Source organism: Melanostigma gelatinosum, assembly GCF_949748355.1.
Source record: "Melanostigma gelatinosum genome assembly, chromosome: 5".
Classification (NCBI taxonomy): Eukaryota; Metazoa; Chordata; class Actinopteri; order Perciformes; family Zoarcidae; genus Melanostigma; species Melanostigma gelatinosum.
In genome coordinates this window covers 26,440,966-26,513,054 of record NC_136638.1, presented here as the reverse complement: position 1 = coordinate 26,513,054, position 72,089 = coordinate 26,440,966, and the positions used below count along the sequence as shown (strand labels likewise).

The 72,089-nt window shown below is 44.0% G+C and overlaps 1 protein-coding gene across 3 annotated transcripts; it reads left to right on the top strand.

The window, feature by feature from the left end:
- The first annotated feature begins 22,209 nt into the window (after positions 1-22,209).
- On the top strand, positions 22,210-68,677 carry cplx1 (complexin 1). 3 transcript variants are annotated; one of them, XM_079268430.1, is made up of 4 exons: positions 22,210-22,355; positions 23,334-23,447; positions 63,093-63,271; positions 65,188-68,677. In XM_079268430.1, exons 2-4 carry the CDS (start codon positions 23,417-23,419, stop codon positions 65,380-65,382), a joined length of 405 nt encoding a protein of 134 aa, XP_079124556.1. In that variant the 5' UTR covers positions 22,210-22,355; positions 23,334-23,416; the 3' UTR covers positions 65,383-68,677. The 3 variants fall into 3 exon arrangements, with proteins under 3 accessions (XP_079124556.1, XP_079124555.1, XP_079124557.1); XM_079268429.1 differs by having other exon boundaries at positions 22,210-22,410; XM_079268431.1 differs by lacking the exon at positions 22,210-22,355 and adding an exon at positions 22,911-23,036.
- Positions 68,678-72,089: the final 3,412 nt, after the last annotated feature.

The window sequence follows — 72,089 nt, the reverse complement described above, 5'->3', positions numbered from 1 at the left end:
TGTTTGATCGCACACTTGGTCTTGTCGAAACTTGTGCACTCAAGTAGTTTTATGATTTGAGGTAACTTTAGATACAAGAAAACACTAACTAGTTCACTTTTAGTTACCACTGATACTACAGCAATAACAACTAACCACTCCAATTATAACATTTTATGAACAAGACGTAAGAGGGACAGGGGAAACTGGTGCACAAGGTTTTGGCTACGAAAGACTGAAATAAATGATTGAGTTGTCTATTGTAGTTCTTATGTGAGACCTAGTAAACAGATGAGATGTTATCTGTCATCAAATCATTGTTACAACGGTTTACTTCTAAATTGTTAGTTGAAGCTACCGATTATTAAAGCATCAGGTTTTTACAAAAGGTTTTGTAGAAATAGAAGAGTTATATGTGCACAGTGAAGAGATTAGATCACATAGCCTATCAGCATTGAGTTGCTCCCCCCCGTCATCACTGACTTCGACTCCTGCCGTTGCTAAATCAGAAACAACAATGGAGGACAAATTAATCGTGGCGGTTTGTGGGTTCCCCGAGCTTTATGATACGTCGTCATATCGCCACTGCGACCGATCTAAAAAAAGATATCGCATGGAGGAAAGTAAGTGAGAAATACATTTCTGTAAATCATGGCTGAAGAGGGGTGTTCATTGTGAGCGTTGCTCATTTCAATCTTTAAAACACATTAGGGAACATGATGAATGATTAGCCAATGCATCGACTCCTGTGCGTCGACCTAATGGTCGGGAAGTGGCAGCTCTGAACAGCAGGGGATTTACGGGTCTATAAGTATGACAATGAAGACGCAGGGAAACAAGCAGGGCCATTCAATACAGATTATGTAGAGACTTGTCCCTAATCACATATTGCATGAGTCAAATACTGTGCTGACCTTATTGTTATTCTGCCAAAAGTTTTTGCCATTAAATCTCCAAACCTGGATGCAAAGATTTATTTGCCACCGTTAAGAAGTCCCAATAGAACGTACAGGAAGCAGGTCATTAGTCCTTGAAGTTAACTTTCCAGCAACTTCACATACTGAGAAGAACTTTCTCCGTTGAACCACAGCACACTCTTTTCTCAAAACTTAACGAGACTTGGCTTTGACAGCCAGAGTGATGCTTTTCAAGATATTTTATTGAAGAAATACAACTGAATACTAAAATGTACAAAAACAAAATGCCCCTAAAACATCGTGTATAAAACAAATGAACAGTAAATTAAATATACAGTAGATGGTGTATCCTTAAACATATTTACAAGTGCTGAAACAATAAACATGATCTGATTTCAGCTTCTCAAATGTCCGTATCCAAACCGTATTTATGCTAGTGCTTTAAATATGTCTAACTAAATCATAGTATTTATTCTCATGTAATAATCATATTTATAGTTATACTAGTTTGAGTTGGTAGTCACTTCCTCTCTGTGATCCATCTGTCCCTCTCAGCCTCATAACAGTCAGACTGTGAGAAGTCTCTGCAGGTCTTCTCTGTCACCATGTCCCGGTCCTTGTAGGGAGAAGACTCTGGGGGGGCGGTAGGTGTTCTTCCCTGACACTCCGGGGAAGCTGCTGTGCACATGAGGGCTGCTGGGGCCCTGCTTCAGAGGCTGGTGATAGAAGCTGCACCGCTGACTTCCTCTTCTTACCCTTGTATTTACCAAACTGCAGCACGTACTCCCCCATCACCTCCTGCTGAAGGACCACAGTGAGACCGTCTTCACCAGATCATGTCTCTGAGCGGGAGACTTGTCCTGAAGCGATCTTTTTAATCGATAGATAATAGATAGATACATACCTTGGCAGCTGATACCAATATCAACATTTTCTGTCAATTGCATGATAATCATGCATACAAGCTATTCAAACTGATGTTTTCATTTTAAACATAAATGTGGAAACAAAAAATGAGTGATGGCCTATTAGTGCCACTGCCATCCATAAACATACCTGTTATCTTGCATACAATACTGAACTATTAAAACAATGGACAGATTCATGTTAAGAGAATTTCTTATTTTTTGAAATTGTCTGATCAACCAAATATTTCGCAGACCCCCTGTTGAAGACCTCTGCTCTAGAACTCATATTCGACACTGACTCAACCACAACAAGTACATGGTTACCGACAACGCTGTCTACATTGGTAAGCAACGTACACTATTTGCAATTTATTAATTTTACATTTACATGTTTTCAAGATATGTCAGAATGTTTTGTTTTCATGCTGACTGCTGTTTCAACAACGTTACACAGAATACTTAAAGGACTCGTCTAAATCACAGCAAGAGGAAGACCAAACACTTGGTGATGCATTCGGTACACCTTAAAAATAACCTTTTGTTTTTCCTGCAGAATTGTCCTCTTGGGCATTGCAATGATCTAAATGTTCAAAAATAAATCCCATCATTACTATTTGCTTTTTAATGTGTGCTGAATTGCTATTGCCAAATGGCAGCCTGCACTTAACATTATACGGCGGGGGAGCTGCCACAAATGCCAGAATCTGAAAGTTTGTTTTCCGAAATGTGTTTTGCCATTAAGTGTGCAGGCGTAACTGGCAGAAACAGTTCCGAGACTATTGCCGTTTTGTTAGAGTACTCATTAGAATGCTAATCAGAGGATGTACTGCCAGCAAAATGTTCTGTCACCACATCCTGCAGACAAAGAGTACACTTTTTCAGTCATTACAGCTCCAATCAGTTGCGCAGCTGATGAATAAAACATGATTTGAATGCAAATGGCAGTAAGTGTTTCTTTATCACATAATGTGTGCTAAATGATGAAATGGAGTCAGGTGGGAAGAGTTAGACATCTGCGCCAAGTTATGAGTGTGTATGAATGTACTTTACTTCTGCTGCATTTACTGTTTAAAATCTAGATATTAGTAGTATTAATAATAGGGCTTGTTGTACATCTAGCTAATGTTCTTTCAAGTCATTCTTTGGTGCATGTTTTAAATGTCACCAGTTTATTCCCTTTATAATGATCTGTATGTATGTAACGAATTGCTGTAGATGTAGATAGAGACGGTGGATTTTCAACGGTATCTTACAGTATTTGATAGTAACTGTAACATACAGTAAAATGGTCATTCCTTGCATGTAAATAAATTAATAACAGCAGACTACTGTAATTTATCAGCATGACAGTATTTTTTGTGAAGTGGTGAATATACACTTCTCTATACAACCTACAAGTCATTTTTGAGTGAGAAGACGTGACCGACTGCTCGTGAACGTAACGTTAGCTAGCTCAAGCTCAATTAGCCTTAGAAAGGTTAGCTAGCTAACAGCATAGCAAGTTAAGTTAATGTAAATCATGTTAATCACCAATTAGAGTGTTAAGATGTAACGTTAGTATAACCTAACTTGTGCTATTATTGAACTGACTGTAGGACCACAAACGGGACGATTATGAAAAGGGAGAGCATTTTCTGTAAATGAATTAATTTAAACAATTAATTTGTCACTGAGTGCAGTTAGGCACAAATTGAGGATACTTTTTATTTAAATTAATTCATAGCACCCGTCTCCCTTCTGTAGCCCTCCTTGCGTCTCCACAGGCCTCTGGCGTGAATCTAAACGTGTTCGAACTTCTTCGTCAGTCTTCATTAGAAGATAAACAAACAGACTGAGGCCGAAGGGAAGCACAGCTTTCAATCATCGTGCCTCAAAAGGTTTGTGTTATTTACAGAGGACTGAAGGTCAAGCAGATATTGATGTTGGACAATCAGGACTTTGAAATGTGGGTAAAAAAAATAAAGGTAGCAAGTGAGGGAGTTTTGGGATTGAAATTGTACTCTTGACTGAAAATGAAGTCGTGAGCTGAGAGCGTTTTTTTTTAATGCTAATTAATGACGAACCAGGAGGCTGAAGGACTCTACTCTTTTCAAAATAATGTTCCTGTGCTGCGTTATTTTATGTTTCATCCAAAGGTTCTTGCTGCATTATCTCGTAGGAATTTGCATCAGTCAAATATAACTTAATTAAAGACGAATTACATCCGCTCTACTGTAATGAAATCTAATGTACAGTAATATAATCTAATTGTTCATTTGGATTACATGACTCTTCCTTTTATTGCCGTAACGATGAGGCTGTAATCACTGTGAAGCATATAATCTCATCTCATTTTGTCCTATTGTTGGATGTCATGACGTCAAGCGTTCACGAGCTGGACGCTGTTGCTTGAATGTGAGGGTTGGAATTATTGTCTTGTGACAATTTCACAATTTAGTGTCGGGCAAAGAGTGAAAAGAGACCCACCCGTGATCTCCCTAACTGGAGTGAAACAGCAGTTATGGCTTTGCTGCTTTTATTCATTCTTTCTCAACGGTCTAGATTAGACGGCACAAACACTGGTGATCGATGAGCCTCTGCAACAACTTCTCATCTGAAACTAACTGCATTTCCCACATACTTGTCCCCGTCCTTTAACTGTTAAGGTCTCACATTTATTTCCCACAAGAGCCAATGTTAGCGTATAAACGCATGGATCGTCACGGCCACAGCATTGCCCTCGTCTTTCCCTGTGTCCCCCACTCCCTACCGTGTCCCCCGATTGTCTCTCTGTGTTTCTGTGTGTCATTCCCGTCCTGCACACCTGCCCTCAATCCGTTCATTACCTTTCCCAATCTGCTCACCTGCCTTTGATAAGTTCATCAGCATTCATCACATCTGTTGTCAGATCATTAGGCGTTTTCTGGGCCGGAGCAACATTTCCATAGTTCTCCATTGTTTTTTATTGTGTCTAGTCTGTACCATATTGAGGGAACACGCGGGCGAATGCAGCACAGGCAGCGACTAAAGTTAGCGCTGTAAACAACAGACAAAGACAAAAGCTACGTAACTGCTTCATATTTATGCATTAAATATATTTGAAAAATACTTAAGTAGTCCTGTATGTTTGGTTTATTTCAAAATATATTACAATATCAATACACTGGTTATTTTAGCTGTTTTAATCTTGACAATTTTCAAAATATGATGTGTGTGTGTGGAAACACCACCAATGTTTTTATTAGCAGTACCAGAGAATTCTCCATTAGCAAAGCACATAATAACTACCTGCTGACTCATTACTTGCTCCCCACAAAGCAGGGCCGGTGATTTTAATGTTGTATTTATGCTTTAGTTCCCGCTGAGTCTAGTGTCATTTTGGTTATTTACTGCATACATTTAATGGGAAATCAATGTCAAACTGCTCAGTGACGATGCTTTTAACTTTGATGTACAGGACAATAAAATAAGCCATTCATTCTGAATGTGTAGTTTTTAGCTACATGATAACAACAGGTAGAAAATGATTTGTAGTAAATGAGGCATGACTTTTTGTGCAATCCATTAGCTAATTATAATTCTGGAAATCGGGTTTGAGTGGCAAAACGAAGAAGCAACATGCCTTGAATAAAAAATCAACGGGTTGAAGTGAATTTAGTAAAGAAACAAGCCTGCATGTCTTCACATGCTTCTTCAGTGAGAGATGGGGGTGTTTGAGAGTGTTGGACTCTCCCGTGGCACCGACAGTACATGGCTCCACTCAAGACGCTGTGAATCCTCAACCTGACAGCACACAGCAAGTAACTTTATTGTGCTGCCTGCTGACACTACAGGAATGCCAGTTTTCTACACGCAAAAGGACTGGATGGTAGAGCAAAGCAGGTTATGATAAAAGACCACAAAGATGTATTTAAACACAACTGATGCGATCTTATTTATCATACATGCCTCAACTATTCAACGTATTCTCATACAAAGCTTCAAATGATATCTTATGAAAAGTTGCTCCTCATTTTTCCTGCGGTTTCCTACGAAAGCCACCAACACGTGTCAATTTCTGCTAGTTACATGCATATGTTTTTTTTAAATCAACTTCTGTTAGGTTTACAAAACTACTTGGCTGAAAGATCGCTGTTTGTTGGTGCTATCTCACTGCCTCCTGTCTGCTGAGACCCTCAGCTCATTTAAATCAAGATTGAAGACTTTTCTGTTTGCTGCTGCCTTTAATTGAGCCACATTCAATTAATATATTAATCAATTTCCTGCATTTCTGCATTTTACTACTGTATTTTATTTCTTACACTGTTCTTAATTGCTGTTAAATCTCCTTTTCTTTTGCCTTATGTTTTGATGCTTTTAATGGTTTTAAAAGGACTGCACAATATATCGCCATTTCCTCCGGGGCCGAGTTCGTGCAAGGCGTACACTATAAAACGCAGATCGGCAGAGATCTTTTCCAGACGTGGTTTGTGTGCGAGTAATTGCAGAATTGCGGCAGTGTATGGTTGATTGCGTGCAGCGTAATGTCTCAGGGAGACATCAATTATTGTTTCAATGTATGTTTTAAATCTCCTTTACTTTTTACTACTGAATTTTATTTCTTACACTGTTTCTTTAATTGTTTTTAAATCTCCTTTTCTTTTGCCTTATGTTTTGATGCTTTTAATGGTTTTATGTGAAGCGCTTTCAATTACCTTGTTGTTGAAATGTGCTATACAAATAAACTTGCCTTGCCTTGCCGCTGGAGGGGGCTAGCAAATGGGGCACACAGAGATGATAGAGACATGATATGAGGGGAGGGAATAACACAGAGGCATGATTACTATTACAGGAGACCGCGTGGAGAGCTGCAGATGACATATGCCTTTGTATTAATAGTAACCTTCATCCTTCCCTAACCGTGAACGCATTGTAGTTGCCATTGGATGGAAATGCTACTGAACATAATCAGGGGATTTGCAATTCCCCTTTCTGGCGATAGGGTTGCACAGCTGCGTGGCATGTTTCCCAGACAGGGGACTGGTTATTCTCAGCCACAGCAGAAGAAGAAAGAGAAACCTCCTTTCTTCCCCCTTCAACACATCACAAAATGGCCAGATTGGGCTGACAGAATGAAAAGGCATCGAAGTACGAACCATTCCAAGAGTCTCTTTGTCATTTGGAATCACCGACAATCCACATGCCAGAAGCAACTTGGGTACATTTAAATGATTGCATACATTGTTTTAACATTTTGGAGGGAATCTTTGTTAGATATATTGCACCGAAAGCATACCAATTCAAAAATTCATAACACGACCTGTAAACTGCAAGAGATTTCTTGTACTGGTGTGATATTCCTCGAAACAATCTTCTCTGAAATGAACTAACTCTGTTCAGCACTACATGAGGGGGCACTGGACAAAGAAATGCCCATCAATATACACAGCTACTGGCTTTTTATCTCATACGCCATGCAAACCATGCAACCTGCATGGAAAATAACTGCATTTTGAGAGAAACAGATTACTGGTTTCCTCTCTCTTCCCAGCCCGTCATGTCCCATGACATGAGCTCTTTTAATGGATTTTCTCATCTTTGTGCGTGAGGTTATAGATGTATTCATCTGACTGACTTCACCACATGGCGCAGGGGACCGATGCTGAGGTTGCTCATATGCAAACATAACACAATTCTGCCTGCAACAATCACAATACTCATATCCTTCCTGTTCCTTGTGTCATCAATGGTGTAATTTCAGACCTCAGATAGCATCTCCAGTCCAGCTGCAGTATATCCTGCTGTAATGGTTTTTCTTTAATCCAATAAGTATTTGTATTTATTATTCAGCCCAGTCGCCAGGAAGAAATGTTGGCATTGTACGTTTGTGCAAACCAATGTTTTTGCATTTGGTTAGAGCAAGTGATGAAGTACAACAAGTGCAGACCAAATGATGTAGTATACGGAGTGATTGTTATTGAAGGCTATGTGGTATTATATTGAGAATAAAGGGCAGATGGGCAGGACTTTCACCCAGGAGGCCGCTATTTGTGTCCCGTTTGAAACCAGAAGTAAACTAGTTATGTTACGTTAGGTTGATACGTTACCTTGTTACGTTACCATATTACATTACGTTGATAAATGACGTTATAGGTTACCTTATTACATTACCTTGTTACATTACGTTGATATGTTACCGTGTTACGTTACGTCGCCGTGTTACGTCACCGTGTTACGTCACCGTGTTACGTCACCGTGTTACGTCACCGTGTTACGTCACCGTGTTACATTACGTTGATAAGTTACGTTGTACGTTACCTTATTACGTTACAGTGTTATGTTAACTTGTTACGTTACCGTGTTACATTACGTTGATACGTTAAGTTACCGTGTTACGTTACCATGTTTGAGGAAAAGAATAAATGATTTGTGAGCTTTACACACGATCAAAATTCACGCAGGACACAAACTGTGGTGTCCTGGGCAAAACCTATGCATACCACGTCAGTTGCTCTGACCATCTAATAATTACGCTGATGGGTTTACATTGGAGTTAGTTGAAAGCTTCGATGCGCCGGTATCAAGACGCAGAAGGGCACTGACCAAGCTGCGGTACGGGTTGGATAATATTTGGCCGTGTGAACCCACATATCACAGCTTGAAATGCAAGTTCAAAAGACTTCATGAAAGTTGAAAATGAAAGCTTGGTCGACTTCAAAGGAAACTGCGACAGTTTCTACATATTAAAGCCAGGTTCTTTCTTAAAGGGAATGTGACAAGCCTAATGAGATTACCAGTCCACAAACCAGTTCCAATGTCAGAGAGACACAAACACAGTGAGAATTTAAATATTCTTCATTATCTTGTCTCATGTTCTTTTAATCTTTGCTGAAATAACTGAGTTAGATGCATGACTGAGGGATATATTTACATTGGCAGAATGTGTTATCTGCATTCCATTGTAGAGCATGCGTGCTTACCTTACACATGTAACCTTCACTTATCTCTGCATCATTTGTTTTTCTTCTCTGTGCTGAAAAAGGATGAGCAAATGAGCACGGTGCTGTCACTGGCTGGCTGATATACAACATTAATTGTTAATAGAATTTAGCAGAATTTCAGGAGCAGGACCACGTCTCAGCCACTCGCCCACTTCCGGCCACACTCCTACAAATACAGATCTAGAGACAAAACCAAAATGTTGGGCGATAGAGGAAGGCTAAAACAGTGTGAAATAAAAAAGACAAAGGAGCAGACTGTGTGAAAAGGTCCATGAATGAAGTCGGGAGTCCAAGAGGCGTCACGCTGCATCTTGTAGCATTAAAACGGAGACAAGCGACCACATTGTTGGGTTTTAATAAAAATAACACTCACTCTAGCCCAGTTCTATTTATTGTGACTTACCCTTCACTGGAAATGAAAGTGTAAATGAACGCTCATCGTGCTCACTCCATCAGAAAGCTGTTTCATTCTTTCATGTCCAGATGTTTGTGTCGACCCTCTCAGCTTCACTGCTGACCACAGGAAAGTGTCTCTTGTCGTCTGCTCATGTGTCGCCTCATCCCTGCCTCCATCCTAGGCCCTGTGTTTGGAAACCAAGATCAGTTTCTTGGCCTGGCTTTGTTTGTGGATACCTTCCGCAATGACCTCTATGGGATGTGTGTGTGTGTGTGTGTGTGTGTGTGTGTGTGTGTGTGTGTGTGTGTGCGGCTCGAGGCGATTGACCGGCTTGTTTCTTTTCAGGGCCTGTGTTTTCCAACAATGCTCTCTTCCACGGGCTGGCTGTTTTTATAGACACTTACTCTAACGATGACGCCACGGATGTGAGTGGTTTGCTCAGGTTTTACTCGTCAGCACGCTGATGTTCTTGAACTTTGAATCGGCATGTCGTCAGAACGTTTTAAGCATGTTAACATTTGCAAACCCCTCAGAATTCTAATCTCATTGGGAGCTGCATTTGGAGACTTTAATGTTTTCTCGAGGGGAGAAAGACGCTTGGGGCATAGGGAGATAAGGGAAATACATTCTGAATGAAGGTGTAATTGAGTCCATTCAAGGCTTTTAGGCGGCTCAGATATAACCACGCTGCCTACAGACGTCTGCGTAATATTACATTAGTCTGAGAGTGCTGGGAGAGCAGCCACTGCTGCTCGGGCTCAGACAGGCAGGGTGAATTAGTATTTGCATAATAATAATGCTTCGCTTTTGTTGACCTGCACTGAGGACTAAACTCAGTGTTATGCAATTTGTTCATTGTTTTCCTGAGTGTTTCCTGTGGTTATGTAGAAGAATAGAATCGAGAAAATGTTAACCCACCGGAGCTGGATATGTGTTCTTGGGTATCCTCCCACGAGACCACCATCAAGAAAATCATGAAGGAACAAGAAAGCAAACAATCAAATAACAAAAGTATACGTACATACAAACACGTATTCATATTCTTATTGTAATTATGCAAATGATTACGTATGGCAGAAATGCACTGCATACAGAAATAATTGAATTACAGATAATAATAAACTATACTGTGGGGCTTATGGGTATGGGTGCAGACTGGGGCTGTCAATAAGTTTGGGTTGAAGCAAATTTGAACTGACAGCTAATTTCTTCAAATTACATCAAACACGGTGTAACGTGTGCGGCTGCGATACGGTGAGCTGTGACTCACATAACAACCCCTACGTTCAGAAAAGAGTGAAATTATTACCAATAATATCGTCTTGGCAAGCTGCTGACGTTCATTGAAAGTGCTGCTGCTACAACCAAAACACCCTCTTAATGTATCTCATGCCTACAAATAAATATATACATTCTATATTGCCTATGCATCATCTGCACACACACAAACTGCATGGTAGCAAAGAGACAAAAGAAGTAACATACATGCCATTAATATCCTCATATTTAGAAGTATAATGATATTCATCGCCATGGAAACATCCTGATATAGTACCACTTTCTAGTCGAGGCAATGGGGAAAATACTGAAAATCCTTTTTACAAATATGTGCCACTCCGCCTGTGATGAAATTGGATTCCTGCCTCGGTTTGCTTAGAGGGCCTCAGTGTTTCTACGAGTGTGTGAAAAGGCTTTTCAATACACGCACAGACCTGAATGAAAGACGGCATCTACGTCAGCACATGTGATTATTCCACTGTAGCAAACAAATGTGAATACTACATGTTTTGTTATTGTTTTACATGAACAAAAATTGGACATTTATGTGGGAAGAAATGAAGCGATAAAATCCGTATTGGTAACAGCTGAATTTCCAGCCCGCCAGGACCAACATAGACACTCACAGATTACTTTATTGTACTCAGTGTCTGCAGGACCATGATGCAACGTTTTCTGACTGTAAAAAGTGTTACAACATCTAATTTATCCGTAAGAAATATTCATGTGACGTATTTTTGTTGGCCAACGTTAGACTATAAAAGATTTCCACCACGGTCACATGACGTCGCCACCACTAAGCTAAAGGAGGACTCGTGTTCTCGTGACGATGTCTCATTCATGAGCTAATTTCAAATCACATTCATGAGACAATTTGTCCAATGTCAGATTAGATTTTAGAGGAAATGGTGTATAGGTACAAAATCATTTCACGACAGGTTAATAGCAGACCAAAACCAGGACATTCTGATGTAGCGTTTCAAAATTAAAGCCCTTCAAAATCTATTTGCTAAAGTACTCACATATTCATCATCACTATCAGAACAGTTTATGGAGCATTGAGTCAAAATATAGAAGGCTAGAGTTCGGCAGATGGCACATTTTATTTGCATCACCACAAGATCAGAAAAGTGTCGAATTAATTTTTGAATACATCCACATTAGTAGAAAAACAAATCAATATATAACATTCATATAAACTAATTTTAAAAAGGGGAAGTATTATAAACTATTATAATTCATCGACTGCGTGATGGATTATGTCATTTACATTTTCTGCCTTTAAATGAGTTTTTACTACCTTTGGTTCTATAATTTGCACACATATCCAACCATTTTAGGCTGCTGAATGAGTTAATAATTCATTTACTTGTATTAAATGACAGGGACATTGCACATTCAGTCATAAAAGCTGCAGTATTTGTTGCATTCTCTCTGTTTTTCTGGGTTCATCTGTTTTCAGTTTTAATGTTTTATCTCATCTGGCCTCTCTCTCTCTTCGTTTCAGTACTAATGGCATACATTACCCCCCCCGACAAAGGACGAATATTCAGTTCTTTCACATTGTATAGAACATTAAAATGCTACTCAGAATGCCCATTCACCACTCACTGTACTGTGGGTGGGATTACCTTTCATCTGTAAAAAAAAAAGGATGAAAAAACACTTCAAGGTTGCAAGCAAACCACTGCAGTAAATAATTAAAGAAATGGGGGAGTCTGAACAAGCTCCCAAAGCCGGTGTGATAGTGTGTTCTACGTATTAGTCCTGGTGTACTAATGAGACAAAGTTGAATATAGGTTATTAAATCCTCGCTTCGATCTTTCCAAAATGAATGGCATGTTTCCCCAGTGTGACGATGAATCATCTTCATTTGCCTTAACACCACATTCCTCGTGCTTATTTCAGTGTACGCTCTGGTAACGACAGCGACCTTCCCAGTGAGCCGAGAGTCACGGCGAGCTTCGCCCTCATTAGCGGCCTGCGCTCGCTGTCTGCACTCTCTGTCTCCCGGTCGTCTGGCGGCGTAACAAAAAACAAGCAGAGGACGACACGCCGGGTTACAAGGTCCCGGCACGCTTTCTCTGTCCCCAACCTCGCCCTTGTCTCTCCCTCTCTGAAGCCTGAGCAGGGACACGAATGTCAGCAACACAAGGTGCTAGACAGGCCTTCGCCATCTCTGTGGGTTCTGGGGACTATTTTCTGCTCATTACAGGGTATAACAAGATTTCACCCTTCTGCCCAAATCAAATGAAGGCTGTGTGACGATGGCCACGGTGACCTTACGGCTCCTAATGAATCTGACAAGACAGCAGCACTGCCTCCCGTCCTCTCTGTGTGTCCGGCAATATTTGTCGGGTCTTGGTGGTCATTCTGTGGCTTCCTGGAAAATATATGGAGTTGAACTGCTGATGTGATTAAGTAGAGATGGAAAGGTGGAGAGGAAGAACAGTTTAAAGAAACATTATCGATAACCTTTATAGGTTCTTAATAAACCAATTAATGTCACCAATCTAGCTTAGTCCTTGGTCCTAGTGTTAGACACCATGAACTCTACGTGTGTGGAATCAGTTTTCAATTTACGCCTGATTCTTCCCCAGACTACCAATTCTCAAATCTAGACCTTCAAACGTGTTACCACCAGCAGCAGGCTTAACACAGATCAAGTCACACACCTAACAAATTGGCGAGCTCACGGGTACCCTGATTGACAATCTGGTCAGCTACTTAGCACATTGGCTCCTAGAGTTGTCTGTCGGATCGGAGGTCTGGTCTGTCGGCCGCACCAATGAGGCTCTTTAGGATCAGACCAGGAAGTGAAATGGTCCTCTAAAATCCAATCAAAGAGGGGGAACCGCATATCCTATTCAGCATGCACAGGAACCAGGGTGCCGTACCACAATTTGATGATTTACTGCTGCCTTCATCAACCACTAGATTTGGCCACAAAAGGGCTAAAACAATCCACATCAAGCTGATGTACACACACTTCTGAACTGGGGTTCTCGCAAAGGACTGCCACTACTTGGAAGGTGAGGGTCATGTGGCTAACTATTGCTATCTGCTAGCATCTGTATAGCTGCCTGGCCACCATGATTTCCTCTTTTCAAAAATGTTACAATTGACATATTTAAATGGGAAGTGATTACTGAAATTGTCATTTGTCTTTTTATTACATTTGCAGTGACTACATGAGGAGCACAAGGATAAGGTGCTGCTGTGTCAATAACAAAGAGAGGGGTAAGAACCAAGACCATTGGTGGATATATTTTTCCAAAAATAAGTAGCCTATGTTGCTATTTTGCCGCTTAATATTTGCGTTCAGTGTAAAAGTATTCACCACAAACACAACAGTTCGAATTAATCGCATGAAGAAAACAGCCCCAGTGGGTAAAGGTCTTAATAGTACAAGCCATAACCCATGAGTATCTGTGATTTTGATATGCAATGGGTTCATGTTGTCTACCTAAACCTCAGGATGAGAAAAAGAAAATACAGTTTTTCATCACGCCGCTGCTCTTCTGTTATGTTCTACTTACTTTGGATCCTCAACGAGGTGTATTTCAGTCCTGGAAAAATCATTGTTACTTCATTTGATTGGTGATCTATTAAGAGTTGCAAATTGTATTTATGTTTTTTCTCTGTTCAGGATACATCCAAGCAGCAACTGAAGACGACAGCTTAGAGCGAAATACAAGTCGTTGGTGATGACCTTTAACAACTTTTCTCTCCAACTTTATTTATTGAGTTTCGAAATTTCTCTCAAAGTTGATATATTGATTTTCGTAATTAAACACTTTGTATTGCACACCTGTGGCCCACACAGGTTTCGTGAAAGGCTAAACAAGCTGCTGTTAAATATTCATCATTTCTATTCATGCAATATGAGGGCATAGTGTGCAAACCTCCGCTGTGTTCCAGATAGATTATTTTAATTAAACTGGCTTGGGAACAAAGACGCCTCAATGCATCATGGGGTAACTGGTCGTTTGTTATCCGAGGTGAAGGCTTCTCGAGGCGTGCGGTGGATGGAAATCTCTTTTCTCTTATGTCTGTTGCTCTGAAAGCACATTTTTAATTTCTAAAAAGTTGATGTGACATTTGCTAGTTTGGCCTTTTTTTCATGCATGCCAGGACTATTTCTGTCCTCTTCTGGGAATCAGCCGAAATAAGTCAGCCCCCATGAAACATTTTTCCGTCACCCTCACTGGCTCCATATCCTGCTGAGAATGACTGCAGTGCAGCGACAGGCCTTTTGTGGTTTCACTCTGGCATGCGTGAGGAGTGGAGGAAGTTTTGCTGCAATCAAGAAGTTAAAAAGCCTCTTCAGAGTTCTGAATTGCCTTTTATCCTTTTTGCTGCTATAATCTGCAGCCAGCATTCAGGAAAAGCCGCCAGGTGAGAACTTATTTCCGGCAGCTTCTCAGACTTGTAAAAGCTAGAGAGACGGAACAAATGGTGCTGAAGCATTTGGGATATAATGGGATCTACATGTGCTCTCATGTTTGCACAGAATCGTGAGTGAAACAGCAACACAACCCTTTCGCTGTATACAACTTGTACTGTGGGTAAAGTTAAAGATATGATGTACATTACAGGAAAAAGGGTGACAAACTGCGAAGGGAGGATTGGTGTGTCCGAAAACACCTGACTTTCACCCAGGAGACCGCTATTTGTGTCCTGCGTAGAACCAAAATTGATTAAATAACACCACTTCCATAGTTATTTTACCCGAAACTAGACTGTCTTTAACCTAACCAAGTTGTTTTGTTGCCTAAATGTAACTACATTGTTTCCTATGAAGATGGAAGTTTATTTTGAAAAGACTGCACGTAACGAGCGGGAATTGACCCGTGTTGCAGGACATTTGCAGGAGAATGTACGAAAAACATTGTATGAGGATATGTTACACCGATGTTTCAGCTACATTTATACGTCTTTTCGAAATATTTGGCTCCAGGAACTTGGTGATGTAGTGACCATACACAGAGGGCTAGTTGGTGAACTACTGTCACTGGCGAGCTAACTTGCTAGCTCGCGCGCCAGTTCCGATAGCTCACATAGTTTTTGTTTCTACTCCATTTGGAGGTCATCTCTGTCAAACTAGTGGTAGATAACATTTAGTTACCATCGTGGAGAAGGTACATATGTAAATGACGAAGCTTTCTAACATTCTGCCACTGTGAGAATCTTCTGCAGAACTTTTGTCAAGATGTCATTTCTCCAAGCGACAGTCAGATAAGTCTGAGACAAAGCAGCTGCACTGCGTCGTCCCGTGCAGCTGTTTATTTTTGCTCTTTCTGTTCTCCTGTGCCTGTCTGAGTTTAACTCAGTCCCTGAAGTGTTTCCCTTCAGAAGATGAGATGTCTGATCCACCGCGACGCGCCAACAGCGTCCTATTGAACTGAGACTGAACCCAGAAATCTTCAACAGCATCCGAGATATGAGAAGAAGCCCTCTGAGCACTGCTATATTCACACTGTAGCATTTTAACAGCGTCGGATATTTTCATGATCGGATGGAGAGATCGTTAATGAATTTATTAATTGTTCATTTGCACTTTTACAGTGAGTGCGAAAGCAAAGTTAACGGATTTTGGAGATTAGGGAAGAGTTTAACTGGATGGAGTAAAAATTATATAAATTCAACTTCTTTGTGATTTTGAGAATAACCGTGTTGGTTAATTGGCCCAGCTCCATGTCACGCTGGTCAGGACTTTGTTAGCGCTTCATTTTTAGGATTTGTTACCTTTTGTTTTGTGTCATTCAGTCATATTTAGTCTTTTCTTCATGTTAGTCATTCATTTTTAGTCTTATGTTTTTATTTTGACACTCCCCTTTTTTTTTTTTGTAGACAATTTCACTTCCTGCCTTTGTGTGTGCCCTGCCCTGATTGATTTGACCTGTCACTCATTAGAGCTTCCTCAGCAAAAAAGACTGAAATAGTTTGTAGTTCTTACTGTCTCACTGTCACATGAACTGCTGGCGCTGAATGCAGGAGTAACTACTGCAAACTCAGCTTTCTGGGTCAATATAGCACGAACTGAGGAAATTACTGCTTCAATCATTTACCATCAGCACTGATTGCACCACATAAAAGGTGCTGATTTTTCCCTTTAAGATCGGCAGAGTTTTTGAGCGTCTTAAGGCTCATTGATATGTTTTTCTTTCCTTCTCAGTTCATCTTTTAGTGAACTTCCTCAGAAACTAAGACACTAATTAAAAAGATGTTTGGAAAACACCATCACAGCATAACACTCCAGATCCATACTGGGTCAGGTGAGACAACTCATGGACTATTCACTATTTTTGCTGTAATTAAGTTGAAGTTGCTGCGGTCAGTCTCTGCTGAAGTTTTCTTTTATTACTTCCTGTCAAGCCGCCCCAACAACAGGAGGAGCGAGGAATCAAACCGCTGCGCTGCGTACGGAGCATCTTGGACTATTCTCAGCCACGGCTGTGAGGGTTCCCGGGGTAGAGGAGAGGACGAGAGTGAGCAGGTGTCTCCCAGTGGTCCATAAAGATGTCCGTGTTATCATTTTGTCTTGTGTCACAGCTGATCGCGAGACAATTTGTCAAATGGAGCCAAATGGCTTTAAGTAACCCACTCTTTGTAGCAGAAGTGAGAGAGGTACTTTGCATTAATAAAGAAGGTGGAGAGGGAGAACTAGAAAGTGTGTTTTTAAACCCTCTCAACAGCACAGTGCAGACGTCTCTGTAATGGTGAGAGATGTGATTATAGTGGTGTGCACAGGGGTTTCATGGGGACAGACTACTGTGACATTGTCCCTCTGAGTGTCCAAGTGCCCATTTTGATCTCAAACCCCACAGACGTTCAGGGTTCAGTCATTACAAAATCACACTGTGCAGCCAGAATTGTTCAAAGCTTACAGACATCCCAAAGTTGAGGGAATTGTGTGTACAATACAAGATATAAATGGAAAAGATATTCCAATGGTGACGCCATCGGTAACATGGAGTACTGGTTTTGAATATGTCACATAGCTTTGGAAGAAGCTGAAGAAGATATTTTACAGTAATTGTGGATTTAGATGACTTTACTTAATGAACCCAAAATACAGTCCAGAGCCTTACCCTTCGAGAAGTGCGTGTGCCACATTGTTTGTGTCCAAAACATTATTTCAGGCATGACATTTGGTGAAAAGCTCCAGAAGAAACTTGTAAATGACCCTCGAGTCAATATAACTCCGTCAAACTCTTCATATGAAGGTCAATAAGAAACTCATTTTTGTCTCGATTCATTCTGATTTCCTAAACTTTTCAGATTTTCTCTTTTTCTTGTTGCATCTCTTGAGACAGCCTGATCGCTTAACAACATGATCCCACGCAATACAAATGTGTTGTGATTTACATTTCCAGGGAAATATATTTTCTCCTCGATTACGCTTGTTTTTGATGTACTACGAATACTTTACAATCAAAGCTCTCATTTTAAGCAAAAACAATGTTTTACCAAACCTAACATAGTTTTGTTTTGTTTCAATTTACGTTGAAATACTGCGACCTTAAATCGGGTAAACAATACTTTTCAAATGGGAAAGTAATTGAGGATGCAGTTTAGTTTTATGGGAGCGTACTTCTGTAGGAGACATGGTGGTCTGAGGACACCAGGTTTAGGCCGAACAATAAGTTATTCAGGGTTTCAGTCAGTTTATTTTTGAATAAGTTGAATGTTTGAAAGAATACATGTCATCATCAGGGTCCTCAGTGAAGTGGAAAATGATAATTCATCGTCCATGGTCACTGTTTAACATACAGCAGGGTAAGAATGCTGTTCATGATATTCTATTAACGTTATTTAGCATGAGGAGATACAATCATCTACTTTTTTACAATTTTTGAAGAATGTTGCGTGTCAGTCGTCACGTGAATACACTTTGTTTCCTCTGATGTTTCCTCTGATTCCAGCCGACTCTTCCCCCGTGTGTCACGATGCATCAGCACATCTGTCGCTCATTCACACGTGAATTAAACCGCCTCCCCAACGTCGAACCCATTCAACATCATCAGCCTGATTCATTCCAGCAGCCCATTCCCTTCCAACACACATTATTACACGGGATTCATTAAAGGCTGCATGCATGGCCGGAAAGGAAAAGAGAGGTTAATGGGAAAAAAATGAACAAATATATATTTCGGAGATCATCCTCATCATTTCATTGTAAAATGAATGATAATTGCGCCAATGTGCAACACTGTGCTCTCTTTTTTTGACCCATGAATAATGGGAGGCCGACACCAGGGAGAGGAAATGGATTTGAGAACACCGAACCTGGTGGTTGAAGTGCGGCTGACAGAAGAAGGTGCTTTCTGTGTCACTAGGCTTCTCTGCTCCAGCTGACAAGTCTGGCCTCAGAAGAGCTTCAGTTCAGGGAGCATTTGTTTAGCAAGTGTAACATGGAGGAGGAGTTTAGGGGGTAAAAGAGCACTTGACAAAAATGTGGCAGGAGGCTACACACAAAAGTGCAGTTCAGAAAGAAACAAGAATAAAGAAGAGAAAGATGCTCGGCACACAGAGCCAGCCTGATGGAGGATGATGTGCCTGTGATGTGAGGCACTGAAGGGCTCTACACACACACACACACACACACACACGTGTGTTAATGACTTCCCTTTCCTGTTCGTGCTCATCAATGTGATTACCAATCCTCCTCCTGCTCTGTTTTATTCTCCTGCTTCACTCTATGGCACGTATCTATTTAAACACAATTCAAGTGAGAAATTTCAAGCAAACGTTAATTCATCATATGTCCCAAAATAAATGCATACTGTGCGTATATTGAGGTATATATTGAGCAAAAAAATCATCAACACTGGACCCGATTTGAGTGTGACTCTTAATTTGTCAGTTCGTGGACACAGCTGACTGTGATTGGCTGACGAGACGCTCGCACTCGGTTGCAGCTGCTCTGTCACTCACGGCGTTTCAAGCAATGCATTTCAGCTCTCGGCATTAAACCAAAACCAGTTTCTCTTTTTGCTGCATGGACTTTGGTGCGCCCACGTGATTCCGTCACACAGCCTCACCTGACAAGGTCTCATCAACGAGAAGGACACCTGTGTGGGTGTGCAAGGCCTCGAACATGATGAATGGCAAAAAAAATCTAACTTTTGTTGTTGTTCTGGTGTTAAACTTATATTGGCCAGTACTCAAAGCAAAAAGAGCGATAACTGATTCAACTACACTGTGAAAATGTCAAAAGTCCTTCCTGCTTGTACAAAAGTATTTTAGTTTGTTGTAAGTTTCCAACATATAGTAGATAGACATGCATCAGTGTGACGTAATGGTCTGTGCCGAAATGCTCAGAGCTGGATTTAGACTGCAGCTGCTCCGATCACAAAGAATACCACCTGGCCTGATTATGTTGCATGGCAACATTAGAAGGCTGTTCTGTGCAACACTTTTCTTGGACGTATTAGCAAATACCTGAAGACTGCTGCCTTCAATGAGACGATGTCAGAGACCTCAAGGTGTAGTTTAAGCCAAAATAACGCTGCAAATGACCCCGAAAAATGACCTCTCACATGTATATACTACGTCACCGTCTACAGCGCGCTCGCTCAATACTGGACCAATTTCAGAAATGGTTGCCTTTATTTTACAGTTAGACACAAAAATATGAAAATAGGGTCCAGATTGATAATTGGCACTTCACCGCCTTACAACTGAAGTGAAGAATGAAATACATTTATGACTGCGATCTGATGCAGCAATTTCCTCGAGTGTCCAAACCACACGCCAGAGTTCACCGTATCCCTCCTCTGCTGCAGTCCTGCTGTTTCATGAGAATAAGACTAGTATTAAACTGAAAACATGGTACACGATAGATGTAAAAAATAGATAGATGTAAAAAATGCTAAAATCAACTGAACTTCATCTCCGCCTGAGCCACAGTATTTGGGGAAAATACCTTGGTGGGGAAACTGAGGAGGCCTAATTACCTGAGCTTGGCACGCTGTTCAACCTTGTTGTTGCCGATATTCCTTCAAATGAAGTGAACGGGTGAGATAAAACGAGAGCGGGGATTCAAATTCTCTACATGCGGCCTAATTCCAGGAAACATGTCAAGTCCTTGTTCCACAGCTGAATAGTGAAGGGCCTCAAGTTGGCTCGATTCTACACAGAAATCATGCAAACCAAAGAACATCAGTGAATGCTGAATGGGAGGCTAAATGAGATACAGCTCGAAGGGTGTAGGGTGTGAAATTTTGGCACACCAGCTTTGCATAAATTTGCAGAACACATCATCCATCAGGGTAAAGTCAAATTCTGTAATATGTTTGGTGTCGCTGAAAAGATCAGCATGGTTAAACCTCCCTGCTAGCAAGCTTCAGATCAGAGAACATGTAGAGTTCAAATGAATGAAAACAACTTTTACAACCGCGGTTAGTAAAGTCATATAGCTCTGGGTATCCATTCAAAATAACCATAATGAGAAAAAAATGCAGTTGTGGCCTTGTCAACTCAAGGCGCTCAGCACAATCCTGCAAAACAATGTGAGCCACATACAACGTGAGACACTCAGAAACGCAAAAGCCGCGCGCAAAACGCTGAAAACCGTTACAATAAGCCAGCCGCTGTCCCTCTGAATAAATGCATGTGACCTCGTCAGTGATTCAGACATTCAGAATAAACTAAATACTACACATGTGAGACTCATTACTTCCATGTTACGCTGGGTGACTGGAAAAACTCAATTCTACTCAATAAATACTCACATTTAAAACCCAAAATCAAGTGGACCAGAGAGGAAGTGACATACAGTATCAGTCACATTGCTTACACATTGAATGGAGGCTCCACAATCAAAGCCACCGTCACAACAACTTACTAATCTGTTCAAAGTCCACTAAGTCCACATTAGCCATGGACAGACAGACAGAAAGATGCACACAGACACATAATAATAATAATAATAATAATAAGGGATGATATAGTAGCCTTTCAAAGATTTTAATTTGACATGGCTGTAAAGTAGAACTGTGTCCCAATTATTTTTCTTCCGTGTTGCAGTGATAAAATCCAAGTGAAAGTATAAGCACAGGTCACATCAGAAGGGTAGCAACCTCCCAGGTAAAGGGGGGGGGGGGGGGGCTCTTTTATTTTACCCCTGCCCCTCACACAATCTGTGCCCACCACTGATATGCCCTCATGTCTACAATAATATCGTAATGTAACGAGACAAATATGACACATAACATGTTGCTGTGGGGAATTCCAGTGTGAGCTCTTTTACTACGCCATCATGGAGGGAATCCCAGAGGATGGGGTGTGTTGTTCACATCGCATCCATCGTGTCACGTTACACAAGACAGTGCCGGCAAACAAAGGGACATCCAGCTACTACGTATTTACCCGATTCCCGCTACGTTGTACACTACCGTTTGAGATGAAAGCCGAGTCCCTCTCCCCGTTGCAGAGACGAGGGGGGCGGGCTGTAGGACGGAGCAGCCAGCCAGCGTCAGGGCTGAATAATTGATCTGTCTTTATCGGTCAGGAGGACGCTAGTGGGACGTTTCTCTTTCTCTCTCCATGTGATTCAGGCTCCTTCCCATCACGGTGTGAACGGCAGCTGCTTCACCCTCACCAAACCACCACCACCCCCTCCTCCGTGTTTTTGTGTGTGTGTGTGTGTGTGTGTGTGTGTGTGTGTGTGTGTGTGTGTGTGTGTGTGTGTGTGTGTGTGTGTGTGTGTGTGTGTGTGTGTGTGTGTGTGTGTGTGTGCAGGAAGACGAAACCGGCAGGCAGGAGGAGGCACCAAGGACGTCCCTTTTTTTTTTTCTTTCTTCGGGAGCCGGAGATGCGAGTGACGAGCAGTTAGATTAGCCTGTGCTGCTGTTGCTGTATGCTGCGGGATAACTTCGCTGCAGCTGAAGCTCTCTGCTCTCCCCGTTCGGTGTGTGTGTGTGTGAGTGTGTGAGGAGGATTTCAGCCAGTCGCCGGGGACGGAGGTAAATCGATGCCTGTCGCGGCCGCTTCTGCGCGATTCAACGGGTTCGGGGAGCTATCCACTCGCGGTGGTGCTGAAAACCAGGCTCCGCTCAAAACGAGGAAGCGCATGTGTATATCTCGTGTCAGGTCGAACATATTTTAATGCACGTTCACCGCATGCACGTAGATGCAAACATGCATGCATCGGTCTGCAATCGTTGCTGAATTAACACACCGTGCGAGCAGCGTGTTTGATGCCGGAGTGGGATGGCTGTATCCAATCTCCCTCCAATGGAGAATGCAAAGTTTTACCACATGATCAGGAACAAAAAAAAAACCCACAGCGGTGGTTTAGTCCGGCGTCCACATGCATGACAACAGACTGTCCTGGTCAAGCTGCGTACTCGCACCGTGCACTTTGTCAAAACTCGCTTGTCTGCTGTCGTGACACGTTCTCTCTTCAGCACCCGACACTAAACACTCAGCTGTCCGGGATTCTTGGGGGGAACAAGCGCCACATTTGGGAGGAAACGCTGAGCTGTAGCTGCTGATTTGGGTTGCAGATTTACGCGTGTTTTTTCCGCTGTGTTCAGGTTGAGTTTGAACCATTGACCTTGGTGTCCTTCACGTGGCGCATTGAAGAAAGGTGCCGAACACTCAAATACAGATCATTTAAGTCTATATGCGACTGTTTGGATCCGTGCAATCTGTAATTGCAGCTAAATGTGGAGTTATTTCAGAAATGCTTTCTCCAATATTCTATAAATATTTAATGTGGAGCGAGTCTGTAGTAGTGTAAAGTGAGTTTATAGTGACCTCCTTATTCTATGCACGGCCAATTTCCATACGCGTTGAATTGTTCATTGATGCGTGAAAGGATTATAAAGTTTAGGATTATTGAATTCTTAAAATCTTTTTTGTTTGTTTTTGGGATTTTTCGCAGATCTGGCCACAAAGGACTTCTTCTGTCACAATTGAATGTAACATTGCTCGGACAAGGAAGGCAGGGAATTACAAGCCATCATCATGAATTTCGTTATGAAACAAGCGTTGGGAGGTAAGATCAACCTTTTGTTTTGTCACTGTTGTACCCCAGAGTGTGAATGCATATTGAACGTGTGTGTGTGTGTGTGTGTGTGTGTGTGTGTAAGTGCGATGGTGTTTCCTGGAGGTTTAATTTTCCCTGAAAACGTCTGTCAGACCTTTTTTGACTTCCCAATTTTGCGTCATCGATGCATGAATTCACACATTATTCATTCCAGCCGCAGCCAGCTGTAGTAGAGGTAGTCAGTTGACGTTTTATTTCTTGTTTCCCGTCCTTGCTTGTGTTCTTCCTCCACATCTGCTGCTTGCTTGCTTGCTGCACACAGTAGTTGGCCCCTGAGGCACACTGAGTACAGCTTACCGTAACAGGCTGGTGAATTGTAACGTCGCCTGAGTCGCTGTGGTCAAAAGGGCATTTTGTGTTCCAGTGAGTGCAACCTGCTTTACCAAGAGGTGTTAAAGGTCTTTGCAGTGGCTCGGTGATGGTCTTACCATTTACCAGCCCCGTAGTGGAGCCTCTTGGCTGGACGCTGCAGCGACTCTTATCTCGACATGCTGCATACACATTTTACACCTGAAGGGGCAAAAAGATAATCAAGGCAGAATCTGATCCTCATGCAGGCATGTGAATGCTTTTCTAATTGCTTGTGCTGCAACGACTCCCCTGACATGGGATTAACATAACAGAGTAATGAATTTTGAGTGAGTATGGACTTGTTATTATGTGTGAATATGCAGATAGGGCAGTGGAAGGTGAAAGGGCCTCAGTGGGTTTCACCCAGCGGAGACGCTGCTTGGTGATTTGGTGGGAGTGGAAATCCATCCCTGGTCTGCTGTTGTTGGTGTGCTCTGGAGATGCTCTGACGCATCTGCACTACAAATCCTTTGTGGTGTGATTAAACAGCGCAATAAAGCCTTTGAAACCTTGTTTTTTTATTTTAAGTGTTTCATTATAACAATAAATATTAAAGTTAAAAGTTAAAGAAAACATCCATTTTAAAACACTTAAATCACATCCTCGGTCATAGGGTGCAGCTATTTAACAATATAAGCAAAAAACAACACTTTTTTTCATATCAAAATCCAATCATTGCTCCTTCCTGTAAATAATATGACATTTGTTTACGCAAGTAACAACCAATTTCTTCCAATCATATCAGGCCACTGTCCTCTGTCGTTACACTCTGAGCCCGCCCACGTCTTCAGCGGACTTTAACTGAACACCGCTCAAACTTCCAGTTCACTGAGTCTTAAAGGGCTTCACAGTCCGGTACACCGTTTGATCAGATTTGATTGGCCCATCGGCACAAACAAACAACCCCACAACTGTCATCTCACAGAATCCTGATTGGTGCATGGACGAATGTGATGTCATTTGTTTCCAAGTGAGCTGTGAGCCTTCTTTTAAACACATAATGTGGAGTTTTCGGATGAAGCTGAATGATTTTGATCATGTTGGTTAGCTCCTGCAGGGTGCTACTTCCTGTTTACATTTTCACAGGACAAGATATAGGTCTGATTAGACCTCGTCAGTTCGTCCACTGAGTGCTTTCTGATTGGCTCAAAGGTTATAAAGGTTCTACCTGGCACCCTTTTAGATGGCTCTATACCTAGAACTCAACATAAAGGGGTACAACTAGAACTATCTGTGAAAGGTTCCACCCAGAACCCCCTATAAGAGGTTCGGACCCTTCCGTGGTGTAATGTTTCTACCCAGGACTCCCTCTGGTGTATCTACCAATAACCTTTCCCCCTTCTAAGAGTGGAAAAACTCACCCAGGGGGTTCCACCGAGAACCCTTTTATACTCCAAGGGTTTCATCTAGAACCAACCCACAGAGGTCTACCAAGAACCATTTCATGTTCAAAGGGTTTCATATAGAACCCACCCATGGTGTGTCTACCAAGAACCCTTTGATATTGCAAGGGTGTCATCTAGTTCTGCTGGCTCGTTTGCCAATATATTTTTATGTATACAGAAGTCAGTGTAAACCAGTATATACCAGACAGGTTGGGGAAAATACAATCAGAAATATTATTTTAAAAAGATCAGCAAAAGTGTCTACATGATATGTCGACTGATTTGATATGTTGCTTTAAGGCTGCCGGTCTCTGTGGCTGTGTTGTGTTTGTTTGTGTCATGTACAGCAGCTGTGTTCATCTTGTATTAGCCGTGTGTGTGTGAGTGTGTGTTACACTGCTGGGGGGGGGGGGTGTTAGTGCAGGTGCCCACCAACAGGCGCTTCAATAAAGACGAGTCAAATCCGCTGAACTGTGCATAAAAGAAATTTCACACATGAGGAAAAGCAGGCAGTTTGTGCCGAGGCCTTCACCTTAAGCAGAGTATTTCTTTCCGTCTTGGGGAAGATTTTTGGTTTTCGTCTTGAGGAGTAATGAGTTTTTAGTGTGCAGTGGATTAGCTGTGGGTTATTATCTCACTTCCCTCTCTCTCTCTGTGTGCTCTAAGGCGATACTCACACTCCATCTGCTCCCATCTAGTCCCTGATTAGTATTCCGTCTGTTTTATACAGGTCGTCTCTAAGGGCACCGAGCACTTGTCGTCATCGATCGGAAATCATAGATCAGAAGGGCTTAAAGTTTTTCATGTTAATGACCTCCAGAAGATGAATGGCTCACCAGTCTGTACCGGGATGTTAAAAAAGTTACTTTAAGATCACATCCTCGGTCATATTGTGCAGACTTTAACCCTACACCATGAACAGTTTAAAGTTTAAAGCATGCATAAACACCTGTCCGGTCCTTTAATCTGCAGTGAAAAAGATCAAACCCCTACAACCTCTTTAAGGACCGCTGGAGTCCCTGAACCACAGTTTTATAGAACTGGCAATAAGGAGAAAAGTAAGGAGAAATGAGGAATTGATTCAGTCTGCAGGGCAGCTACAGCAATGTGTGTGTGTTTCTCAGTGTGTGTGACCTATTGCAAGAACGGGAAACCATGCAAGAGGGAGAGGGGAGGATTTATTGATAGATGATATCATCCAAAAAATGCTCGTAAATGGAAGTCACCTCTCTCACCTCTTTCTCTCGAAGCTGCGACTCCAGCTCCTTCCTCCCCCACCTTCTTCTTCCTCCTCCTCCTCCTCTGGCATCTATGCCCTCAGCCCCGGCAGAAGAGGAGGAGGAGGAAGAGGAGGAGGAGGAGGAGGAGGAGGAGGAGGAGGAAGAGGAGGAGGAGGAGAAAGAGGTGTAGGAGAAGATGAAAAGTGACAAATTGATCTTTAAGACTGGGTGTTATATCATCAGCGGCTGATGGCAGAGGGTGTAAAGTCGCGCTGCACTCTGAACAGGCAGAAGCTGTAATCTCCGTTTAATGGGAGATGTTTTCTCTCCTCTGCGGCCTCGGAGTTTCTCCCTTTCTCATCTTTCCTCCCCTACTTCTGTCATTTCATCATTATATTTTCAACTCTTATCTCCCTCTGACCTCCATCATCTTCAGTCACGTTTCTCCATTCCCACCTCTCTTCCTCATTTCCCCCTCCCTCCCCCCTCCCTCCCTCCCTGCACAGCTCCAGAGCCCTCTCTACTTTTACTCCATCACTCTCTCTGTCCCCTCTTTGCTTTTCCGTCTGTCAATTTAGCTTTCCAACCCCGTTCTTTCCTCTCTCCCTCCATCGGCGATCACAGTAGATCTAAAGGGCGAGGCCAGGAAACCTCAATCAGGCAGCCACAGGGGAAACTGGGACGTGTGTGTGTGTGTGTGTGTGTGTGTGTGTGTGTGTGTGTGTGTGTGATTCAGTGTTTGCTTGTGCATGGCAAGAGAGAGAGAGGCAAAATGTGCGACAAAGACAGAGAGACTGGGCGGACCTCAGTAGTCGTCTTTAGCTTTCATTAGATGATAAAGTAAATGTGTGTGTGTCTTTACCTGTACAGCTATCTTTGTGGGGACCAATGTGAGTTATAGACCTTCAGAGTGAGGACATTTTTGGAAAGTGAGGGCATTTTGGTTGGTCCCCACTTCGGTACAGAACAAGAAGCTTCTCTGGTGCTGATAAATGAAGCCAATGTTTAAGTGCCAAAAACTGCAGTTCCTCAAATGACCACTTGAGGCTGGCTCCAAAAGCAAGTCAATCCCTGTAGACCTCCATTTGAAAATGCTTTATACCAGACATTTTTACAGTCTGGTGCAAGAAAAGATATGATGGTGGGTGTGGCTGCTTTGAGTGACAGGTGGGTGCCATTTTAGATTGCTAGCTGTCTGCCCTGATGCGTCACCCGTGCCACCTCAGCTCCACCGACGACACACCGACACACACAGGGTTTCGTAATCAGGGGGATGCAACAGACCTCCTGCTCGGGTAAAAAAAAACACAGCAGGGAAACAGTGAGGGAACGCTGGGAGAACGGTAGCACTCCAGTTCAGACTGCTGTTGAGCCACATGTAAACATTCTCTCAGAAGACAAACAGAAAATAACACTGGATAATAACTGGAGGTGTCCTGCACTGCAGAGCATTTGTTCAGGAATGCAAACAATTATATACACACTGAGTATATATACTCTGTTTATTAAATAAGTCACATTTGGGTAATTTGAGGGACTAAAACAAAAGAAAAGCCAAACTGCTGTCAATCGATTTCAGATTTGATTTCCTATTTTCTCTTATAGCTCCAAACCACGTGTTAGTAGGAAAAACGATGCATTCAAGAGTCTTTTCACAGATGGGCCGTGTTCTTCAGGTACCGCTGCCTCGGGAAGAGAATATCTTGAGCTAACTGCTCGGATGGATTTCCATCGTGTTGTGGGAACAGACAGAATGGATTGATGGAATTAATATGGTTTTGGGATAATATAAAGCTTGCATTTCAAATGCTTTGGGTGTTGTGTCAAGAAATACATTAGAGTGCTGGAATAAATGGTGTAAAAGCTCTCTGAAAGCCCCCTGCTGAGGACATTTACAGACGTACAGTGCTTATGTTAATGTGTCGTGGAAACCTGCATTCATTGTAAAGTTGCATACAGTGATCGTGTAACTGTGGACATGTAATAAATGTGCAGTATGCTGTATGAGGCTGCGCTCTGGTTGTGTGGTCACTAGAAGACAAAAGATAATTATCCTAAAGGATTAATTAAAACTAGCTGAAGAGCCTGAGAGGATTCATGGCTGTATGGAGACTTTTAACTCCTGTGTGACCTTACAAAGCCCGGCGGGCAGGTGGGCTGTTATTTGTTTACTTGTTCAAAGAGCGATACAGAGACACATTTGTATATTTATTTTATAGTGTCTGGATCTCATTTGTGTTTTCAAATCAAACTATTGACCACATCATGTACCTCCCCTCCCTGTAAGGACATAATTAAACACATTTGTAAATCAACGCTCTTACGTGCCTTCTTCTGCACGTCCTCCATCTTTGCTCATCTTTATCTCTTTTTCATCTTTTTTTCTCCTCTCCTCCTCGCTGCCCTCTGTCTATGCAGTCTTGCTCCGTCCATTCTGTGCTAATGGGGCTGATATGGACCGTGTCTTTAAGAGCTTTATGAAGAGCTGTGGGACAGATGTATAGACACACAGCCTTTGTGCAGCAAGACTGTGAATGTAAAAACGATTTTTTTTCTACGTTAAGCTTTGCTTTAAACAATGGAAACGTGGCCACATAGAGCTAAACAAGATTTTATGCAGTAGCAGTCCCCATCAGCTGTGATATTACGACACGTTGCTCATGTCCTCCATCGAGAACAGAGTCCATCGGGAACTTTTTGTCCAAAATATTGTTTCATTTTTCTGCAGTTTGTGCTATTTATTTCATTTAGACCACCAACATACGTGTTGCACCTCACAAGCGTTTAACCCAAGGCTTAGAGAACATGACATGTTTTTACACACGCTTCCTGCTGGATTTCATATAAAACCTTTGCGCATGGGTGGGCAGTCTCTGTGAGCAATTCAAATGCGTTTCTTCACACTTAACTGGCTTTCAGTTGACTTGGCATATAAGAATAATGTTTTATGGCGGATGTCAGCCTTTTCGAACCCAATTCAGAGAAATGAGCCGAGAAGGGAGGCCATGTAATCCTGATAAATTGATGTGCAGTAATGATATCTGCCCTCTCTAGACGCCGCCGCTGCGCAGCACAGTTGTTTTATCATTCATGGTGCAGAGTCTTCCTTTGGGAAACAAACAGGTTTTAAACTCATTTGTGAACGAATCCTTGAGTCCAGCTGCCTTTGAATTTTTGACTGTGAGTTAAAGACTTTTCATTTTGTCGACTTTTAATATTATTAACATTTTCACAAAAACATTTTATTCAGTGAAACAGCACTGGATTTTCACTATTCCTGGCAACCACCTTCTACGTATACAAGAAGTGGGCGTAGTTACAGTGACAGCCCTCATTGGTTTCAGGGCTGTCGTTTTGAAGCCTTGACTTCGGCTTTTTGTCCGTCGCCATCTTGGTTTCTGCAACCAGAAGTGACACGAGAGGGTGAAGCTCAAGACATTTTTAGGCAACCAAAATGTTCCCATTAACTTCCATGAAGTGAAAACACACTGTGAAAGGGTTAACATTCTAAGACAAAAACAGACAACTCACAGACCGGACAACGCCGTGGTAACGACTTGTCAATCACCGTGTAGCCCCGCCCTAAAGCATCCCCTGCTTTATGGTCTGTTTGACTCTAAATGGACCATAATGTACTAAATGAACATCATGCTGTATTGAAGAAGATTTGAAACTAGAGATTGAGACATAAACTCGTGTTTACAATGTTTACTGAGGGAATAAATCAAGAGAGAAGTAGAGTCATTTTCTCATAGACTTCTATACAACCAGAGGAGTCGCCCCCTGGTGGACACTAGAGAGAATGCAGGTTTAAGACATGAAGCTTTGGCTTCACTTTTCAGACGCAGAGGTTTTAAAATCTGTTTTAATCAGCTTCAAGCTGATTCAGCCAAATATGTAATAGTTCACATATTTTACATAAGAATAGGCCAGTCAATGGATATGAGGTTATAAAGTTTGTTTGGTGGAACTCTATTGGCAGGAAACATGGTCATTATTATCTAAAGGCTTCTGAGCTTTCAGAATCACAATCAAAAGGAAAAAGAGAGCTCATATTTCAGACACCTTTTCTTCAGAAGCACAGGTCGTCCACCTGGCTCTACTGAAGGGGCCAATATAAGATGATTGATGTATCGATATTTTATTTGTCATCATGGTCCGACAACTCACCCTGAAGGTCTTCATGTCACACAGTGTGTGTTGTGTGTTTTATAATCATGGTGAAGTGACAGTGACTGACCTGAGGGTATCTTTTTTAAACTGAAGTTACAGACCACTGTCTTTAGAAGCAGCCGTGTCCAAAATATCTAGTTTGTTACATGATGAAGCCCCCCGAGGCTTTGGATAGGCAGTGCTACTGTCATAATATGAAGTGGGAAAAGTGCATTTATTTAACCCGGGTTGGTTCTGGGACTGTTTGAGGCACACATACTCTTTTGTAGCAGCCATGGGATTCAATCTAAACAGTAAAAACAAAATAGTCTGTTGGCAGCTTTCCTCTTGTTTCCCAAAAAGTGGACTAACCAATGTTAGTACTCATCTTTATACCTCTGTTTGTATTACAGAGGAGACAAAGTAAAACACAAGTTATTTACTACATCTATTTTGAAACATGTCTCAATAGAAAAGCCAAAGTTGTGTAAACAAAATGATCAGTATGCATTAGCTTTACTGTGACAAAATATCTCTAACATGGATCCAAACCTGGACCACATTTCTTAAGATGGCACGTCCTCTTGGCTGCAGACGTCTACACTCTAACAGACAGCCCGTGTGCCCGTGTGCAGTGCTGAACTTTATTTTCTTATATAATAATGACAATTGATTGACGTTCTCCAATGTGTCGGGGTTATCTGCCCTGCAACAGCCTGCCGGGGGCGGGCAGTCCGACAACTGCAGAGGGAATCCCCATGTGGCCGACGCAGCTGTCATTCAAATCTTTTCATTTCCAACATGGACAGTCCCTGAAGTATTCAGTATGTGGAAACAGTTGAATGAGCAGAAAGCCACCTTACATAGCTGAATGCACACTTGCACTGGAGACATGAAAAGCCAAATTTCCAAGTCTTTAAATGTCATTTTAATTGGGATGTTTAGTTCATGAGGTACCTTTAGGTTACATTGTGTTTTCACACGAGTGTGGTATTCTCTACAACACACTCACGACTAATATTCCTTTGTGTGCGCTAATGATGGGATCAGACTTCATAACATTTACATCTTATATATATATATATATATATATATATATATATAGTAATAGTGATAATCCTGTGTTGGTTCCTTTTGTGGTTAGCTGACGATATTGAAGCCATAATAGTCTTTCAAACTAGACATTCATGCAAAAAAAGGACATCAAATGTACTTTCCCCTTCACTTTACTTCTTAAAGATTTAGTATTATTGCAGCAACTGACTTAACAAAGCTAAATCATTGTCAGGCGATAGGCGGTGTGTTCCCAGATTGCATTTTGGCCGATGAGTCCCCGTCTATATTACCCGGACTAAAAAACCAGAATGCTTCCGACACCAAAATCTTGTCCCATTGCCTCCAGACTCTACATACGATTTGAACGCAGAATCATCTGTTCATAGACATTATAGAGAACCTGATAACAACATGCCTTCATTGTATTCTAAATAACATCAACCGATGTCGTGATCCTAACTTGTTTCACATTCATCATTGTCAGAACCAATGCCTCCATGATATACAGCTTCTGGTCAATATAGTTTTTTTCCGGACACCTAGTTTATACCTTCACCTCGTGCGAACCGGTGATTGATGTCATGTCAGTGCTAGACTGCACACAGTCACAGACACTAAAACCATACGGCAGTCCCGCTCAGTCATCCGTGAAGACGAATGAGCCTCTCTGAACCTAAACACACAACACATCAGTCCTTTTTCTTCCCGGTGCTAATTAACTCTCCGAATGGATTTTTTTTTTGTCCGCTCTTGGCGGGAGTCCAGGGAATCAAAACACTTCACCTGCGGAGCCGAGAGACGCTGTGCTGAGCGAGAGCTGCTGATGCTTAGTACTGATTCACGCTTTGACCTAGAAAGCGGTTAATAGCGAACGCTGAGGCTGCGTGACACTTAACTGTACGCCGTGGTGAGAGGGATGACTGGATAGCACACATTAGCGTTATGGAGCACTCTCTGGATTGTGTGTGTGTGTGTGTGGCTACCCAGTACATGTGTTGTACAGTGTTCCACTTGTACAGTGGAAACGGGACGGAACAGAAGACACGCGACACAAACAGCTGTTCACCGCTCGCTGCCCTGCCATTTCTTTTTGGCGTTAATTAATTAATGCTTTAACACGGAAAAAAATATCGTGATATACCGTGAAACCGCCAGTCTTACAAAATACCGTGATATGCATTTTTGGTCATACCGCCCAGCCCTAGACACAAGCTGCTTTTAAAACAAAGACTTTGTAATCATGTTGGTAGATCTTAGTAATGTTGCCCAGACATCTTCTCCTGGTCTACCGCAAGCCTGTAGGTCAGGAAGTCCAGCCTCAGTGTTATAAGAAGTTTACCCCTTTGCATTGATGATGTTACCGGTCTTTTGCGCTCGTTTGCATGTATTAGCCACAGTTATCCAAGTAACGTTAGAGCGATGAAAGGAACATAACTGATTTAATGAGCCATTTGCAGTTTGCCGGCCGTGTGTACGTAGAGTTGCATGGCTTAATCTTTGAGGCAAGCATATGCTAGGGTTTATAAATGTTTTTTTAACAACTTTGGTGTTTTCATAGTTTTGGACATTGTTCTGATCAGCTATGTAAACTATTATTCACCAATTTACATGCTGAGATCTGGAGTCCAACATGATAAATAACAATAGTCAGTGTACCTGAAATGTCAGTGATAATATCATCAGTTATCATCCCAGTTTTTTGCATCCAAAACTGTGTTCTTCAACATCGTATGCTTATTGCTTTTTAATGAACGAATACCTAAGTAACCTATTCCAGCAATCTGCACAAACCATTAAAAGTTTCACTGAAAACTCTTTTTTCATATTTAATTAGACAAAATACCAAGCACATGGGCACCACAGGGTACGGTTTTACCTCACACTCTTATTCACATCTACACCTCTGACTGCAGGTGCAGTGATGATTCATTCCGCTTAAAACAACTCTCTGAAGACTCTGCCTTTGTCGGTTACATTTCAAAAGACAACAACTCATCTTACAAAGACGAGGTGGACAGATTTGTCAGATGGCGACAACCTCCGGGTCTGAAAAGTGAAGCCAATGCGGAAGTGCCTTAAACCTTAAATACAACTTATTGATTGGCTGATACTTACACCAAAATATGCTATATATTATGATTAATTGGGAGAAACCAAGCTATTCCAAATAGCCAGACTGGTATCATCCTTTGTTTCATAGTCTCATTGTCCCACCACTTTGTTGATTGGACAGTCTAATCATGAGTCGAACAGTCGAATCATGCTCCTTAAATCGAATCGTTGAATAGTGGATTATTCTGGGTCACTCCTACTAACGGTTATACCAATGAAGTATCCTAATGCTGACAGTGCACGACTGTGGCAGTCCGTGTTTTTAATGTACTGATTTTTACTAAGACATCTCAAGTCAAGCATTGATGGGCATTAATCAGATCTGACTTGACTGCAAATTTGAAAGCTTCATAAGAGCAAGCAAAAAAAGGTTGCGTCACAATCCTTTTTTTTGAGGAGCACCTTTTCGGTGTGCAAGCGTGGCAGGAAAATAGTGTGCCACCATTTCACACTAGGAAACGGAGAAATTTAGAATGTATTCTACCAGTTTTTAGAGATGTTTTCCATTGTGAAAGCTTGAATTAGTATGCAGTCAGGTTGACGTTGCACAAGTACACAGATGGAGGGCAGACGAAAGAAGAACTGGTGAGGACAGCAGGTCAGTCAAGCCAGCAGTGTCCAGAACGTTCTGCAGGGGTCGGCAGCTGTACACGCACACACATTGGCAGTGCTGTCCGAGCTCAGGGCTGCAGGATTCAGTGATGTGTTGTGGCCCGCTGAGCCACCCGGAGGGTCCTGATGCAAAGAGAAGGCCCCTGCTGCTGTGACACACACGAAGGGGCATAAAGTTTTCAATGACCGCTGCAGAGTTTGTTTTCTCCTCCACGAGTTGAGTCATGAAGTCAAGTTTTGAAGCACATTGCCAAGAAATCGCTGAGTCACTGTCGACCCCAACCACCCCTGCAGATGTACCGCGGGCCGCAGACTGCAGAAATCTTGCAACTTGCAAACTTGTTGCTCTCTTCTTGAAGATGAAACGCACGTCTGCTAAAAATGAAATGCAAACGGAAACATAAAGATGTTTTATATGCAAAGCACACCCATGCACCGACTTCAGATGCATAATCCCCTCACATGCAAACACACATGTGCATCACAGGCAAACATGACGACACATTAGCAAACACGTCGACAAATACATTGATGAAATTCAATGAAACAAACTTGTCTTCAGGGACACACAGAGCAGCACATTAGTCGCACACCACGATCGGGCTCCTTCTCCACCTCTGCAGTGGCTGTGCTGCGAGGAAATGAGTCATCTGTTCGGCCACAATATGTGCACCTATAATGCAACGTCACAACATCGACCACCGTCAGTTTATGATGAGTTAACATCAAACAACAACTGTTAGTTTGGGTCAGCAGAGTTGAACAGGAGAAAATATATCAGGAGTTTAGTCTTCAGGGATAAACAACAAGAGTAAATCAGCTCAGCCACTGAAGTGTGACAGTTACTAAGAAGCTCCTATTCTCAGCAGGATTCTCCCCCATGGAGCTTTAAATTGTTTCTTAACAATGTTGACCATGTGAGAAAATGTCGAAGGCAGTTTAGTTGTATGGGAACATCATTTTTAGTACCCTCACGACACATGTTAAATAAATGTTATGCCACAGAGCAGTGAAATGCTTTTGTATGCTCCATCTAATGCAAAAGTCTTATTTGTAGCTGATTATATGAAGGAACCCCTGTTTCCTAAAATAACCCTCGTGACGTCCTACCTCCTTGGATAACCACTCATTTTCCACTTGGCTCCCTGATGCAGCGTGCTGGGCTGCTCGGCCCAGTGAGAACAATGTGTAATTATCTGGCAAGGCTAAAAAGCAGCAGCTGACCGTCACTGCACCTTCTTGACCGGCATCCAAAATGGCCGCCCTCGCCAATATGTCACCTTGGCATAAAATGACCGTCCGCTCCTCGGCTTTGAGTTACGCCTTCATCAACAAAGGCTTGGAGGATTGGGAGTGATTCCCCTGAAGTTGCACTGTGCAGCCACGGACATATACACATTATATGCAGACGTACACACACACACACAGAGAGACACACAAACGAAAAAAGACTCGTCAATCTTTTGTCGACGACAGGCTGAGCTGCTGTAGGTCCATTAAACTGTGTGGCTCCATTAGAAGGACGGGGAGGGCCTGCAGGCACCAGAGCAGGGACTTTGTATGAAATATGCCACAAAGTTGAAAGACATGCAGCAGTAGATTTCCCTCAAAGTCACACCAAGGCTGGAGCTTCTGTCCTCACGGTGACTAAAAGCCGTGGAGGATTCATTAACCCGAGACCGGAGCTGGATGCCCAATGTCAGAATAACTCAACTTTTCATTCCACGCTTGACAAGAGCGCCGGTTTCCTGAGTATACGGCTTTTGTTTTATTTGACCCATCCATCAGCCGGCACGCTCCTGTTGCTCTGAGCCTCTAATACTCCGTTACGATGTTTAACGTTGTTTAACATTGGAGTCAGTTAAACAGCCTCACGGCGAAGTGCAGTTTCATATGATTGTCAGTATTAGCTTGTTATCCCAAAAATTGTAAATAGTATGAATACGAACGTGTCCCCGGAGTTCAAGATGAAATATATTGTAACATTTTACTGGAGGAAAAAATACTTCAGAGATATCTAAAGAATTAACACAGAGACACTGTTTTTATGTCATTGTGTCGATATCAATACTTTCATGTCACCTTTAGCGTTTAGAGGCTTTTCTCAAACCACGATGAAACACAAAAATCTTCAATTTATCTGAAAATGTAAAAACCATCAAATTTGGAAAATAGTTTTTCACTGGATCGAGACAAAACACTTTGCATTAATGATAAATCCTCCTCGATATACTGCTGGCTTTCCATCTTACCAGTTAATTGGTGTTAGCAGCAGTCACCTGGCCTCAGGTGTAAATCACTAGTATAATAATAATAATAATAATAATAATAATAATAATAATAATAATAATAATAATAATAATAATCAATTAGTTGGCTGTAACGAAAGCCAGCAGCAATCTAGACCCTAAACACTGGGCTGATGACTTCTGCTCTGTTGGGTCTTCAGTCCACACCAGACGCAATATTTTGCACAGAATGCACAAATCAATCCATGCATTGATTAATATACTTAATTACTGTCACATTCCTTTTGTTGCTCTTCTAAGTCGTGATCCTATATTACCGATTCTCAACGTTTCTCCACATGGTTCAATATCAGCGCTCCCCGTTCTGCAGGCCGAGCTTCATGTCCTGCTGACTGTCGTATGCCGAGTGTGCTGAACTGTCCTAAAACCCAAACACTGCCAAGGTTTCTGTGTTTTGATTCCTGCTGGGCCAAGCCAAGCTGAAAATGTATGCACTCACGACATCGTATGGTCCTGTGGATTAATAGTTTGTTTCCTGATAGCAGTGAACCACCAGGGGAGAGGGGCATGTGGACGAAGGGAGGGTGGGTAAGGTGGGGGGTGGAGACACCACACAGAACTGAACTTACCGTGCTGAAAAGATCAAGGCTCTGTCATCCACCGATCTGTCTCGGGGAAATTCCTCCTTCAGTGCAACAGGGTCAGGACTTTAAATGACCACAGAGGAGGTGGACACTCACAGGTGATGCTATACTGCGGCTGAAAGTGTCCAGATTTTCCAATTTTCTGTGGTGCATTCCTGATTTGTTTTTAATCAGAGTAAACCGCAAAGTGACGTGAGCACATGAGCGTGCCCCAATGGCCGCCACTCGCACGGCGCTTACAAATGAACATCCCAACCGACGTCATCGTCTTGGAAGCGCAGCGCCCGCTCTCCCCAGAAAAACACGACGCTCTGTCAGCACTGGTGCCGTCGTTAGCTCTGTTAGCTGCCGGCTCAGCCGCCGTCATGTTGAGAGCCATGTGGAGGCAATAGAAATATTCTCTGAATGCCAAATTTCACACGACATTTTTGCCCAGTTGTGGTTAAGTAAAGCTGCATTATATAAATGGTCTAGCAGCATCAATTAACGTCACGGTGTCATGCAGATGCTCCGTGTGCAGGTGCACCTGTTCATAACTTCACCCTGACACCAGGCTGCTGTTCTCACTTCATTTTATTTATTTCCACAATGCCTTCAGTGGGAGTTTCAGTGCAGTTGGAGGTGGTGTCCCCCAGGACATTTGTTTGTGTCGTACTGAGATTACTGTAGCTGGAGCCTTCCGTGCATATCCCTTCGGCGCTGAGTCATGGCACGATTCATCTGTCTCCCAGCAAACTGAGCTCAGGTGATGGCTCTGGGGAATCAACTCGCCTGACTCTAAGCTTTCAAAGGCTGAATATGCTGTCCACAGCGGGCTCCAGTCTGGGCTTTTATACATCCCTGGTGTGTGGTGAGGCACACATGCACTTTGCGGACACCCACGCAGACACACAAACACAAACCCAGCAGCATTTACCTTACAGTTACTTCTTACTTCCGACCAGTCATTTTAAACTGCAAGAATATTATTGAAAATTAAATTACATGTAATTTCAGTCTTCTATTAGCAACACAAACCACTTCACCTGTGCTGCATTTCTAGTAAGAGAGCCCTACAGTTTATTTATAGAAATGCATTGTTAAAAGCCAAGTTGCATCAGATTTTAAAAACACTGACAGTATTACAATTCATCGCCTATGTGCAGCAGATCAATACTTTTATACAGAGTTGTAAGACACAAGTCATTTAGAAAAGGAGCGTTGTGATATCTCACAGCTATGGCCCTTCTTTCTGTTGGTCTTTGAAACAGACTTCTTCTCTTAATAAAACATGAATAGAGGAGCTCGGCGCTGCAGCTGAAGGTCTGTGAGATGCACCGGTTCCGTGTAGCTACGCAGGCTTGGGGGGTTGTGGGTGTAGAGAAGAGGCTGCCGGGCTGCCGTGGGTGGGAGTGTGAACTTCTGCTGACTGCTATAAAGCTCTATGAAGCTTCCTGGAGAGTTCCACCTGGAGAGCGGCAGCGGGCATCCGAAAAAAGCTGGTCGAACCGTTATGTTGTTACTGACCGGAGGCACAGGTTAGACTGCTTCAGGGGGGGGCTTTCTCCTTTGCAATAAGTTGTTGAATTATTCTCGGAGGGATAAGAATAGCAAAGGAAATGCTTATGTTTCTTGATATGTGTTTTAACACACACACACACACACTTGGGTCTTTTCTAAATGCATTTTCTCAGTTAAACAGTAGGCGCATGCTGTGTGAACAGCTGACAAAAGGAGGGGCTGAATCACTGAAGGCCAGTTTGGAACTGAGCAAATATATCCTCTGTAAGACAGCCAGCCACTGCAAAGAGAAAAAACACGAACGACACGGCCGAGAAGCCAGCTGACACAATGCGGCTCTAATTAGTTCACAGACGTGAATTGGATGGCAAGTGCCTCAATTCTGGGGACGGTTAAATGTGTCACTGGCAGCGGAGGAGAGAGGCATGAAATGAGTCTGCTCACAATGCTGGTTGAATGAATCGCTGACCAGCATCCCAAATAAGGTGCAAATCTAACATCGCCCCCCCACGTATCCAAACGCCTCAACAAGACGAGGACGTCAAACCATTACATCAGACAGACTTAGGAATTAGGAATGGTGTTGAGCTTTGTGCAGAACGTCCATGAAAAGAAGTTGTGATAACTTAAAGGGAAGAACATAAGAGGGGTGAAGGTCAGTTGTTGGAGTAGGAGATGGATCTTAGACTTGAGCGATGCCCTGTACTGCAGAGGGAGGCGTTCGTAATATGTCACTCTGGTTCATTCCCGCCCTGGTGCCCTGTGAACGAGCCACATGTTCTCTTCATCAGCGCAAAACAAAGGAAACGAGCGTGCCATGCGGAACGATTAAACATGACACCAAACGTAAAGGTAATATGTGGAAGCTATTGGGTTTGACACCACAGACAGACTTATGGAAAACTGCTATTCAGTAACAGTTCCACAACAACATCTGAAGTCCCGATGTCAACTCTACAACTAATAAAGGATTGGGTTACCAAGAGGTCAATGTGCAGACTTAAAAACACTCGATGTACAATATTGTTCCACGATATAAAAAGCAAATGAAAGCTTGCTAAAGAATTAAGTTCAAGGAAGAGTTCAATGTTTTGTGAAAAAAACAAAATGCTTATTTGCTTTTTACCGAACCCACAGGAAGACTGTTAACCACTCTTACGCTCTCACCAGCAGCCAGTTAGCTTAGCTTAGCATAAAGAATAGAAACCAGAAGCAGCCTGGCTCTGGCCAAAGGTAACGCTTCACCTCTGAACCTCACTAATGAGGATTGTTAAAGTTACTACGAGGAACTTTCATTTTGTTCTGATTTCTAAAGGTCCCTGTGGACAAAAGCGGTGTTGTTCCCGAGCAACAGAGCCCCCTTTTAGAAAACGTCATTTTACTGCAGCAGGGTCTCTATTTGTGCACCATGTCAGCCCCTGGTTTGGCGTAATGAACAGTACGATGTATCTTAAATGATGTAGGGTGCGGGCTGCCTTTCACCGGCTCAAGGATGCAGTTTGGTCATTTATTTGCTCGCGGTGAGAGCGGGTCGGGGCCGAGGACGTCGACCTCATTGTCGGACATTTAATACAACCTCAGTGTCGTGAGGTTTGTCAGGCTGCCAGAGAAAACACCGGCAGGAATAGACTTGCAGAGACAACCTTTTGCTGTAAAGGTCAGTCCCTCTATAGGCATTAAGGACGATCACTGGCTCGGTGCTAACACTTCACATACAGTCACACGTACAGTTAGTGTGACGTCGGTAAAGTAATGTTGCCCCGCTGAGTTCCCGGAGGGTTGAAATGATAATGAAATGAGGAGAATTGCTCTTTTCTGTTGCCAGTGATTACGAGCGTGAATTGGCAGCCTTGTTATCAGCTCGTTGCACAGTTCAGACGTATGTGCCAGTTTTTGTCCTCCAAGACAAGATAGAGAGGAGATATCTTCTCAATCCATATCCGCAGAGCCACAAAGAGACACAAGAGCCGAAGGAAAGCCTCGGTTAACTGAGCGGAGGGTAAACTATCGATCAGTGTTCAGACAAACCTGCAGCTTCACACCAGAGAAAAACATCAGCATTTTACACCAACAATAAATATTCTGAGCACAAAGGGTCTATTTTTTGTACAGTGCTACCTCACCATTTTTAAAAAACATTGTCAATTGACATCATACTTGTTGGCATATATGTTTTACCGAATTTCACTCAAAAGCAGCCCAATTTTTAGTCTTTATGCGCCTAAAATAACGTCCTCTTGCAAGACGTTGCTGAGCAGTTTACAGTAAATGAGATCTTATTCAAACACTGACGACTCAGAAAATGCTTCCTGTAATAGAAAGTGAGGAAAAACGTGTTAAAATAAATGCAAATGAGATGCTGATTATGCACAACAAATTCTTATCAACAAATTGTTTGTAATGCTTGTTGTATTTTTTCTTTATTATTTTGTCTAAAATATTTGAATAATGGGTTTATTTATATAAATTGTTTCGAGAAACAAGGCACAACTTTGCATTTTTTAAATAAATAAAGTTTTTTCACATCTTAAGAATACTTTGTACGACTAATAGAATATTTAAACCTTTAGTTTGCATATTTAATACGCCTCTGTATTCCAACATGTCCGTACTTTTAGCTTTGTCCACACTGAGGAGGAGATAGTGACTTCCCCGACTGCTGACCTCAACAGCAGTTCAACCGGCCCTTCGGAAACACACGAAATATTGATTTCAAACACTGACGTACACCATAACCCTGACAAATTATTATATTCGATAATAAATGTAATTATTGCTAAGGGATGGTTATCTTCGCGGTCATGTCATGATTGAACACCCTCAAGGTTTCATGAGGGCCATTCATTAAGCAGCTATTGCAGACATGACGACGACTCCGGGTTCGGCTAAATAATGTCTGCTGTCCAAAGGTAAATGGCGTCCCCTAAACGTCAGAGGAAATCGAATCGCTCTTCTTCCTTGTGGGCCTTTTAGGTTGTTAAAAATTGTTGCATTTTTCACGAAAAACATTTGCATCAAAAGACTTTTAACTTTGACATCAGGCTACAGCGTGTTTCCTTAATTGTATCAATGCAGCGCTGAGCCGTGTGGTTAGCCGGTGCTGAGGAGATTGCAAATGAGATGGAGGCTTATTTACGATGCAGCGGGGACGGTATGCTAATAGTAAAGCTGCTAATTGCTAATGATTTCAGCTGAGGTGATGAAAGAGATGATATCGAGTCATGTGACACGAGGTGTTGATTAATGACTTTCTCCTTCGAGGGGCGGCGCTTGAGCAGCTGCAGCAGTGTTGGCGTCACATCAAAGAGACTTCACTTTGAGTCAACAGGTTCAGAGCGTCTCTGCTTTGTTCAGAACAACTGCAGCGTCCATGTAAAACTGTCACCTTTCTAAAGGGGACAAACGCAGAGCTGCATGGCTCTCATGAATGCAGCACTGTGCTTAAAACTTGGCCTTTGGTTTCAGCTCAGTAAAAGTAAAAACAACGACGAATGTTTATATCTTTATCAGTGCGGTAAGAATATCTCAAACTGTTCCCGATACAAACCTTTTTCCAAGAATTGTCTCGATGCTGCAGTAAAATACAAAATACTTTAAAGATGATCGTCTGATTTGGCGACACAATAAAATACATCAATAATGAAATATTGTCACTCAACTGGCAGATTTTTTCTTTCACTTGGAAGGAAATATAACTTCAGCCTTCCTTTTCCTTTTGATTTCTCCTCGAGGATTTGTGGGGTTTTCCAGGTGATGGTAGTTAAAAATTGGAACAATCAAATAACAGAAAGTTAATCGACAAAGATGGTAAACATTCACTACTTTCATCTTCTCAATTGTAAGGATTTTCTGCTTTTATTATGTTATATTCATTATAATATATTGCAAATTGTCTTTGGGTTTCAAACATGTTTAAAAGCGTCCCTGAGAGAGTATGTGTTGGCCGTTTGTTTTGACCTTTTACTGACATTCTAGACGGATAAATAAATAATGACAACAATGATTAATGCACCGTAACATTGTCCAGTTCATTTAACTGATACATAAATGTGTTACTGTGTGCAGTCGGGAAGAACTTGGACACGTTTTCTGTTGACTCCATTGGCTCCTCTTGTCTCTGAGCTCGAGCACATTGGATTTGAAATGAAACAAAGGCCGCATTATGTGAACAATTAGGTTTCTAAGCACTTTTTTTTACAGGCTGCCCCAATTTGTTAACAATGCAACAAGAGACGGGGCTTAAATGTCTCGATTGTTCATTTGATGTGGATCTAAAAATCCTCATTTGAAAGCTCAAATTCAGCCCTAAAACTCAGTCATTGTTTTTTTTAATATTTTGTGCTGCAGTAGGCTGAACGTATTCAACACCACCTGAAGAAACATTTTAAAACGATGCAAAAAAGTTTCACGACAAAGACAAAGCACAGGAACTATACTGGATATAATGAGTGACTTCGCAGCCTCTTGACTGTATGCTATGAACAGTCACAGTCTCAGATCTGGTGTCCAGGCTGGAGTGCCTCGCCAGGCTTTTATCATCGGCCAGCTGAGCGATCTAAGCCGCTCTGACATCCGTTCACTGCCCAGCCGGCACCCTCCAGGTCCGGTTAGCCTCCTGAACGCTGCCGCGCACACACACGCGTCTCCTCTTAGCGTTAACGTAGCCTGCCGTCGACCGGCGTTCTCAACCCTCGAGGAGTAAAGGTTCATTTTCCGAGCGAGCTGTTGCTGTCCCATGCATTAATGTAGTGATTCGTACACCGCGTGGTCGGCCGTGTGTTGCTGTGTACGCGCTGACTGTGAGTCACGCACAGCCGCTGGCTCTCAGACATCGAGCCCGTCAGGAAGAGCGAACGCCGGCTTCACTGAAGCTGCTGACCGGCTCCGACCCAAGGAGCACAGAGAGAAGTCGACTACCGCGAGCCAGGCAGAGGCATGTGTGTACCGCATGTTGTTGATCTCCCTTTATGGATAACTTTACTGCAGTGCAACCCAGATCTCATCTCAAACGTGGACTCGTCTAAAGAGATTTAGCACAAGTTTTATTGTGTTACGTTATCCAGATAACTCCCCAAATGTGCTTCTTTGATGCAGAGTTCTGGTTCTGCCTTTGGTCAAACAGGAAATGTTAATATGTGGGAAGTAGAAGAAGAGAGAACCTCTACATGCACTCTCCCTCTGGGCTGATGCAGCTTCACTGAATTACACCAACAGATGATCTACCGCTTTATGTTAAATCTCCTTTTTTTTACCTGCGAATGTTATCAAGGCTCACAATGAAGACATGATCAACTGCATTAATGATTATCCCTCCGAGGAATAGAATTCCAACATGCATCTCTCTCCTCAGTCTAATACCTCACAGCGTCCTCGCTGCCCTTACCGTCACAGCCTCCCGACATACATCAGCAATCTACGTTTCGTCGAAGGGCTTTGAAACGTGTGTTGACACTGTTATCAGAGAGAGAGAGACACTCACTGACGTCAGCGCATTTGTTTGAATTTGTTTGCTTCTTTGGTCTTGGCTTCGTTAGGCAAATGATGAAACACCTTTCTCACTCAATGTTTAGTTTTTCTGCCCTTCCTCCGTTCTGAGGTCAGACAGCAGGAGAATAGCAGCTGGAGTCCATTCGGTGTCTCGCTGAAGGACGCTTTTAGCAGGACGGACGGACGCTCAACAAAACAAACTGCTTTCACACACATAATGTACCTGAAGTGTAGCTGCGTCCACCCACCGCCCAAATAGCTGAACCAAATATATTCAGGCCAAACTCATGCTGGGGAGACGTGAAGGTTTCCCAGCTTAGCTTAGCTTGCTGGTCGTATAACTAGCTGATGGTTTATCGTAAACGCCAGACTAACGGCATCAACTTTTACTGTGTCTTTGTAAATGTCCCTTATTCGACATTTACCACATATTATAAACGGCACAACAGTTTTGCTAAATCGCCAGCAGGCCTCCATTGTACACCAAGCTGTGGACGTGAAACCACAGAGTTTATAAAACCCGTCATGAAGCTCATAGTAACCAGATTTGTCAGATTTAGTCAAACATGGTTAAGAGCATGTAAAGTGAGGCCCATCTCTCCATCTGTGGAGGAGAAAATATTGATATTCTGTAGAGCTCCTGTTCCTCCACCAGCCAAGGTCACTGGCATGGATGAGTCAGCATCACAAACCCCGCCGTCACACTCCCTCTTTCTCCTCGGCGACTATCAACCCTCAGCCTCTCTGTCTCTCTCTCTTGCTCTCTCTCTCTTTTCTGCTGTTTTTTAATTTCTTTCCACCCCTCTCTTTCTGTCATTCTCCCCGCTTCAGCCTCTCTCTGTCTTTCCGATTCTCACCTTCCTTCCCTCTCTTCCATCACACGGGGATTATATTTCTGGAAATTCAGGAAGAAAAGAGGGGAGATCAGGGAGTGCCTCACTGCCGCAGAAAATTCGCAGAGAATCCCGACGCCTGACCTCAATTCTGAGCTCCCGTCATGAACTTTCTTTTCTGCCCGAGAAGCACTTCAAAGAGCTGTGGGCGAGGTTGAGGCCTGGTCGCCTTGTGAACATCAGAGGACATCTAGAAATACTCCAACATCTCCCCGGCAGGAAAGTGTGCCAGAGCGAAAATCAGTCAAGGGAAAAAGGCATGATGGGATATTTCCGCTGCGATCAGTCACACTTTTCAGACCTAACTGGTTGGATGCGCCGTAGTTAAGGTTTTTAAACCTGGAGGTCAGGACAAGTGTCGGGGCAAAAGAGGACCTTTAGTGCAAAAAAAACCACGAAATGTATCCGATTGTTATATTTGCAGCTTCCTCCGAGGGTTGGTCATGCAGCACAGCCTGAAAAAAAAGAGTTACGGTGGAAAGTTCACCTTTCTGCTGGTTTGCAGTTGGATTCCTCTCAACTACGCCTCTCACACAGGGTGACGAGTAGGAGTCGTGTCTTTTGAGGAAAAGCGTGAGCCAAAAAGGTCGAGCATTTGTTGTGGTGTGAAATTCAAAATGCTCAATTCCTTCCAGAAATAGGTATGTGATACTTGGTATGTGACGGATGAACAGAAAACGACTCCGTCCGTCCGTCCATAATGCAATATCTGGAGGGAATTTCTTCAAATTTCGGTCGGTGGAGGCATACAACCGTAAACCGGTAATTCTAGTCATACAGTCATAAAAAATCAGTGCATGTCAATGTTAACCAATGTCATTGTACAACAAACAAAACATATTGTTGCTGTCTTACCAACCTTTACAATTTATATGTCCCAGAATTGCACAATCTTAGCACATTACTTCGCGTAACATGAGCAGTGTTTTCCAATTACATGAAGGATAGAATTGATTGTCATCGTGATAACTTTCAAGGGTTTTAACGTCCTGTTTCATTGTCTTATTACCTGCTGTGCAGTATTTAGGGATCTGGGACACTTTAATTTCCTGGAACATATTTCATCGTCTCACTGGTTCCTGAAACAACCAAAACCTCCCCCAGTGCAGTCAGTGGTCTGAATGCCCAGTTAATCTGCATAATATCAACTTTGTATGCATGTCCACATTGAAAGTGATAATCTTAAATATCCTCAGACTCCTAATCTGCTTAGAATTTGTATACATGGACCTGTATAGTCTGTAGAAGATAGAATTGTTACTGCGGATGATGGGTAAAATGCCACCTTGTTAAACCATCATTTTATACTTTCAGGCTTTTACTCAAGTGTACTTTTTATATTTATACAACATCACAATCACTGAACAGAGAGATTCCTCGTTTTCTCGTCTGTGAGTGAGACGGAAACGCAGTGAGATTTTAAAAAGAGGTCACGGAGGACAGCGGCTCATGATACAGCCATACATGCTCTTGATTAAGTAATAACACGAAGACGCTGTATCATTTACAGCATGCTGCAAACTCACGAGCCTGAGCCTGAAAGCGGACACCCTTCATGAAAGGACAGGGAATGTTTTATTATATACCATCAAATCATTTCTATGGAGCGTTTTCTAGAGCAGAAGAAAGACGGCGGGTGATCGTTCATTAGGCTTTTAGTCACACTGTGAATCAATTCTGCTGTATTTTATGACCAACTGTCGTCGTGCTTCCAGATTGGATGATGGCGAATAAGACAGAAGTGGAACTTCACATCGGAGTTAGTAGCTGGCTCCGTGACGAGACTTACAGAAACGCGTTGATGCTCACACACTCGGACATCTTTATTCATCTCCGCTGCCAGTCAGAGTTGTGTATTCGGGCCGGTTCGGCTTTGAAGTTGCAGCGCTTTTAACTTCCTTTTGTGTTCACCAAGTCTCGCTGAATGTATAAAATATGAGGAACACCTGGTCTCTTTTTGAAATACAGGCGGTACAACAAGTGAATTCAACGGATCAAAGGTATGAACCCATTTCGATTTTCCAATTTAAAATCCCGTCTGTCTACTGCTGCTAACAAGACAGAAGGACTTTTAAGCCTGAAGGGATACTACAGGGGAATATGGTAAAAAAGTATCGAATAGATATTAACATGACATTTCCCCAGTTGATTACTTTTAACTACATTTTTTGTATTATAAGTTGTCTGAAAGTGTAGATATGCAAATTAGGTATTATCATATTAAAGATGTGCACATTTGCATACATTTCCAGAACAGAAAAAAATCCTCCTTTTAAGGTGCAATTTGAAAAGAAAACAAACTTCAGAATTAGTTACGCATCACTTACTTGGAATAGTTATGAATTATTTATAAAAAGCTCCAACCTCTCAAAAGAGCCCAGGATTATGCTGTAATTAAAAAGGTTTAAAAACGTTTATTTTGGGTTTGTCATTTTTCGAGCTTGTGCACATAGAAAGGTGGGTGCTCGTTAAGGAAGTTAAGTGTCAAAAGTATGTAAATCAAGCACTCGTTAGGCAGAATAATGGCCACTGCGGAGCTAATTTGAAGTAGTGTTGTGTTTAAATCGTTGTCTTTTATCTTTAGCTTCCAAGATTAACTCATTCTTGAATATATGCAGTGAAGTATAATGTTTCCTCCTATAATGTAGCAGAGTTGATATATTAGGTAATATAATAAAAGTACAAGTACTTCAAAATGACTTAGATAAATTGACCTATTTATTCCTTTTCCCATCAGTGATCTCAATCGTTTTAATACTTTAACTCAACAACATTTCACTGTATCTGACAGCTGCATAGACCAGTTATGTCTTCATTGATGGTCCAAACATTGGTGGTGTCACTTGACATATAACATGTTAAAATGCAGGTGTGCGAAGCCATTTGACAATCTAACTGCAGATAAACATCATTTAACAGACCTGGATTGTACTAAACAGGCTGGCAGGCTGTTCTTGCACACTTCAATATGCACGTTTAGATATTGCGACCTAATCAGAGCCGTGCAGAGCTCCACAGTCCTGCTCTGTATGTACGCGCTGGCTCTGCTCCTGCATGACCACTCATGCCGTGAGAGGGATTGGCATGAATTGTATTTTCATATTTCACACGTTTCGAAAAACCTCCAAAGCCGCACAAATCCGAGCCGCGGGTGACTCATGTTTGAAACATGGTGTTGGTTATCATTGAGATCAGATTTCCCCCCCACGTGATCGATGAGTGTACTCAGAGAGCGGCAGAGAACGATGAGACGATGAGTGTACATACCCGAGGAGGATCTCAGCCAGCTTAGCCTCATGTCTCAATTCCATGTCAATAAAATGAACAAACTCGGCTCAAATAAAACCGAGTGGTTGACCCACTTGAAGAACTTGAAGATACTTTCTCTTTAGACAGAACTACGGTAGAGCAGGAGGCTTAGACTGTCATCCTCTCACTGATTCATTTTGTTTTCCAGTGGTGTGGGTAAAGGTGTGATCAAGGGAATCACCACGCAAAAGAAACGGATGGACAACAAAAGTAGTCCTAAGACACATCTGCATTCACCCTCACTTTCTCATTCTAGAGAAAGTCATGAAAAGACAAAAATACTTTTTATTTAATGTCCTAAATAACATTTTAGCATAAAATCAGTGAAGAACTGTCTATGTAATCGGTGTCTAATTAGTCGACATATCCAATTATTTATTTTGAACGTCTCACCTATTGCCAGAAGCAATTATTCAGCTCCACAAAGAGTTTAACAAATCTTTGTCACATTGGACTCGAACACAATTGCTTTCAGGTATCCTACCTGGCAGAACAAAGCAGCAGCACAACAACAAGCCTGAGATGATTTGTGTGAGAATGAACCAACCAGATCTGTGATTTGATTGGCTCATGTGGTTTTAACAAAGCTTGAATTAATTTTAGTTTAAAAAGTTATATTCTTGGCTACCAGTATATAGTTATAAATCTGTGTTCTGAGATACCTTAGAGTTTAATTAATGAAACGTGTACTTGTTTAGGACTCTTAACTCTTTGGTTCCAGAGCTGATTACCTGCTTTGTGTTCCAGCATCTCCACAAAGCTGATTGGCTTGCTCGTTCGCTTTAGCATCTTAACAGTAATCTTCTAAAAATTACATTCCAATACAACTAAATTCTCATTCTCAACTACGTTTCAAGGAAAACGTATATCCTCCCAGATTTTGGTCGCAGTTTTAAACACGTGGTAAATGTTTTGCAATTGAATGGAGCAAAGTTTGGTGAATCAGGATTCGGTGTTTGTTTGACCCGTCCATCCACTGCAAGCTCCTCGCTGCAACCTCCTCCCTGCAACCTCCTCCCTGCAACCTCCTCCCTGCAACCTCCTCTCTACAACCTCCTCCCTGCAACCTCCTCCCTACAACCTCCTCTCTACAACCTCCTCCCTGCAACCTCCTCCCTACAACCTCCTCTCTACAACCTCCTCCCTACAACCTCCTCCCTACAACCTCCTCCCTACAACCTCCTCCCTGCAACCTCCTCTCTACAACCTCCTCTCTACAACCTCCTCCCTGCAACCTCCTCCCTACAACCTCCTCCCTGCAACCTCCTCCCTACAACCTCCTCCCTGCAACCTCCTCCCTGCAACCTCCTCCCTGCAACCTCCTCCCTGCAACCTCCTCCCTACAACCTCCTCTCTACAACCTCCCTGCAACCTCCTCCCTGCAACCTCCTCCCTACAACCTCCTCCCTGCAACCTCCTCCCTGCAACCTCCTCCCTACAACCTCCTCCCTGCAACCTCCTCCCTGCAACCTCCTCTCTACAACCTCCTCCCTGCAACCTCCTCACTACAACCTCCCTACAACCTCCTCACTACAACCTCCCTACAACCTCCTCTCTACAACCTCCTCCCTACAACCTCCTCCCTGCAACCTCCTCTCTACAACCTCCTCCCTACAACCTCCTCCCTACGCAGACTTTGATGAGACACATATTTGTGATATGTCAAAAGCAACCGCAATCAGGGAGAAAACATGTTAGGAACTCTAAACGTAATTGAGAATGCAGTTTCGTTGTATGGTCATGTCATTTGAAGGAGTCGAGGCTGAATAGAGAGCTGAATTGAAACTAACTTCCAGGTTGCAAGAAAAGACTAAAGCTAAAAAACGGAAGGAACTGTTGTAATTAACATGAAAATGATAAAGGATTAGAATTCCAATCGCAAATCCCGTAATAGATTTATTGATGTTAAAATGTTAGTAATAAACAGGAACATCTTTTAAAATATTTCAGGGGCTTGTCTTCCGTGGTTGTCGACAGCTGCTGTTTTGATTTGCATATGGAGCAGATGAAACAGATGCTATTTTTGGGTACGCTTCACTGCCAATTAGACTAAAATTGCAGAGTGAATGATCAAACACAAAAAATACGAAAGGAACAGGATGGCGTAACATTCAGGTGGAGAACTGACAATGAACAAATACAATAGTCACACAAACATGTGAAGATAGCTAAATGTTTCTTGAAGTAATTTGGCTTTTAGAACTAGAAGAAAATGTTGTTAGTCCAAGAACAGACAGCTGAAACACAGCATCTGCGCTCAGCTTCGTTGGGCAGTTTGTTTCTTCCACTGATAACTGATGTCATGTGAACTACTTCCGAGGTTGCACACCGTCAGAGATCACGAGCCAGATGTTGAACACAGTTTAAACTCTGAGGGGAAAGGACAGTTGAAGGGAAGTAGTTCCCCTCATCTTGGAAGTGTTTAATCCACCGTGACAAACTAAAATGTATTTCAATTCTGACCGGGAAAACAGCTGTTCCATCAGAATGGAATCAGGATCAGAGCTCATTGAGGTTTTCTATTTCGATAAAAACCAACAACTAAACCTCTCATTAGTATGTATTAAGGCCAAAGGTTTTCCCTTAGATATACAAAGACTTTGCACAACTCTCCATTATGTGGAGTCTGCATAAAATCCTCTCACAGATACATTTAATGAGCCGTCTAGCAGGCTATTCTTATGTATTTCCTTTCATGTGAGCACACACGGGGATCAGAAAACCAGACATAGCTGTAAAAGAAGAAGAGAGAAAGAACCCGTTGTAAGATTATGCCTTCAAAGTACCGTCTGACACCTTATTCCTTCGTGGACATGGTGGGTCAGGGTCACCCATAACGGGTCTACATTCAATAGATCAGAGCCCTGGAAGCAGTCGGATGTTCATGACCGAGGCTGAAGCTCTTGAGTCGATAACTTAACGTCGGCACAGCCGTACAGTTTCATGTGTTGTATGAGCTTAATGCAATGTATATGTAGCCGGTTCTCTGCTACCCGGTGGGTCTGGGGAGCACAATGACGCCAGCACACGGTGGAATGACGGGTTCAAATGGTTTTTATTGTCCTGCACCCTAACTGGGCTTGGCCATGTGCTCTCCTGCCTTGCCTCCGAGCACACGCCGCGGCAGTTTTCCGTGCTGTCCGTCTCAGCAGAACTCTGCTCGTCCCGAGCTGCCCTCCCGCCTCCGTCGCTACTGTGGGATTAAATACAGCTGAGACCACCAGCTCGTCGTTAACTTTGCTGTCCGGTGTTTGGGGCGGGGCAGGTGTAGCGTACACTCGGTTTATGGCAGATGGCGGTTGCAAATGATACACAAGTCATGGCGCCGTCAACGGCCGCAGTCCGTTCTTTGTGCTCTTTTCACAGCTCATGTTTCCAGTTTGCTCCGTACTCACGTTGTTTTCTGCTTTACGGTAAGGCTCCCTTGGTGGTCTTTCCACTGGTGTGTTTGGACCCCCTTCCTGCTAGCCCCGGGGCAGGAGGCTGATGATGATGTTCTGGACGACTTGGTGTGGGCCGTGGGGACCCGCCGGTCGGCGGCCGTGGGGCTGAGGACGGATGACGCCTGGGGGGAGCAGGAACACATCGGTCCTTGAGCTGGTCCTGCTGTTTCCTCTTTTTACTCTCGTTTTCCCTCTGGACCAAAACCAAATCAGTTCTTCTTTTTCTCGACCTCCAGTCTCATCTTTCTTTATCTGTCAGATTCCTCATGTCTTCCCTCTCTTCCTCTTAACTTTTCCATGATTATCATTCGATCATCCTTTTCTCTCTCATCACTCTGTTCCCCTTTAACTGGCCTTCAGTTCTTGACATGATTGCTCTTCTCTTTTTTTGCGCTCTTTCATCTGTCCTTGTTACAGATTTTGTACTTTTAGTCAGTTTCTTTCCTGCACGCTCTCCTTCTCATTCTATCCATCTGTCTAATTTGCTGTCTTGTACTAGAAATAATCGTACTCTCTCTCATTAGTTAACCGGATTCCTCTGTCCTTGTTTCTTCTCTGTCTTCAATTTCAACCTCTCCTGTATTCTCTTCCTCCATCCTTGGTTGTGTGCCTTTGGGCTCCACACGGGACTCTTCTCATGTGGTCTCACCGGTCTTTCAGTAGAAAACCACACACACATACACACACACACACACAAAAGAGGAAACGCTCTCGCAGCCCAAATGCACCTGGGGGACACTCGACGCACTCGATTATACTCTCAGCTCTGACAGCGGACAGCGTCCGTGCACGCTCACTGTGACACACACACATCACACTTGCACAGAAGCGTAGTGGGAATTAAGAGCTGTACATTTTGATCTCCTTCTCACACACAGCAGAGCCTCATCCACACACACACACACACACACACACACACACACACACACACACACACACACACACACACACACACTCTCTCCTCATGTTTTCACACGCTCACCAAGTCTAAAGCCAGCCTTTTGTGTAACTCTGCCCCGTCTAATACACCGCATGACCCGATCGCCCATTACTTCCAAACTTCTCCGTGAACCCTTTTCAGTCTAACTAAGCGTAGAAAAAGTCTTCTCCTACTTTTATAATTAGGCTTTGGGCCTCAGCTGACCTAAAAAGTCCATTTTTTTAGAGCTGTAACGAGTTAGCATGGTGACCTAGCTCTCCACGCTAATGCGGTCACTAAGCATGTTGTGTTGTACTGTGTAGTGATGGAATGACTTGAAACACGGTTTTAGCGTCTCTACGACAGAGGATGAAGCTTGCTGCTCCTACTGACCTTCATCTTTTTTCTTTTTTTAAGTGAGACGCATCAACAGCTATCGTATGAATTACCATGAACTGTGGCACAGATATTAGGACTCATCCTCTGGGCACCATGCATGACTTTAGTGGTCCTCTGTCCTTTCATCTAGCGCCCCCAGCAGGTTGACATTTGTTCTTCAGAGTGAAATGTTTTGAGAACTGTTGGATGGACCACCATGTATACGTGGTCCTCCTGAACTTTAATGCTGCTCTTGACTTTATCCATTTAAAAGCTTGTTTTAGTTTTACAATCAGCCTGACGGCCTCACAGAGATGCTAACATGTCTGTAGACATATCTGGTGCTCAGTCTCCTGCTTAAGAGTCCTTTCCACGTGTTGTTCACTGCTCAAGATATCATTCAGCACAGCTGTCGTCCTGCGGGGTCCTGTTTGTTGGGCGTGCCAGCACAGATGTTAAAGCGTTGACTGGTTCCCGGTCGGTGTGGTGGGTTCTTGAGCTTTGCAGACTTGTCAAATGTTCAGAAAGGTCATTTTGGTCTTGAACATCACAGATCGTATCAGACATGTGAGCTTGCTGGGTTCAGATTAACCAGAATTCAGTAACATTTTAAGGAATCAACAAGTTGTCTTGTGCCACGCGAGTTGAGTTGTTGATCGTGCTTTCTAATTCAGTAGTTTAGACCGTGTCTCTGTGTTTTTCCATCCGTAGCCGAGGCTCTCCGGCTTTTCCTCTGGAGCTTCCTCGCTTCGCTTGCCGTTCCCAGACTCCACAGCTGGCAGCGTTTGATGACACCGAGGCTTTTGGGAACGACGACTGTCTAACGCTTTCTACACAGCAAGTTTGTCACAATCAGATGAGCTAATTAGCCCTGAGCATCGAGATTAGTCATGCGGGGGCCTGGGAGAGGCTCTGCATTTAAAATACAAGAGATTAAGTGGCATCAGTTGCAAAGAGGTAAAAACAAGCAGCAGTAGACCCGAGATACGAGGTGTATCTGATATCGCAGCTGATTCATATACTGAAAAATACCTCCTTCTTAAGAGAGCATTATTGTAACAAAACAAGATTAAACAGATAGTTACTCTGATGTTTAAAATGCTTCATTATATCCATATTATTCCCCACTTTTATATACTTTGCTAGCACAAATGAGCAATTCAGTATCAGTAAGAGTTCTAATGAGAAGGTGAGAATATACCTTGTCTGAGCTTAGATTTAAAGAGATATCTTCCCACTCTCCAGTCATCACGTCGGGCTATTTTCATTTTAAGTAGTTTTAATTTCAAAAGTTTTGCTGTCCAGCTTGGCCAGAGAAAGTATCGTCCCTGAGGTGATGAGGGATGTTCTCCATCAGAGTCTACTCGTCTGCTGTGAATATTGCTCTGCATGTAAGATTGGGGAAATCTCCTCAAGCTACCAGCAACAGGTCAAGGAGCGAGTTTACAGGCTCAGTCAGCAGTTCGGTTTCCCCTCGAGGCGAAGCACAAAGAGACGGAACGATAGTTTTAGTGTTACTGCAAGAAAGTCGCTCTACAAGCTTCTGCTTCATTAATACACACAAACACGTTATAAATAATGAAACCGCAGAGTCTCTCTGCTCATCCTCAGAACAGGGAGGTCCGGATTCAACTGCAGAAAAATTAAGAAAACTCAAAAATGTATTAAATAAATAATAAACTTAAATGCTAAATACATCCAATGACTTTATACACAAAGTGTTTGAGATTATTTGTTGAAAGAAAGGTTTTCTTGTGATTTATTATACAGTGAAGTCGCTGACTGCATTCTGACTGGATGAAATATTAACTCCAGACCGATGGAACATTTATGTATCGTGTTACTGTATATTACACACACGTTACACTGACATGACAAAGCTTTGAGATAATGAATGTCATTCATTCCCAACGTGTCATGTTTTCTGCACACTAAGGAGTAAATGAAGACGACAAAACATCAACGTGTCTGTTAATTAATCGTCGGTCACCCTGCTCCGCATGTCGAAGGACCGGGGCTTGTCCCAGTCCGTCAAAATGGCAAGTTAGGACTGCAGCCGAGAACCCCGAGGTCAGCGCTGTCATCGGCTCCACGGCTGAAGCAGATGGCTGTCTTTGAGTTGTTCCCCCGGAGGAGAGCCCGCGAGGCAGACCGGAGAGCAGACAGTCGAGGACGAGTGCTGGGCTCGCCGCGGGGAGAGAGCAAGGCATATTTCAAACTTGCCCCGGTGTGGTCCACAAGCATTTCCTCTCCTGCGAGGGGGAAAGTGAGCAGAGAGTCACGGGTTTCGGGGCTTGGTCGGGCCACTGTTGGAGCACTGGCTCATTTCCAGCCACTGAGCTGGAAAGAGGAGCTGGAGCCTCTGAGGTGTGAGCACACTTCCTGATACTTTGATAGAAATCAGCATTTGTTTGTGAAAGGGTTTCACCTAAGCGGCTGAGCGGACAGTGTTCTTGCTGCTCAGAGTGTAATGAGAATACGTGAAACACTTTAAGCCAAATGGAGCAATGCAGTTCAGGTTGTGACAGCCCCCGGGGTGGCAAGGGGGTTTCACGACAACACGGACCAATAAACACAACCAGTCGGTAGATAAATGGTGCAAGCGAGGTTTTTACTGAATATAGAGAGTGGATAGAGGTAGGATAGACACTCAACAATACACTGTCCGCTTTCCAGAGGGATGGTCGGTGTTCACTTCCACGGTTCGGTGCACAACGGGTATTCCTCATACGGTCCAGGGCGCGGGCAGGAGCAGGGTAGTCGTACAGGCAGGGGTCGGGAGCCGGGCGGGTAGTCAGACGTTCCAGGGTGATCAAGGGGTAAGGCAGTTGTCTCCAATGGGTTTGCTTTTTCTCCGTCTCCTTCCACTCCTACTCTCTCCTAGTTTCCTGTGTCCGGGGCCCTTTTATAGTCCCCTCCTCCTCCTCTGATAGGGTGTGGTCGCTCCCTCGTCTCTCCTCCTCAGGTGTTGCTTGTTGGGCTGATGGTGGTTTGGCGCTCTTTTCCACTCCCTGACATGGGGGCTCCGCCTCCATGTCAGGCAATATCGTCCCTCTACCACTTCTCCTCTGAGGTTGCCCCTCCGGCTGCCACATACCCCCCCCCTTAAATCCGACCTGGGGGGAGGACTGCTCCAGGAACCTAGGGCGTCCCGTCTTGACAGGGCGTCCGCGTTTCCATGAGCGGCCCCGGATCTGTGGACAACAGAGAAAGCATACGGTTGAAGGGATAAAAACCAGCGGGTGACCCGGGCGTTATTGTCTTTTGAACGGGACATCCATACCAGGGGGGCGTGGTCCGTGACCAGGGTAAAGTGTCGTCCCAGCAGATAATATCTCAACTCCCCCAGAGCCCATTTGATGGCCAAACATTCCTTCTCGACCGTGGCGTATCTCGTTTCTCTCGGTAATAATTTTCTGCTTACGTATGTGATCGGGTGCTCCTCTCCATCCCTCAGCTGGGACAGGACGGCACCCACCCCGGTCTCGGAGGCATCCGTCTGTACCACCAACGGTTGCGTAAAGTCCGGGGTCACCAGCACTGGTTCAGAACAGAGTACTTCCTTCAGCTTCTCGAAGGCGTCCTCGGTCTCTGCCGTCCATACGATCCGATCTGGCAGCCGGTTTTTTGTTAGGTCCGTCAGGGGTGCTGCAAGAGCAGAGAACTGGGGAACAAACCGTCGATAGTAGCTAGCTAGCCCAATGAATGCTCGTACCTGTTTCTTTGTGCGGGGGCGGGGCCATTCCCGGATCGCCTCGACTTTCCCTACCTGGGGCTTGACGCAGCCGCGGCCGATGGTGTACCCCAGGTAGTCAGCTTCCCGGAGGCCGAGGCGACATTTCTTGGGGTTGGCTGTCAGCCCCGCCCCTCGCAGAGCTTTCAGGACGGCTTCCAGTCTTTGGAGGTGAGCCCCCCATTCCTCCCCGTGCACGACGATGTCGTCCAGATAGGCTGCCGCGTATTCTCGATGGGGACGTAGTACCTGGTCCATCAGTCTCTGGTACGTGGGGGGGGCTCCGTGGAGACCGAACGGCAGCCTCTTATAGTGGTACAGTCCCATGGGAGTAGTGAAGGCCGTTTTTTCCCTGTCTTCGGGGGCTACTGCCACTTGCCAGTAGCCTTTAGTCAAGTCGAGGGTGGTTATGTATCTGGCCCTCCCGATGCGCTCTATCATCTCGTCCACCCGGGGCATCGGGTAGGCATCGAATTTTGAGATGGCGTTGAGCTGCCTAAAGTCATTGCAGAACCTGACTGAGCCATCGGGTTTCGGAACCAACACTATAGGGCTGCACCACTCGCTCGTCGAGGGTTCGATGATGTCGGCCTCCAGCATACTCTGTACCTCCCTCTCTATCGCCCCCCGGCGGGCTTCGGGGATGCGGTACGGCCTTAGCTTCACCTTCTTCCCGGGCTCGGTGATTATCCGGTGTTGCACCAGTGTGGTGTATCCGGGGTCCGGGGAGAACACGTCCCGGAACCGATCCACCATTTCCCGGACGTCCTGCTTCTGCCGGGGGGTCAACTCTTCTCCCACGGGTACCTCGACTGGCTCCGTTTTTCCTGGGAGGGTAGAGAGAGAGAAACAGAGCATGGCATCCCTACGCACCCATTTCTTGAGCAGGTTCACATGATAAACCTTCGTCGGGTGCCTCCGACCTGGTTGCCGGACTCGGTAGTTTACCGGCCCCAATTTCTCCATCACTTCATACGGCCCCCTCCATCGGGCTAGAAACTTACATTCCGCCGTGGGTACCAGGACCAACACCCGATCCCCTGGGTTAAACACTCGGGGTTGGGTTCCCCGGTTGTACACGCGGGCTTGGGCCGCCTGTGCCTCGGCCATGTGTTCTCGGACGATGGGCCAGAGGGATGCCATCCTCACCCTCATCTCCTCGACGTGGTCCACCATGGTGCGGTAGGGGGAGGGTTGGTGTTCCCAGGCTTCTTTGGCCAGGTCGAGTAGCCCCCGGGGTCGTCGACCGTACAGGAGCTCGAAGGGCGAGAATCCGGTAGATGCCTGGGGCACCTCTCTGATGGAGAACATCAGGAAGGGTAGCAGTTGGTCCCAATTCTTCCCGTCCTGGTCCATGGTTTTTTTCAACATTTTTTTCAGTGTCTGGTTGAATCGTTCTACTAGTCCGTCCGTTTGGGGGTGATACACCGACGTCCTCAGTTGGGTCACCTTCAGCATGCCACACAGATCCTTCATGATCCTAGACATGAACGGGGTTCCTTGGTCGGTGAGAATCTCCTCCGGTATTCCGACCCTGGAAAACAACATCACCAGCTCCCTTGCAATGCCCTTGGTGGCCATAGAGCGTAGGGGAATGGCTTCGGGATACCGGGTGGCGTAATCCACTATCACCAGGATGTACCTGTGTCCCCGGTTGGTCTTGGGTAGTGGCCCCACTAGGTCCATCCCGATCCTGCTGAAGGGGACGGTGATGATCGGCAGGGGCACCAGCGGGTTTCTGTGATGGGGTTGTGGGGCCACTTGTTGACATTCGGGGCAGCTCCGGCAGTAATCCTCCACGGCCTTTTTTATTCCGGGCCAGTGGAACCTGGCCCTCACCCTTTCCAGGGTTTTCTCCACTCCTAGATGGGCACCTAGGATATGGGAGTGGGCTAACTGGAGGACAGAGGGTATGAAAGGACGGGGTACCAGTAACAACCTGAGGGGGGCCCCGTCCCTTATTACTACCTGGTAGAGGAGCCCGTTATAAATGGAGAAATGTGTGGGAGGGAGGTCTCTTACCCCGTCCAGTGGTCGTCCGTCTACGGCGGCCACCTGCCGAAGGGCGTGGGCTAGGTTGGGGTCCTCCAACTGGGCCGTCCCAAACCTCCCTGTGAGGGGCCCGGGTAAGATGGGCTCCTCCGGGTCCTGGGGAAACAGCCCGGCCAGCTCCTCTTCTTCGAGGGAGGGGGTATCTGCCTCCTCGGGGATGGGTGGCGCCTCCCCTTCGGGCTCACTGGGGCTGGAGGGTCCGTCGTTCTCGACGGCTGTGGCATATACGTCCTCGGGGTTGGGTTGGGTGGCCTCCACCAACGCCCGGGCCACGGCACTGGCGACTCCTTCCGATAGGGGATCGGTGGAGATCTCCTCCCCCAGCCCACAGATGGCTTTCTTCTTGTACTTTCGGTGAGGGGTCGTACCTGGTTTCACCACCAGGCTGCGCCACAGCTCCTGGAACACGGGCAGGTCTCGGCCGACCAGCACCTCTACGGGGAGTCCTTCCACTACTCCTGCAGTGCCGACGTATCTACCCCTCGTCGTGTATATCTCGAGGGCGGTGGTGGGGTATTCGCGGGTCTCCCCATGGATGCACGTGACCGCTCGGGTGCCGGTTAGGAGCGGGTACTGAGCAAACGTAGGTCTCACCAAGGTAATAGCGCTCCCGGAGTCCACCATCGCGGAGGCGTCGCGGCCGTTTACTTTGACCGGGGTGAGGGGCATGTGGTCCTCGTGAGTGGCCCAGCATCCGGTAATCAGTCCGCATGGGCGACTCCCCTCACTGGCCGTGGGCATGGGTGCGTCCTGGCGGTGAGGACATTCCCAGGCGATGTGCCCGATCTCGCCGCAGTGGTAGCACCTCCTCTCTTCCGGTCCAAACGCCGGCCGACGTCGGGGAAAGCCTGGGGGAAAGGAGGGCGACACATAGGTAGTTTCCTCCGTTCTCATCTTTTCTTTGCGGGTGGACCCCTCCACTTTCGGGTTTCTTCCCCCACGCACTAACGCTTGTGCTGCGTGGTAACCCTCCATGATCTCTACCAGTTCCTCGAGGTTGCGGGGGTTTCTCTGGCCGGCCAATTTTTTTGCCTCATACGGGAGGGATCTAAGGAATTTGTCCATGACGACACGATCGGTGGGCGACACCTCGGTTGGCTCTGCGTGCAGCCAGGCCGTCGTAATCCTCTTGATCTCATGCATCTGGGCTCGCGGAGAAAGGGAGGTGTCATATGTCCATTCATGAAATCGTTGTGCCTTTATTAACAGCGTGACCCCGCATCGCTGTAACGCTTCCGCTTTCAACACCCGGAAGTCAACTTTTCCAGCGCGCTCTAAGTCCTGATACGTTACTTGCGTTTCGTTGATCAAAAAGGGGCTATCAACTCAGCCCAGTGCTCTTCTGGCCATTTTTCCCGGAGTGCCGTTGTCTGGAATATCTGAAAAAACACTTCAACATCGTCAGCTGCCGTCTGCTTGAGAAGGAAGCGCGCTGGGTTGGCTTTCTCCACGGTACGTTGCTCCTGTTGTGTCTGTAACATGCCCTTGATTTCGCTTTGCATCGCCTCCGCGCGTTCGGTTTGTACCTCCATATACTTCTCCATGTGTACTTGCTGTTGGTATTGTTGTTGCTGCTGTGCTTGGAGGATTTGCATTTGTACTTGCATGGCTTGTTCGTGGCGTTTTTGGGTTTCCTGGTTGCTAGCGATTAGCCCCGCTAGCAGCTCTTGAAATGGCACCGGGGTGGCCATGCTTACTGGGTCGGTCGGTCTATCGGTCAGTGTTGCCAGAACCGGACTGTGCCCACATTCTCCACCAAATTGTGACAGCCCCCGGGGTGGCAAGGGGGTTTCACGACAACACGGACCAATAAACACAACCAGTCGGTAGATAAATGGTGCAAGCGAGGTTTTTACTGAATATAGAGAGTGGATAGAGGTAGGATAGACACTCAACAATACACTGTCCGCTTTCCAGAGGGATGGTCGGTGTTCACTTCCACGGTTCGGTGCACAACGGGTATTCCTCATACGGTCCAGGGCGCGGGCAGGAGCAGGGTAGTCGTACAGGCAGGGGTCGGGAGCCGGGCGGGTAGTCAGACGTTCCAGGGTGATCAAGGGGTAAGGCAGTTGTCTCCAATGGGTTTGCTTTTTCTCCGTCTCCTTCCACTCCTACTCTCTCCTAGTTTCCTGTGTCCGGGGCCCTTTTATAGTCCCCTCCTCCTCCTCTGATAGGGTGTGGTCGCTCCCTCGTCTCTCCTCCTCAGGTGTTGCTTGTTGGGCTGATGGTGGTTTGGCGCTCTTTTCCACTCCCTGACATGGGGGCTCCGCCTCCATGTCAGGCAATATCGTCCCTCTACCACTTCTCCTCTGAGGTTGCCCCTCCGGCTGCCACAAGGTGTATTGTATATCAAGCACACAGCAGTGGGTGTTTATCATTTTACAAAAGAATGACTTTCGACAATTATATTCAAGCATCACAATAAAGGTAATAGAATCTGTGTTTCGACCCCGAGGAGACTTTCCTATTCTTGCATATTGTGTGTGACAGGAGCTGACAAAATGTTTGCTGAGAGGGACTCTCTCTCTCTCTCTCGCTCTCTCTGTCTCTGTCTCTGTCTCTCTCTGTCTCTGTCTCTGTGTGTGGTTGTCTTGATGTTGCACCGGAGTGAATGACAGCAAATGGCTTGATGGAAGTCCTGACAGCTCCAACAGCGTTGCCAGTGCGCGCACACACCCAGCCTGCTCTCTTAAAAATGATGTTCATACAACAAAACTGCATTTTTAGTGACGTTTTAAAGGAAACGTATTTTCTTCCGGATTTGTTTTTGATGTGTCAGAAGAAGAAGAAGTAGGGAGGAGGTCGGGGTAGAGGGATGGGTCAACCAGAGGACGGCTGTTTGTGTCCCGCGTGAAACCAACATGTAAGAACATGTTTTAAAACTGCGACCGTAATTCATGAGTAAATAGGTTTCCCTCGAAACGTAAAAAGAGAACACAGTGTTGACACAACAGCAACCTCAGTTTATGGTTGATAAAGTACGGTTGATGCCATCCTCCGCCACAACCTTCACACCCTTTGGGCGCCACTTATTCTTGTTTTGACCACAAGAGTCACGAGTTTCTGTGCGGCGGGGTTCACCCGTCCGTGCACATCCAACAGGAGAACTTTGAGGAGTTTTGAGAACGTCTGATTGGCGCGAGGAGAAACCAGCATGGTATAAAAGATGCAAGTGTTTCCTCGTCATGATTTCCACGTCAGCGCGTGTCCGTGCGACCGTCCTGAGGCTTTACTCTCCACATCAATACCTAAAGGACGTGATTGTTCCCGGATTGGCACTGGAATTAGGCCAAACACGCATGTGAATATGTGGTGACATATGAGGCATGTCATTTGATGTCTGTAGCAAACACCAGATGCTCCACACAGAAAGAAGTACAAGTCAAGTCACAGTACGATGTCAGCGCCTGAGACAGCTTTGCTTGTGCCTGCGGGCGTTTTAATTAACCAGTCTTCATCATCGAATAAAAACCCACAACATTTACATTTAAAATATGAAACAATGTATGCTCAAGTCATTAGCATTAGAAGTGATCAAGTAAGGAGCACAAAAGTCAAAGCTTGATCTGTTTTTCAGCACGTCTAACCAGTGCAGACGGGACATGGGATCAGAGTGAACCCTGTCTGTTAATTATGGTCCTTTCAACGGCACTTGAAGGTTTGTTCGCAGGTCTTGACCCGTAGTCCAAGTGGACGCTTTGCACGAGGATGTGAATTCCTGTTGGAGACAGAAAAAAGGTCAACGTGAGCAGCACAAAGGCAATCAAGAGAATTGCTAATAATTTATCGCGGTGTCTTATCTCCGGCTCGCCCGTGGCTCTCACCTCTCTTTATCTATTGTCACATTTGACACAAAGACACTTTAGTCTTTGGTTCAGTCGGGGGGCATGATTGCGCTGCTCTTTCACTGGCCTGAAAGACGACTGAAGTACAAAGCAATGTCTATTGAATCACCCAAATCTTAGATGTGCCACTGTGCCCACCAAATGCTTAGCAACAGCCGATAGCTGAGATCTATTATGTGCAATCACTGTGAATTGCCGGTGTCAGTGGTTTTCTCACTTTTCTCTCTCTCTCTCTCTGTCTCCACCAACAACAGGGGCCACCAAAGACATGGGCAAGATGCTCGGTGGGGAGGGGGAGGAGAAGGATCCTGATGCTGCGAAGAAAGAGGAAGAAAGGCAAGAGGCGCTGAGGCAACAGGAGGACGAGAGGAAGGCCAAATATGCAAAAATGGAGGGAGAGAGAGAAAACATCCGACAGGGCATCAGAGATAAGGTGAATACCAAATACCTCAACACAGCTGACCGAGGTTACAAGTTAACAAAGATAGCATCCTTGTTACCTCATTGATGCCCTCTATCTGAAACAGCCAATCAGACAAGCGCACCGACGATAAATGAGGGATTGGCCAGATGTGCAGAGGTGTGACGAAATGCAGGACCAGAACTCTGTTTTAAGTCTTTGCACCACTGTGTCCGTCACGTTCCACTGTGAAGCAACTGATTATTTAACTATGAATGCTTTCGAGGAGATTTTTAAGAATGTGCACGGCCATGCTCCGCCCCTGCCGGCCGTTTTGTTGGTCTAAAGCCTGTTAGCTCTTTGATAAAATCATTGCACAGTTTCCCGTTGCACTTTGTCACTGCCTCTGACTGAATGCAAAAACGTCCACAATCAACTTATCCCAAAGTTTGCAGCAACTAACGGTGCTAAAAAAAAAGAATCCTGGCGACTGGGCTTCTAATCAGTACCGTAAAGTAACTGCATTATGAACTTAATGTGAAGGAGACTGGGTTGATTCTACCAGACGCTGATTAAAAACAAATTGGACCAGCCCTTCCCATCTGATTAGTCTCCTCTCCTAATTAATTGCTTTAAATCCTTGCATGCTGGTCAGCTTTATAAACACGAGTGTTCTCTATGCCGTTCAGTTAACTTGATTCATGCTTAGATATATTTAATTAATCTGCAATAAAATGTTAATTGATGGTATCAAAAGCATCTGCAGCTTGAGGTGAAATATTCCTCTGACATGCTGATAATTCATTGAACATGTGACTCGAACACTCTTTGAGGGCTGTCAAGCTGAGTTTAAAACTTGTCCATGTGTAGCTCTTGTACAGCTATCGTTGAGCTCATCCTCAAACTGACACCCAGTGGTTCTTTAGTTTAGTTTCGGAGCAACTGTGAAAGAATGAGAGGAGGGAGACAGAGCGATATGACAGCATGTCTTTGGAAAGTGTTTGATTGTAGCGAGTGCAGAGGGGCTGACTAAGCGTGACTGTCTTCCCTTCAACCGACGAAGCCTTTGTTGCTGTGGAACAAGTCTGAGAGCGAGAGCGAGACCGGCTAAGACAGACTGCGAGAGAACAAAACAGGGCGGCATGAAAGGAAAGCGGAGAGCAAACAAGGGAGCAGAGGGAGATGCCCATCAACCAATCACACCAATGTTTTTTACTGTCTGTCAAAGGCAGGAAGGGACATTTCTCAGGCGTTGAACTCGCACGTATGATTCCACTTCTCAAATTACATGCAAAGTTTCAAACATAGTTACTCTCAAGGTGGATAAATGACAGTTGTCTCCATGTTGGAATATCAAATTGTAGCTCAAAGATGCTTTTCATCTTTTGAGCTGGATGCAGACTTAAATGAATGTCAAACTAATTGCAACAAAGGCAAACGAAAGGTTGAGACGTGTTTGCATCCTTTTTGGCTTCATTGATTTCTTTAACAACGTTCGTGTTCCACTCTGAAACACACACACAGATGCTCGTACTGTCCCCCGTGCACATCCTCACAGTGCAGATGGACACTAGTAGTCCTTTAAGATGTCCGTTGCTGCAGAAGCACATTAACGTGCTCCTGGTGGAGCAGTGAAAAAGTCATGGAGGAGTCGGGCTCATTTTCCACATCTCTGCCTAAAGATCAACTGTATTGATCAACTGTATTGATTTTACTCAAACTAGAACCGTACATGCTGAAACTATACTCGAGGTAAACGGTGAACACACATCCACAACTGTAACATCAAAACAAAAAGCTAACAAGAAACGTGCAAGTTGAGGAATAAATGTTTTCACAACTGATTGTCAAAAGAATGTTGAAAACAAGTCTAACTTTCAACCAATCACCCCAAGAGACGCGAATCCCATCCGGATGGAGCTTAACATCACTTCCTGTTTCTCCTGTAGTACGGCATCAAGAAGAAGGAGGAGAAGGAAGCCGAGGCAGCGGCTGCTATGGAGCAGGCCTCCGAGGGCAGCCTCACTCGCGCCAAGAAGGCCGTGCCCACCGGCTGCGGCGACGAGGAGGAAGAGGAGAGCATCGTGGATACGGTCATGAAATTCATCCCGACCCCGCTCATGGATATGTTCAATAAAAAGTAAAAAGTGTTTTGGGTGAAAATACGATTAACTCCCTAAAGCGTTCATCTAACCGAGACCACTGCCGTAACCCCCGCCCAACCCTGCAGTCACACTTCTCTCCACCCTCTTCAACCCGACGTCTGAGTGTCCTGGAATGGAGCAGCGTGGCACGAGTTTACCCTTGATTTAGAACAGCTGGTCTCTGATGGTAATACATACTTAATCTCTCATGCAGAGCATTTTTCTTGATTGCTCAGAGTATGTAACACCTACACGGACCTTTAATTCAAGGGAAATCTTATGCCATGTTTTAAAAATGTCAGGCACTCAGAATAAAATCCGATATCACCCATCAGCCACCATTTTTGTTTGTAAATAGCCTCGGGTTATTAAAAAAAACTATATATAAGTGAGATATGACATACAACAATGACTAAGAGTATAAGCCATATTTTTAACTTTTAAGAAATTATCCAAATCATTTTAGAATTTGATTGAATTTTGCTGTTTCTGTTCTTGCTGATATTTGATACATACAGTGTATATAGGTACTTTTATCGGTTCTCCGTTGTGAGGATTCACCCCATAAACTGTCTCTCATGCTCTTAATCGGTTCACCGTGAATGTGTACTGTGAGCACTGGAGCGGACGAAACAACACCTGTAAAACCAGAACGTGAAGGAATTCATTTGAATTAGTTGTCGTCGTTTCTTTCAGCATGCAGTAAACCTTTGTGAAGTGAAGTACACATTTGGATAACATTTCATTTGTTATGATGAAGCGGAATTCATTAATATTTGAGGCAATAACTGGTTTGACATTGTTATTTAATTGGCATCTTGTCCACCATGTAACGTCGGCGATCATTGACTCTGTCTAAAATGTTCTTCCGTGGGGGAAACTGTAAATGTGTTCCGTCCATGATGTTTGTCTCAGAGCAGTTAGACTCCGTTTGTATGTCCCGTGGCAGGCGTCACTCACTCTGCTTCTGCAGGAGGACGAGTTCATTTTAGATCAGGCTCGTTAATCTAACTTTGTTGACATTTCATCCATTGTTTTTGTAGAAAAAACCCTTCACAAACACAATGTTGTGAACACACTACACGTGAACAGACAGTGACAATAGTGCAATATGTTGTTGAAGTGAAGTTGCCCTGTCCGTTGCTTGAACTGATGGGAGTGATCCCAAATCAACAACAACAGACAAGCTTCACTGTTGTGTGTTTAAACTCCTCAATGTGTTGGTCGAGGTTTAAAAAGGGCACAGACGTGTCTGCAGAGTGACGTCATGTGATTGAAGAAGCAGAACGGGAGGAAGCGTGTTGTTTCGGGCCGTAAAATAAATGTTCAGTCACTTGTGACAGAATGACGAGCGCAGCGATTCGTGTTCGAAATCACAACCCAAAAGTCCGAGCAAACTGTTTCCAACTGCAGACATTAACAATAGATGAAGAGACATGAGATGAAATAAGGAGGGGCTTTCTAAAGAGCCCTTGCGTGAGTTTCCTGACCGTACAACAAAGTGTTTAGCTTCTCTGTAGTTTGTCCATAAATGTAACGACACTAATCTAAAAAGGTGGTCTTATGAGGACGAGATGAAATGTTTCTCCATATGCCTTGTTTTCTATTCATATATGTCTCCTTCATTCCACAGTGTCTTGTTAAACATTCCAGATATTTCAGACATTCCACCAGACTAGTGCTGGTAAAACACACACGCGTGGATATTTACAGTTTAGAGTACGCCTTAGCCTTCAAGTACTTCGTGAAGAAACTTAAATTCGATGTTCTTGTAACCTGAAAATAGACTCTAGAATGAATCGAATATAAAGATTCATGACTTGACCAAGTAAACGGAGTTATTTTAGCTGCCATGTACAGGAAAAAAAAAAGAGAAAATCCCACAATGAAGTTTACGGGAAAGCATAAATGTGCTATTAGCAGAGATCAATTGTGATACAATTTTGTTAGGAAATGTTTTTGTGATTCACGTGAGCACAGTAGCCGTCGGCGTTATTAAGGTTTTCTAAACCACATTGCCACTGTTTTTAATAAGCTAGCTGAACATGAAATAACACAAATTCTGAACGTGTGTGTTCCTGTGGCATAGACGAGGTCAATTTAGCTTTTATCAACGCTTTGTGAGCTTTGTTATCATGTTGAATATATAAAAAAAAAGACATCCAAGGGTCACCTGTCGAGCACATTTATCGAACTTCTTGTGATTTGATTGTCCTCCTTCAGTGTGTTAGCAGACAGTTGGCAACTGATTGTTCTTTGCAGTTATGGAACCAAGCATCAACAACACTCAAACCCATTATCAGAGCAGTTATCCGATCAAACCAAAGAATAGTGCTGGTAGTAGTCGTAGGTTTCACTCTATTTATTTACTGCATCTTATTTATTTTGAAATTCTCAGGTATTTTAGCTGCAAATAGAAGTTCAAACTGTAACTAGCCTTCTCTTAGCATGATTAGCCTTGAACTCAAATTGAACAATTTCATTTCCGGGGGCCTAGCAAGCCCGTACGTCCACTCTTTTTTTTATGAACAACATATCTCTTGTTTGGCCCAAGAAAATTCCAGAAAGCTACAATTACTGCCCAGTGAAACCCAAGTAGAGGACTTTCACAGCGACACATCCTAGCAAACGTCATCAGTGTGTGCTGTTCTTCAGGCTACCAGCCCTGAAATCAGACCACCCTTTGCATCTCCTCCACCAAACGCCATGATGAACTCATCTATCGATTGCGCTCTAAATGGCTTGTAGAGCCACTGCCCAAAACAACTGCCCAAGTCGCGCGTGATCAATATTTAGCGGTCCACTAGGCTCCATGTCAGAAATCCACTTCAGCACTCATTTGTGACGCTCATGCAGCCATTAAAATGATTAAAAAACTGCCTGAAAAATATGACTCTTAAAAAAGAAAAACAGTCTTTGATGTGACCTGAATGTAAACTGTCTGATGTTTCTCTCTCCTCGCATCCGTCTTTCTCTGTTCTGTGCGCGTTGAGAAGATGCTTACTGTCTCGTCTGTAGCCGGTCCTGTTTCTGTCCTCTGGTGGTTGGTATTTTGAAAAAAAAACGATATATATTTGGTGCATTCTTTTGTACTGCGAAATCTTCTCACCCCTTCTCTCTCTCTTTCCCCCTATTTGTTGACAAAAGTGTTTGCATGCTTATGGTGTGCGATGTAGGCAAGGTTGTTGATACTCGTTCTGTGTCTTCTCTGTGTTTCGAAGCTCCACCTGTTAGCCTCACTGCATGCCATGTTAGACAGATATTTCAGTCTGTAACTTTCCTGCAAAAATGGAATCACTGCACACTGAGAATAAAAGTGATTTCATATAATTTTTCATCGTCTTGTGTTTCTGCATTCAAACAGTACTACAGCAAATTGTGGTTTGGGAGGCAACATCATCTGTGACTTGAGACGTCATGGATCAGATGCCAGTGCATGGCATTCCTTAAGGAAGTATATGTGCAAAGTCCTTCAATGTATATCACATGTTACCGTGTCTGTCAGTCAATCCTGTTTTCATCTCGACATGGCTGTTGTGCTTTTTATCTATTCAATAAAAGCGAAAAGGGCTGTAAACAGAATGCACTGTTGTTCAAATCGTGATTGGAGGGTTTTTCCGGAAACAGAGAATTTGCGATTGTGTCGCAGTGACGGGAACATCAAAGGGACGCAAATATCGCATCGCTCTCATAGCAGTTTGTTTGTCAAAAGTGGATCTGTGATATGGGTATTGGCGAACCTTTTATATCAAACACATCCACTGAAAGTATAATGGAGGAATGCCAAGAAAGGATTATGGATGGCAAAGACTTCAGAGTTGGGTTCAATTCCAGCACAAACAGGAGGCTCACATTGAAATGAAATGAATTTATTATGATGCTTTGACATTTTCAGGTTTGTTACTTGTCAGAGTTTTGGTTTTGTATTTTAAATGAGGTTCTTTCAAACGGTTGCTGGCATCGCCCTTCAGCATACACGGTGCAAAACCCATTTATTTACCTTCCACGCACACATCAGTGAAATTCCCTGTTAAAGGTTGGCTGCCATGTCAATCTTATTGGTACAGCTGTGTTTTTACAACAACGCACAACTTCTTTAAAAAACACATAAATGTATTTAGTGGTTCAGTTGGTATTTTCATTAGACAACTTGGTGGTTTGCCGTCGTGCTTCAATAAGCACATGTGGTTTGTGGAGCAGGGGGGAACACAATCTCTCTCACTGTCTGTTGCAACAGATGTTGAGTGATTTATGTTCTTCCGGTACCTCGACAGAGACACCCCCCTCCAAGAAACAGCGTGATATTATTAGCATGGAACCGGCGGCAATGGCAGTAAGATTAACTATTAAGTACAACCGCCTATAGTGTTCTCTAAATGAAAAGCCGTGAATCTCGTGTTGTTACTTCAAGGCTACTTCTGGGTATTGAACCCACATGGGGAAGACCACAACGGCACATTAAGCTATAAACAAGATCCCAGAGCAAAGTAAAAGAAGTTAGACTGACTTCAAGAAACGTGCTTTAGTGCATTCTACAATCAGCCTCTTTTTCAAGTATGATAATCGACTTAAAGAGAATATCCATCATTTGTCGAGCGCCAACACTTTTCAAAATAATTGATCATATAACACATTTGTTCGGCGGCCTTCAGCGATCTCAAGCGGTGTCCTGGGTGAGAGTCCTGTGTTTGTCAACCACAACTCGTCAAATACCAACACTTGGTCCGTGCCCCTCGCCGTCTGATACCAACGCACCGGGCTTTCATCTTACTCCAATGGCCACCCAACTCATTATCAGACAGGCAGAGCAACTGATGTCGTATAACGAACAACGTCTGTGGAAGGTAGGGAGGACAGGAGGACGGGTCAAACCTTACTTTTGTTATGTAACTTACGTACATAACTCCAAAACCTGTGTTGCCTAAACCTAAACACATTTTTACGTAAGTAAAAGTAACAAGTAAACCTATGAACCCCTAGACCGATGCTAGAAAGGTACCTTAAGCGTCATAGTTTGAAGCATAAGGCCACTGACCAAGCCTCGGTACGAGTCGGGGGTGAGAACGTTTTGGTAGTGGATGTTACTCGATGGATAATAAATGAAAACGAACTGGCCAGCCAGCTACTGAGCTATTTCGTTAAGCTCTAATCAGAATAACTGTACTGACAATTCTCAAGCTTTATCATTTCGTAACATGCTCTGCTAGGACTACAACTACACACAAGACAGTTATCTTTGCCATAGAAACCTAAATGTATCTACCTTACCAGCCCATTCACCAAATTGAGATTTACCCTCACCACCAACATCTGCTCTTTTTGCAGACTTCTTCTCAGTGGAGCGAAATAATGGCACCAAATCGAGTTGTTCAGTTTGCCACAGATCTTTCAGAGCCTCTGTAGGTTTCACTATGCAGCTGCTTTTTTCACCACTTCAGGCTGTTGAGCACACACACAAGGGTCCTGGCTCCTCCTTTGTAATGAAAGTCCACAATTCTCCCTGCAGGTAATGGAGGTATAAATCAATGCCATTAGTATTCATGCTCTGAGGTAGACTTTTCAGATCGAGCTGCCTTTTGTGCTCTCAGAGCAGCACTCAGGCTGCAGGGGAGCCTTTGGCTGTATTGGTGCCCTGTAGACATGCAACAGTCAATCTCAATTAACTGCTCTTTTTTTCTGGTGGGTGGATGGAGATATTTTTCCTCATGAGAAAACATGGACAGAAACACTGTGATCAGTGACAATTTGGCTGTTCTGACTGCTGATACTATACGATAATTTGCTAAAGGCCCACTGGGTCAGACTCTCAGACAATAGAGGCACAGAAAGGATTATTGATGGCATATCGACTGCAGTGCTGATCTGAAGTCTGGTTCAAATATTTGCCCTGGAGGCAGAAATAACCCCATTGGCTGAACTGAGAGTCAGTGGGTGTACCCACACAGTGAAATGAGTACCGTAAAACATCATGTACCATTTCAGAACACACCAATCATTGATCAGACATTGCTGTGAGCGGGGAGGAGTGACGTAGGGATGCCATATACGGCTCTGGTAGGGTAGAGACCTGTCAATCACTGTGAAGCCCCGCCCTCAAGCATCCCCTGCTTTATGGTCTGTGTGACTCTAAATGGACCGTAATGTACTAAATGAACATCATGCTGTATTGAAGAAGACTTGAAACTAGAGATTGAGACCATAAACTCATGTTTACAATGTTTACTGAGGTAATAAATCAAGAGAGAAGTAGAGTCATCTTCTCATAGACTTCTATACAACCGGAAGAGTCGCCCCCTGTTGTTCAGTTGAAAGAATGCAACTGCTGCCTGATCCTGACCCTAACCACTATATCCCAATGACACTGGCCTCAACCAGCTATGCGGGGCGGGTCTTGCCAAGCAATGCAGTGGGATCCATAATTACGCCTCCTCAGCAAAGGTAATAAGAGAGAAAGAAGCTAATGTTGTAAATGATAGCACTATGACCTCAGACTGGGTAAGTTCAACCCGTTATCTAGATCACGTATACCTTTGTGTAACGAAAAGCAAAGTGTTGAGTCTCTGGCAACAGACTGCATGTAGAGACATCAAAAGCAGCATCCCACATGCAGTACTGTATGTTTATGGCATTGCTTTGTGTGCGAGTGTGAAACACAATAGGGTCTCAGCTGAAGATGTGAAATGTAAAGTGTGACCAGCAGTGCATGA

Coding starts and splice junctions, on each gene's coding strand:
- cplx1 (XM_079268430.1), top strand. CDS start 23,417: ATGAATTTCGTTATGAAACAAGCGTTGGGAG. Junction 23,448..63,092: donor TATGAAACAAGCGTTGGGAG/GTAAGATCAACC, acceptor CACCAACAACAG/GGGCCACCAAAGACATGGGC. Junction 63,272..65,187: donor GACAGGGCATCAGAGATAAG/GTGAATACCAAA, acceptor TTTCTCCTGTAG/TACGGCATCAAGAAGAAGGA.